Here is a 72,089-nt window from a genome sequence, read left to right as displayed (position 1 = left end):
CAGTATCTACCCAAGTTTATTTAAATTGCAAGTAGTGAAACCACTTCAAAGCAGCTTAAGAAAGAGAGTCCTGGGACAGTAACACAGGGATGCATCTAGGTCCCACAAGAAGTAAAGGCCATCAGGATGTCAGGTAGTATATTCACTCACGCTCTCTCTACACTTAAAAAAACAAAACAAAACAAAACCTTTCACTCTCCTCTCTCATTTTGCTGTCTCTTGACTAGCTTATGTACACCCTCAGTAGCTTTCCAGTTGATATTTCTCAGCTTATGAGAAGAGCATACAGGGATCTTACCTTATTCTCACTTCTAAATTTTCAAGCAAGAGTGCTGGTTGTTCCAGCCTGGTCCAGTGTCCACTCTGATCCAGTCAGCTCTGCAGGACTCCTGCATCAAGCACTGTTCCCAGGGGAGTCCCTTTAACTGTCATCCATGTAAAGGGCAGCCCTTACAGCTAAGGAAGACTGAAATGGTGATGCCTCCTGGGTTGTGGAAAGTGAAAGTCTCACCGCTGTGGCCAAGGTCACATGGAAGAAATGTGGAAACAGGGGACCCATTTCTGACATAGAAAAAAGGGATAGCGGGAGACCCCAATTTGTATCCTATCACAAACAATGTAAAAAAAAAGATCCCAAAGATTCTGTTCTAACTTTAGAAAGCATAGGTAGATATAAATAGGTTTGAACAATTTTAAAAGACAATCTAGCTCATGTCCTAATAACTAAATTGGACATTTTGCGTTTATAACATAGAGATCATAAATAACAGCCCATTAGCGGTAGAAGGGGACTTAAAAATATTCTAGTCTATTTCCCTCATTTGACAAAAGAGGAAAGTAAGGCTCAGTTAGACAGAGGACATGCCCAAGTTTACACAGCTCATTAGTTGCGAAGCTAGAATTAGAAGCTGGTTCTCCTGAATCCTGAAGAAATGAGTGGACGGCTGCCTTTGGAACATTGGCCCAGAAGTCTGGTATCACATTTACTTGCTTGGTTTGCTTTTTGGAGATGATCCAGACCTGGTTATAAACAAGAATTGCTCTTTAATTGGAGTGTTTTTGTTTAAGCCTGTTGCCTTTAAAAACGGTCTGCCTTTCAGGGTTCCTTGGCAATCTCTTGGTCAGAAACACTGTTCTCTTCACATCCTCTGTGTTTGATACCTCCTAGTGTTCCCCAAAAGTTCACGTCTGCTTAGAACCTGTGCATATGACCTTACTTGGAAACAGAGTCTTTGTAGATGTAAACAAGTTAAGATGAAGTCATACAGGATAAGCTCGGGCCCTAAATCCAATATGACTGGTGTCTTTGGAGGAAGAGAGAAATTTGCACAAAGACACAGACACACAGGGAAAGCACCATGTGACTGTACGGGTAGAGATCGAAGTGATGTGTCTGTGAGACAAGGAAGGAATGCCAAGGAGTACAGGCAATCCTCAGAAACTAGGAGAGAGACCTCAGAGCCCCCAGGAGAAATCAACCCTGCTGACACCTTGATGTCAGATTTCTAGTCTCCAGAACTGTGAGAAAATAAATTTTCGTTGTTTTGGCAATTTGTTGCAGCCACCCTAGGAAATTAATCTACCATGTTACATGTGTGTGTGTAACTTTCTTACAGATTGACATTTGGAATTTATACACAATAAACAACAGAATAATATGAAATGTAGATGTGTGCAAGGCAGGTTCTGGGTTTTCTTAAGCAGCAGTTCTAAGTAAGAGGTGGGCAGGTCTTCTTTACTACTTTTCAGCATTTTGTTTTGAATGACAAGAAAAATGATGAAAAATAGCAGGACCAAAAGACACTCTCTTTAGTAGAAAACTAGGCATTATCTAGGGCACCGTTCCAAGTTATCTTTGCCTTTCATTTTCCAACTCTAAGTTGTAGAAAATTAATACTGATGTAGATGATTCTTGCATAGCAGTGCATATGAATTGTATTCAGGGAAGTGCAATTTTCTAGTTTTTCATCATCTCTTTGCAAATTCATTTAGCATTCCTGATTGCCTATATGGGTGTGGTTCTTTGAATCCTCTTTTGAACTGGTTATAACATCTTACTGGTTCCTCATTAACTGAGTTAAATAAAAGCTTTGACATACGCTTATTTTATATTTTCGTAAAGGTCATGGCTTTACTCTTTGTAAAAATCTATCCTTTAATAAGAATCTAGTCCGAATTCAGCATATAGTTCTTAATTTTGATAATCTCCTTCAGAACCTAAGGGGGAAAAAATCACAAGGACAAAATTTCCATTTCTTTCTACTCGATGTTGAAGGCCTTTCTGAATTTCCAAAAGCATTTTTACAAGATTCCAAATTCCTGAGTACTTTAACAACTAATATCTATTATAGATGACAAAAAGAATAGAAGAAATCTTGAGAGACACATTCCAGAAAATTAGTGCAAACAATGCCCTTGGTCTTTTGAGCAGTGCCCATCCAAAGAACAAAGTTCAACGTTACTCTGCTCCCCATCATACCTTGGCTAAAAACCAGCTTCCGTGACCTAACATAACCCCAAGATAAGTTGACAACAGGAACTTAAATCTAATTTTCAAAGCTTCTCCAGTGATGTGAAGCAGCTTTGAAAGTATAATTGGTATTGCCCTTTAAATTCTTAGAAACTGGGATGAGGATAACACTAGCATGAAAAGTGATGTAGTGATGAAGTTGTATCTGCATGACAATTTCATGTCCAACTGGGACAAGAGAAATAAGAGTATTCAGAGGGCTTAGGGGGGAAAGGCAGCATGCCAGATGTGTCCTGGGCAGAATGAAGTCTATTTTGCAGAACATAAGGAGAAGTAATGACCCATAAAACTCGTGGTTGCTGCTCTAACACAAGAGGGGACTGGGAAAAAGACATAGCACATTTCCTTGCAGTCTGGGCTACCCCAGAGTTTTGGGGGTTTTTTTAATAGGTTTTTCACATGCTGAGCTGCAGAATCAAGAGTCTGGCTTGGAAACTGACTCAATTATTAGGCCCTGGATATGTTTGATGCTTAAGTTTCTTTTTATTCTCCTTATATAATTTTTTGAGGGATGCAAGAGACCCATAGCATAATGGTTTAGGATGGCGAATATCCTACACTTGTATAGTCATTTTATGTACATGATTGAGTTTATTTTCATGTCTTAAGTTTTTCGGTCCCTGCTGACTTTGTTACTCAGTTCAAAAACGCCTGGTTTTTTTTGGCTGAGATAAGGGCCTAGGATATTTGCATCTGCTCTGGAGACTCCTGCCTGCTCCTATCTCCGCAGCTAGCACCATCTTTGTCTTTCACAGCTCCTCAGGTGGCTGAAATTTTCACAGCTTGTTAGGTGGCTCTGGCTTTCACAGTTTGTAGCCCTGAATGACTGCTAGGGGAACAGCATTTGCACTCCCTCCCAAAGCCAAGCCTCTCAGTGGAAACGTGTGAGTTGTGCCAGTAGCCTCCCAGAAATCCTCTGGTTGTGGCAGATGCAACCTAACTCAGCATGCAGATGAGATTTCTTCCAGATTGGGAATTGATGTCCCAAACAGAAAGTGAATTGTACTGACTTCATGCTCAAATAAGTTGTCACCAGTGGAAATAAGAGCAACACCCCATGAAATGCCCGGCAAAATAAACAGCACGCAGCATTATATGTGGAATATTTGTCCCTGTATATCTTTTTTCTGTTAATAGTTGTTAATATGGCCGAGATGGTAAAATGTATTTAACAGAGGTTTCCCTTGATATAGCACTATTTTCAGGAGCCAGGGAAAAGTAGTGTTTTATCAGGAAGAAGGTAATAAGCAGGAATTGAAATGTTTTCATTTGGATCCTAAGTGGTGCCTGAGGTAAAATTGCATGATGTTAAAGCAACAATAATTGGTTCCTCCTGGCTTTCTCCATTGAAGGAAATTGAAATTCAGTTGACTTTCAATGGAATAGTCATGGAGTTCCAATTGTCATTGCTCTGACTTCATGCTTGTCTATCCCAAGAATGGTATGGGAGCCAAAAAAGAAAAGGTCTGAAACAGCTGGGAAAATAGTGCAATTACGGTAGGACAGATTGGAGGGGAATGGGGTATTCCAAATACATGAATAAATTTCAGTGTACCTCAGAGCCCATAATTGATTTGTTGCCAATGTTGATATTAATTTGGAAATGGTTGGAAGTGGGGTACAATTCTTGTCATGTAATTATTATTGATGGTAAAGCAAAGTTTAATAAGAAGAGGTTAAGTTATGACAGAAGAGGCTTGGAGGCAAAATGAGAGAACTACACTGAGCCTACTTGTTTTATGGATTTAGATAATTTTAAATAGTGCTGTAAGGTACCACCATAAAAGGATTGCAATAGCTAATACTTATTCTTAGATACAATGCCAGGAAATCATTTATTCCTTATAAAAACTTGGTGGGGCTAGTACTGGTCATTTTAAAGACGAGGGATCTCAAACTCAGAAAAGTCAGGTGCCTTTCTCAAGGTTTGTATAGCTAAAAAATTGTTGAGCCAGAATTTAGTCTAAGGTATAACTGACCCATCACTTCTATAAGACCCTGACTCTAAGAAAGATTATTCAGAAGGAAAAAAAAAAAAACTATTGAGACTACAGATAAACTATTAATAGACATAGAGATAAGGCACAGGAGTTGTTAACGTGATGATTGAACAAGCTGGTTGGAGAAATACAGTGAAAAAGAACCATTAATTATTTGATAAATTTTACTAAAATGCCTCATTTTGTTTAGTATACCAGAATGAGCATGCATTAAAGAGACATCTTTTTAAACATTTTATTGTGGAACACTTCAAACATATTCAAAATTAAAGAGAATAATGTTAGGGTACCTTATATACCCATCACTTAGCTTAAACAATATCAACTCATGGCAAATCATTTCATCTATACCTCAAATCCTTCCCCACTAATAACAATCATATGAAACAAATCCTAGAGGTTATATTATTTCATCCACAAATATATCAATATGTGTTTCTAATAGATAAGGACTCTTTATTTTAAAATTAACCACAATATTGTCTTACATAAAAGCATAAGAACTCCTTAATATTCAAATATTCAGTCATTGTTCAATTTCCTAAAATATCCAAGAATTTTTAAAAAATCAACTTTATTAAGGTATAGCTTACATAAAATAAAAATAACCTGTTTTATGTATACAGTTAAATGATTTTTAACAAATATGTATACTTATGTAACCACAACCAAAATCAAGATATAGAATATTTTCTTCATCCCCAGAGTTCTCTCGTTCTTTCTCAATTTCTCCTCCACTAAACCCCAGTTCCTGGAAAACACCAATCTGCTTGCTGTATTATAAGTTATTGTTTTCTATTTCTTTTTTTACCTTTTAATATTGCCTTTTTAAAATTTATTTTAGCTTAATTTTCTCTTCTCTTTCTAGCTTCCTATGGTAAAACTTTGATAACTGATTTGAATATTTTTTGCCAAATGTAAGTTTCTAAAACTATATATTTCCCTCGAAGCACAACTTTTGTTGCATCCCATAAACTTTGATACATTGCATTTTCATTTTGTTCAAAATATTTTCTAATTTCCTTTGATTTTTTTCTTTAACCTGTATGTTATTTAGAAGTTTGTAGTTTAATTTCCAAACATTTGGAGATTTTTCCATAACATTTCTAAGTTAATTCTATTTTGAACAGGTAATATGCTTTCTGTGATTTCAGTTATTTTAACTTAGTTAAGACTCATTTTATTGGCCAGCCTGTAGTGTGTCTTGGTGAATGTTCCATGGGCACTTAGAAAGGTTATTGATTCTGCTGTGGTGTGTGCTGGTAAATGTTAATTGGGTTTAGTATGCTGCAACGTTATTCTACCTTGTTACAGATTTTCTTTCTACTTGTTCTATCAGTTAATGAGAGAGTAAAGTATTTAAAATAACCAATTATGTTTGTGGATTTGTCTCTATTTCTTTCAGTCATTGCTTCAGGTATTATGAAGCTCTTATAGTCTATGTACATCTATTTTAAATTGCTAAGTCCTCTTGAGGAATTTATACATTTATCTTTTATTCTTTTTCTTTTTTTTTTAACATCTTTATTGGAGTATAATTGCTTTACAATGGTGTGTTAGTTTCTGCTTTATAACAAAGTGAATCAGTTATACATATACATATGTTCCCATATCTCTTCCCTCTTGCAACTCCCTCCCTCCCACCCTCCCTATCCCACCCCTCTAGGTGGTCACAAAGCACTGAGCTGATCTCCCTGTGCTATGCGGTTGCTTCCCACTAGCTATCTATTTTACGTTTGGTAGTGTATATATGTCCATGCCACTCTCTCACTTTGTCACAGCTTACCCTTCCCCCTCTCCATATCCTCAAGTCCATTCTCTAGTAGGTCTGCGTCTTTATTCCCGTCTTGCCACTAGGTTCTTCATGACCTTTTTTTTTTTTTCCTTAGATTCCATATATATGTGTTAGCATACTGTATTTGTTTTTCTCTTTCTGACTTACTTCACTCTGTATGACAGACTCTAGGTCCATCCACCTCACTACAAATAACTCAATTTCGTTTCTTTTTATGACTGAGTAATATTCCATTGTATATATGTGCCACATCTTCTTTATCCATTCATCCGATGATGGACACTTAGGTTGCTGCCATGTCCTGGCTATTGTAAATAGAGCTGCAATGAACATTTTGGTACATGACTCTTTTTGAATTATGGTTTTCTCAGGGTATATATTCTTTTCCTGATATACATTTTATCTCATTTATATAGCTATTCCAGTTTTTTTACCTTTATTTTTGTGTGATATGTCTTTTCCCATTCTTTAATTTTCAGCAAACTGTCTTCAGATTACAGGGGTTGTCTTCTAGAGAATTTACAATTGGGTCTTGTTTATGTTCAGTTTGACACTTTCTGCTTCTTAATTGAAATGTTTAAAACATTTACATTTAATGTAATTATTGATATGGTTGAATTTTAATTTATTACCCTCTTTTGTGTGTTCTATTTTTCCCATCTATTCTTTATGTCTGTTTTCTCTTTTTTAGCCTTGTACATTATTTTTAAAATAATTCCACTTATTTCCTTTATTCTTTTAAACTGCTGCTTTAGGATTTAATATATTGCAGTCCACTTTCAAATAATAGTATACCACTTGACGTATAAGACCTTTAAAACACTCCACTTTCTCCATTTTTCCCTTTTGTGCTTTCACTGTACATTTTACTACTACATATAACCCACAAAATGATACAGTGCTAATATTTTTCATTTAAACTGTCAATTATCTTTAAAGCAAGTTTAGAATAAGTAAAAGAGTTATAGTCATACATATATAAGTTTGCCTGTCCCAAAGTTTTAATCAGTAACTTTTCTAAGGAACATTATTTTGTTTTAGTGAGAAATTAAGAGTCTGAAGTCTGGGTGCTAGGGTGCTCATTGCTACTGTGTTGGTTATTATTAGATTTTTTTCAAATAGTGAGATGTTTTAGTTTTCTATTATTTCATAATGATTATCACAATCCTAGCAGATTTAAACAATACATATTTTATGTATACAGTTTCCATTACTTTAATTACTTTGCATGGATACAATTGTCAATCTTTTTTTTTTTTCCTGTATTTCTCTGTCTACTTTTAAGAGCTTCTCTTTTCCACTGGTTTTCAGTTATTTGATTGTTAGTATTCTATGTCTTATTGTTGTTTTCTTTGTATTTATCCTTTTTAATGTTTGACGGCCTTCTCACATTTGTGGTTTATTATTTTCATTCAATGTGGAAAAATCTTGTCAGTTATTTCTCAAAAACTTGTTTCTGTCTCTATTTTGGGGATTCCAGTTACATGTATATTAGACCATTTGACATTAGCTCACCTGTAAAAAAAAAGGCTCTGTTCACTTTTTTCAATCTTATTTCTCTCTGCTTCATTTGGATGGGTTCTGCTGTATGTTGTAAAGTTCATCGATCTTTTCTCCTGAAATGTCTAATCTGCCATTAAGCCCATATATTGAATTTTTCATTTTAGATATAATATTTTTCATCTCTCTTAATTCTTTTTGGTTCTTTTGATACCATTTCTCTCCTCATCACATCTACATTTTCTTTTATGTAGACCTAGACTAAGGTGCTAATCTTCTGAGGTCTCTACTGAGTGCTAGGCTATAGTCATACATTGCCTATTCTGAGTACAATCAGTTATTTCTCTAAGAAGCATTAGCTTATTTAGGAAAAAATTAAGAGTCTGCACTAGATGTTAGAGTGCTTGTTACTCCTGAGTTAGACATTGTTTGTAAGTTTTAAAAAATAGTGTGATGTATTCGTTTTTTATTTCTAGATAATAAATTATCACAAACTTAACTTAAAACAATATATATTTCTTATTTCATAGTTTCTGCAGGTCAGATTTCTGAGCCTGGCTTGGCTTGGCACTTTGTTTGTGTTCTCACAAGGTGCTTTTGTCCTCACAAGGTTGCAATGAATGTAATAGCCCAGCTGTATTGTCATCTGGAGGCTCAAGTGGAGAAGAATATACTTCCGAGCCCAGAGTACATTCGTGTTTTGGAATCCATTTTTTGCAATTGTATGACTGAAGGCCCCAACTTTTTGCTGGCTATTTACTGAAAGCTGCTTTCATGTTCTAGAGAGTGTCACAGTTTCTTGCTGTGAGAACTTCTCCATCATGGCCACCCATTTCATCAAACCGGCAAGAAGAATCTCTCAGTCTGTTAAGATGGAGTCTGATATAATCATGGGAGTAACCCTATCACACTTGCCATATAATATACTCTAATCAAGGCAGTATATCCAATAACCTTTGCCGTATTCTTTTAATGAGAAACAACACAGATCCCACTCATTCTTGGAGACAGGATTACACAAAGGTATAAACATCAGAAGTGAGAAATCATTGTGCATCTGTCCAATACTGAGAACTAGAATTTTTGTTAAAATAAGATAGACTGCAAGTTAATACTAATCTATCTTATTCAAATTCAGGAGTACAAGAGTTTTACTTTATTCATACATCTAAGATTTGTACCCTCTCTTTCCTATGTCCAAAATCCAAGTTCTCAACAACATAATTTTTAGTTGTCTTTATATCAAAATCCATGTACAGCAAGCTGAGAATAACAATACCATCAATATGATGTTCAAAAGTAGCTTAAGGATTTTTTTTCCTGCATTATTTTATTCTTAAAATATGCCACTAGGTGTATTTGTCAAATCATTGTCTTTTTAATTGAGATGTCATTGACATATAACATTATGTTAGTTGTAGGTTTCCCATATAACAATTTAATATATGAATGTAGTGTGAAATGATCATCACAGTATGTTTAGTTAACATCCATCACCACACACAGTTACAAGCTTTTTTTTCTTCTGATGAGAACTTTTCCCTTAGCAACTTTCAAAAATAGAATACAGTGTTATTAATTCTAATCACAAATCATTGTCTTTTAACTACATTGGTGTAGTTTCTGCAAATAAGTATACAATAAAGCCTATTTGTTTCACTTTAATTTTTAGGATATAGTTTATTTTTTATTTTGTTTTTTATTTTTATTTTGTATTGAGGTATAGTTGACATAAAATACTATATTGGGTTCGGGAGTGCAACATAGTGGTTTGATGTTTATATGTACATTATGAAATGAAGATAAGTATCTGTTACCATACAAATTATTGCAATATTGTTGGTCTATGCTATACATTACATCCCCATGACTTATTTATTTTATGGCTGGAATTTTGTAACTCTTAATCCCCTTTGCCTATTTCATCCATTCCCCAACCCAGTCTCCCCTCTGACAATTACCAGTTTGTTCTTTGTGTCTATGAGTGTCCTTCTTCTGTCTCTCTCTCTCTCTTTTTTTTTTTTTTTTTTTTAGATTCCACATGCATGTAAAAATATGCAGTATTTGTCTTTCTCTGTCTGACTTACTTCACTTAGCATAAAACCCTCTGGATCCATTCATATTGTCACAAATGGCAAGATTTCATTCTTTTTTTATGGCTGAGTAACATTCTATTATGTATATATACCACATCTTCTTTATCCATTCATTTATAGATGAACACTTAGGTTGCTTCCATATCTTGGCTATTGTGAATAATGCTGCAGTGAACATAGGGGTTTATGTATTTTTTAGAATTAGTATTTTTGTTTTCTTTGGAAAAATACACAGAAGTTGAATTGCTAGATCATATAGTAGTTCTATTTTTAATTTTTTAAGGAACCTCCATACTGTTTCCCATAGTGGCTGCACCAATTTACATTCCCACCAACAGTGCACAAGGGTTCCTTTCTCTTTCCATCCTCATCAACACTTGTTATTCTTTTTTTTTTTTAATAAACTTATTTATTTATCTATTTTTGGCTGCGTTGGGTCTTCGTTGCTGCATGCGGGCTTTCTCTAGTTGCGGTGAGCAAGGGCTACTCTTCTTTGCGGTGCGAGGGCTTCTCATTGCGGTGGCTTGTCTTGTGGAACACAGGCTCTAGGTGCACGGGCTTCAGTAGTTGTGGCACATGGGCTCAGTAGTTATGGCTCACGGGCTCTAGAGTGCAGGCTCAATAGTTGTGGCGCACGGGCTTAGTTGCTCCACGGCATGTGGGATCTTCCCAGACGGGCTCGAACCCATGTCCCCTGCATTGGCAGGAGGATTCTTAACCACTGTGCCACCAGGGAAGCCCTTTCTTTTTGATGATAGCCATTCTGATAGGTGTGAGATGATATCTCATTGTGGTTTTGATTTGCATTTTCTTTTAATTAGTGATGTTGAGCATCTTTCCATGTGTCTGTTGGCCATCTGTGTACTGTCTTTGGAAAAATTTCTATTCAGGCCCTCTGCCCACTTTTTAATTGGATTGCCTATTTTTTTGTTTTTTAATATTGAGTTATTTGTATGTTTTGGATATTAACCCATTATCAGATGCATCATTTGCAGATATCTTTTCCTTTTCAGCAGGTTGTCTTTTTGTTTTATTGGTGGTTTTTTTTTCACTGTATGAAAGCTTTTTAGTTTGATAGAGTCCCACTTGTTTATTTTTGCTTTTGTTGCCCTTAATTGAGGTGACTGATCCTAAAAGATATTGCTAAAACTGATGTCCAAGTGTGTACTGTCAATGTTTTTTTCCTGGGAGTATTATGGTTTCACATCTTACACTTAAGTATTTCATTTTGCATTTATTTTTGTATATGGTATGAGAAAGTAGTCAAATTTCTTTCTTTTGTATGTATCTATTCAGTAGCAATACAGGCCTACCACAAGAAGCAAGAAAAATCTCAATCTAACATCATACCTAAAGGAACTTGAAAGATAAAAACAAAGCCCAAAGTTAGTAGAAGGAAGGAAATGATAAAGATCAGAGTGGAAATAAATGACATAGAGACTAAAAAAATAGAAAAGATCAATGAAACTAAGAGCTGGTTCTTTGAAAAAATTAAACAAAATTGATACATTTTTGGCCAGATTCATCAAGGAAAAAAGAGAGGGCCCAAATAAAACCAGAAATTAAAAAGAAGTCAGAACCAACAACCAGAAATACAAAGGATTATAAGAGATTACTACAAACAATTATACACTAACAAATTGGACAACCTAAAACAAATAGATAAAATTTTAGAGACATACAATCTTCCAAGACCGAATCAGGAAGAAATAGAAAATCTGAGCAAACCAGTTACTAGTAATGACATTGAATCAGTAATCAAAAAACTTCCAACAAACAAAGTCCAGGACCAGAACTTTCACAAGTGAATTCTACCAAACATTTAAAGAGTTAATACTTAACCTTATCAAACTATTCCAAAAAATTGAAGGGAAGGGTCACTTCCAAATTTGTTCTATGAAGCCAGTGTTACCCTCATACCCAAACCAGACAAAAATACTACGAAAAAAGAAAACTCCAGGCCAATATCCCTGATGAATATAGATGCAAAAATTCTCAACAAAATACTAGCAAACCAAATTCAACAATACACTGAAAGGCTCATACACCAAGATCAAGTGGGATTTGTCCCAAGGATGCAAGGATGATTCAGTATCCTCAAATCAGTCAATGGGATACATCACATTAACAAAACAAAAGAAGAAAAATCATAAGATCATCTCAATAGATGCACAAAGAACATTTGACAGAATCCAACATCCAGTTATGATATAAACTCTCAACAAAGTGGGTATAGAGGGAACATACCTCAACATAAAAAGACCATATATGACAAACCCATAGCTAACATCATACTCGGTGAAAAGCTGAAAGCTTTTCCTCTAAGATCAGGAATAAGACAAGGTTGCCCACTCTCACCACTTTTACTCAACATTGTATTGGAAGTCCTAGCCACAACACTCAGACAAGAAAAAGAAATAAAAGGAATCCAAATTGGAAAAGAAGAATTAAAACTGTCACTATTTGCAGATGACTTAATACTGTATATGGAGAACCCCAAAGACCCCACCAAAAAATGTTAAAGCTAACAGATGAATTCAGTAAAGTTTTGGGGTGTACTTTAAAATATTTATCTTGTTTTATAAATACATAAAATTTGCATGACTCCAATGTCAAATCTATAAAACATGATACATTGAAAGAATTAGTCTATATTCTATCCCTTGCATCTCCACTATTAGCAGTCACCCCCATTTCCCTCCAACCCTCCATCTACTTAACCACTAGTAACTTTCTGTTTTTATAGATTTGTTTATTCTGGACATTTTATGTAAATGGAATCATATAATATGTGGCCTTTTGTGTCTGCTTCTTTCTCTTAACATAATGTTTTCAAGGTGCATCCATGTTAGAGGATAGTTTAGTACTTTGTTCCTTTACACATTTTTCTTTTTCCATTTTGCTGTTTATGGACATTTAGGTTATTTCCAGTTCTTTCACAATTATTTTGAATAATTCTATGAATTTTGTGTATAAAATGTTTGTACAGACATACGATTTCGTTTCTCTTGAATATACATACCTCATAGTGGAATTGCTGGGTCATGTGGTAACTCTAGTTTTAACTTTTTGAGGACCTAACAGACTCTATTCTAAAATGACTGCAGCATTTTACATTCCCAGCAGCAGTGTACGAGTGTTCTGATTTCTCCCCATCCTTTTAAACACTTTTTACTCTCTGTATTTTTGACTATAGCCAACTTAAAGGTTATAAAGCGGTATCTTACTGTGGTTTTGGTTCGCATTTCCTTGATGGCTAAGGATGATGAGCATTTTTTTCATGTGCTTATTGGCTATTTGTATATCTTCTTTATAGAAATGTCTAATCAGATTCTTTGCCCACTCTTTACCTACTTCTTTTACTCATTTCATATCACCATTTTTAAAAAACTTATCTTCTATTATTTTTAACGTAAGAAAATACATATACATAAATATGGCCTTTTCCCTTCACAGATAAACAGTAGTTTGTGATATACAGTGCACTCCACCTTGCTTTGTTTAGTTAATACTTATGTTGATTGTTCTATAATTGCATATAGAGGTAGTCTCATTTCTTTTTAAAGCTATGTACTGCTGCATTGGGAGGGCATGCCATATTTTATTTCATGGTATACTCTACTATATTTAGTTAGTCTTCTATTTTTTGAACTTTTTATTTGGGTCATTTCCAATTTGTGTGCCATTTCAAATAATGATGCATAGAAGAACTTTGTGTACACATCTTTATATTTGTTTTCAATATGTCTCTGTGATAGATTTCTAAAAGTAGTACTTGTGGATCAGAATGTAAATAAATACATACTTTTTATAGATGTTTCCAAATCTCTTTACATAAGTGTTATGCCATTTTTTATTATCTCTAGTGAGGCATGAGAATTCTTGTGTTTAAAGAACTTTATCCAAAATTATGTTGTCAAGTTTTGGATTTTTTCACTCTAACAGGAGAGAAATGGCATGTCAGTACAGTTTTAATTTGCACTTTGTTATGGTTAAAAGCCATATGCAATTAATTTTCTATGAAAGAGCTGTTCGTATTTCTATCCTATTTTTTCTTCTGGTCTGAGACACAAAAACAGATTTTTTTTTTTTAACAAGGTCATTTGTAGAGATGTGGATGGACCTAGAGTCTGTCATACAGAGTGAAGTAAGTCAAAAAGAAAAAAACAAATATTGTATATTAACGCATATATGTGGAATCTAGAAAAATGGTACAGATGAACATATTTGCAGGGCAGGAATAGAGACTCATATAGAGAACGGCCGTGTGGACACAGTGGGGGAAGGAGAGGTGGGATGAATTGGGAGATTAGGATTGACATATATGCACAACCATGTGTAAAATAGATAGCTAGTGGGAACCTGCTGTACAGCACAGGGAGCTCAGCTCAGTGCTCTGTGGTGACCTAGATGGGTGGGATGGGGAGGGGGGTGGGAGGGACGTCCAAGAGGGAGGGGATATATGTATACATATAGCTGATTCAATTTGTTGTACAGCAGAAACTAACACAACATTGTAAAGCAATTATACTCCAATAAAAAAAATAATAAAACAAAATGCATTATACGCAAAAACATTTTTGTTTACTGTTATGTGTAAACCCTTACACATAGGAATCTTCCATGTCTTGTTACTATCCTAAGGTGACAGTTTCATGAGAAAGTTACTTACAGTTTTTCCCATTACAAATGGTTGCATCATTGCTTGTAAGAAATAATGTTTTGCCTTCGTCCCTGGAAATAATTAGGGACATTTATGGATTAAAATTAGTTTTCCTCTTTGAGTCCTACTTAAATTCATAAAGTCTTTTTAAATTCATCTTTTCTTTATCTGAGTTTGTCTTCATGGGTCTTTTTTTGGATAAGAATTTAACATAGCAAAGGACAAAATAGTATCATTTGGGAAGTATGTCTTTCTGGAAAATTGCTAAACTATTCCAAACATACAGAAATTCCTGAAAACACAACCTAGAGTTTTGTCACTACCTATATCATAAAAGTATTGGTGACTCATTCTTAGATATTGGTATTAGAATGTCTAGATAACATATTCAGAAGGGTGGAAAATAACTATAAATTTTACTAATGCCGAATGCAAGTTCTTTCTGAAACATAATTAAATGATGAGAATGATCTTTATTAACAAATCCTTTATTAATGATCATAAAGTTATTTTAAAAGATGGTTTCAGTTTGAGCAGTTAGTAGTTGCTCCTGTAGGGTAATTTCTCTTATAGAGCTTTTTTTTTCCCCATGAGATCAAGTACATGGATGTTCTTGTGTATGAATATTGGGGTATTTTCCAAAGGGCTAATCTCAATAGAGGATATGTTAGTAAGAAAAAAATTTAACTAAAAACTTCAAATCTCGGTTTAATACAGTTTAATACAGTGTTTATTTCTTACTTCCACAAGGTCTAATATATGTTTAGTTGCCCTTTATATTTTGTAATCTACATCTTGAATACATGTGTTCAAGGTCAGCTTGGTAGGGGAAGATAAAAATAAAGGAAACACACAGGCTCTGAAATCCTTTGGCCCTAAAGTGAAACTCATCATTTCAGCTCACAACTAGTTGACCAGAAGTGGTTACGTGGCCTCAATCTAACTGCAAAAGAGGCTGGAAAATATAGAGGAGTACATAGATATTTGATGTGTCCATAGGGATGAATCATAAGAAAAACCTTTTTTGCACTGAAGGTCAGGAATCTGAGGATTGTCTTATGGCAATTGAGAAGAAATAGGCTTGGAAGATGTGGAAAGGAGAAGAAAAAGGAAGTGTCCGGAGAAAGAGAGAGAGCCCCACCAACATGACAGCAGGCCAACTCATACTGAAGTCATAAAACAAATAAGAAATCCCCTACTTTGGTGATTAAGTGATAATTTTCTGGCAACAGTTATATCTGGCATTCATTTTAAAGTCATATTTTGCTTTATGCTATAATTATTTTTAATTACCCACAAATATTCAGTGAAGATACTACAGAGAAACAGCCTTGTGTTGTTGGTAGATAATCATTTAGGGAAAACACATGGAGAAAGATTCCTTCAAGTATGGCATAAAATGGGGTGGAAAGAAAAATTCTCAGAAATTGAGAAAAGCCATGAAAGATAATTAAAATCTAGCTTTCAGGGGAGCAGAGTAAGAAATTTCAGGAGATCATAAATTAGCCCTTCCCTGACTCTATAATCGTGGCAGAAAAGTATGGCACTGAGACTTCTACCCCATGGCAAACATAATGTTCTAACCATTTAAAGGTGAGAGTGACGCTGTAAGGTTGGAAGATTCAGGATCTTTGTGGTTAAACTGATAATACTCCATTTATTGACTTCTTAGTATTCAGTAAAAATTATGTTATATAATTTACAGGTTATCTTATTTAGTTCAAACATAGTAGATATTAACTTTTCTATTTTATAGATGAGATCACTGAGGCTTTGAGAGTTGAAATAACTTGCCCAGAATATATATGTAGTAAGGGGAAGAGGGAGGATTCAAATCAAGATGAATGCCTTAGACTCTGTTCTTTTCTTATTTCACAGCATATGCTGATTTGAAGAGTTTCTGCCATCAGTAGAGTCTGCACTTACTGGAACTTGGTATTTGTAAATAACAGATATCAAAGGCACTCACTTATTTTGGTTAAGAAACTCAAAGGACTACTATTGTACTTTCCAAAGTGTTGATCAGATCATTTCTAGATTTACTGTGAACCTTTGTAGATGTTTGAAGCAGTATTTTCCTTGATAAATAAGATATAACTGCAACTAAACATATCCTAGGTTCATGATGCATCTAATTAGGCAAACACACATGTAGCTGTTGAAGGGGAAGAATTAAATGTCACATTAAAAATATTTAATGGCTGAAGTTAGGATAACATAGAATGCTTGTTCCAAGGCTTTAGGAGCCATACTGTCCTAATTCTTCACCTAAAGAATTCATGCTTGAAAAAAGCTAATCTATGGAGAAATCCTTTTACAAATTGCTTGATTCCAACCAGCTACCAGAGGAATAAGCAATCTGTTCCTGCATTAATGGGCTGTTACCTAGAGGAAACACTTAGGCAAGATTGCAAGCTGTCTTTTAAAAATTCTGGTAAGCAAAAATGTCAGAGAGGCCTAATTTTACCAAGTTGGCCTTTGAATTCTAAACTGCTTATTAACACTTATGTGTTTGGAACACACGTAGAGCAAGCAGCCTATTTCTTTCATGTGGGACAATTAGCTAAAACCAAAACCACTAACTATTTGGTCCTTTGGTTAGGAAACAGAAGTTCATATGTTGCTTTAGCATTTAGTGGGCTATGATAAAGATCTATTATGCTTGAATGAGCAATTTTTTGTTTGCTGTTGACTGCTTTATATTGAATACTAGTCTCTTCTTTAAGAATGCTTCTAAAAAGATAGATAAGTTTACATATCAAGGAACACGTGCTGAAATCCTAGTCAGCTCCATTCTGTTTTATAGTGCATCACCTGTGCTGACCAAAACTTGCACTTCTAAACTACATTATATATTTTAGTAACTATATATTCATTTAAGAAATATGCTGGAATAATTCAATTCCAAAAACATACATGGTTATCTTCCATTTCCAGTGAGGCATGCTCTCTAACACATAAGAAAAAGTGATTACTTTATAGAAACCACAAAATGCTCTCTTAAGTTACGAAATCTTCTTGAGGTAACATTATCCTTTTTCTTTCCTGAGCAGAAATAAAAGCTATATGTAAGCAATATTAAATGTGTTGCTAAATTTTAGTAAAAAAAAATTCAATTAAAAAAAAAGAGGTAAGGCTGAGCAATCAATTTATATCTGGTTCAGAGCATGTTACAAATACCAAGAGATTTCAAAGTGTTGAAATGAATCACAGAGGCATTCATGACTGAGTAGCAACAGGGAATGATATAAAATAAGTTCCCAGCTTGGGATTTTCTGTAGGTTTCTCCCTTTGCCATGCAATCAATCATGTGCAGTATTGCATTCTTTCCATTTCCGCATTCATCACTGTACTGGCAATTGCGCTGGGGAAATTGAACAGAGCAGAGGAGGAAAGGAGTCTGGCTGGACTGTTTAGTGACATAGGTGGCAGGCCTTTTCCTTTGAACTTGAGGTTGGGGGTTCCATTTGGTTTAGAGATGAGTTTACAGCCATAGACACTTTAACATGTGCTTGGGAAAATTCAAACATTCTTGCTAAAAAAGCAGAGTGCAAACCCTTAATAAGGGAATTCTGGTATGATAAAGCAAATTGTGTCCAAACATGGGGTTTTAAGAACATTTGTGTTTAGGATCTAAGCAAATCCTAGGATCATCAAAGTACAGACATAGTAGATTCAATTTATTTAGCATCCACCAAGTGCAAAGCTCTGTGCTGAGTGTTTGGGAGGCTACAAATTGTCTCTTTTCAGGAGTGGGAATTCTTCAAGACATACATGAAAAGTTATTTTGTGACTCAACTGAGTCTATAGCAAGGGCTAGGTGAAGGCTCCAGAAAAATCAATGTCATAGGTCTTTCCAAGAAGAATTTGGAATAGGGAAGACTGGGAATGTTTGATGGAAAGCATGAGAAAAGTGGCTAGAAAATGAGCAGAGGGAAAAGGAACAGAGGGAGGAGTGACAACGTTCATGCCCAGGACAGGGTAGGAACCAACCTATCTGGAATGGGGGTCTTATCGTAGCCATGCTTTGTGAGTATCTTATAGGTCACAGGGACCGGAGGAAGACAACTGCATGTAACACAGAAGATTTACATCTTCTGAGAAGAAAATGGTAAAAGTTCGTTGCCAGAAAACTTTGAAAATACATGGCCTTCCACCTATGAGCTAGTCGGTGTACTTCATGTATCCAGACTAGTGATGCTGAGCATATGATGTGAGGCTGAAGAGAGCCTAGGCTTAGGTCTATTATTTTCTCCTACATGACGTGTTTGCTTATGTTTATTTTACATGTGAGAAATTGATCCGTCAATTAATTTTGATGTATTCTAGCCATTCAGTTTTGTAGCAATTTAATGTTCACTCTTGGATGACGGATTGTATTTTATGAAAGTCATTTGGTACAAGAAACTGTTTTCCTTTGAAAGTATATTGGAGGAATCAGTGGCTCAAGGACATGTCTCTAAAATCTGCTAATTTGAAGTGGGATTATAAACTTCAACTAGGGGGCCAGTAGCCTCTTATATTACTAACTCTGATATAAAGTTTGGAGTTTCCACTATGAATTCTGTTCCCAAGTTTCAAACTTGGTCTCTTTTGGAAGTACCTGGATATGGTGTTTGTTGATACAAAGGAGCCCACTTAGATTCTGGTTTCTGAGGGAAGAAACTTATACTTACCCAAACAACTCATAATCAGAATGTTCCAGAATGATTTTCTGTCATCTTCTTCTTTTTATGATTGGGGCAACTTGAACAGAAATAGGAATAATGATGTCATGCCTGGGTTTCTGAGTTCCTGAGTTTCTCAAATAGGTACATTATAATAAGGAACTTACTTTCTTTAGACAGACCTCCTAGATCAACCTGGTATTAAGGAACTTTCATTCATTTCCCGTTCATCAAGAAAAGAAGGGATAGGCTGTTGGCCAGAGAAAGAGTTAACTTGGCTTTATGTATGCTACTGGCTGCTGGACATGATATCCCTTAATTGTTATGCAGTGTTGCTAATGAAAGTTATACAAGCAAAGTTTTCTTTACATTAAAAAAAAAAATCTAATTTATTTGGTTCCTCTGTGTCTAAAAGACCCATTGTATATTTTAAAAATAAACTAACTCAGTACTAAATGCATTACTTTCATAATCTCAGAAAAGTAGGAAGAAGGCTCTGGTAAATTCTGTGTTATTTTTGAATGTATCTAAAATGACATTAGAATTTCATTAATATGACATGACTCATATAGACATGTATCTTAGGGAAAAGTGAGAAGAATGCCACCCACATTGGGATTTTTGGCAGCACAGGGATATTTGAACTTCTATATGAAATTACCAGTTTGTGATATTCATATGTTATTCCTCTTGGTTAGTTTCAATTCAGATAATTCCTATAGCAAGAGAGCTTATTCTTACTTTCAGAGAAACTCAGGAGTAATGAGAGAGATAAAAAGTATTATGAAAATAATACTCCAAAAATAAATTTCCTTGGTAATTTGTGTGAGGGTTCTATACATGAACTGATGTCAAGGCATTTAGGTTATTAATTTTCTATTGATTTTTTCTGTAGTTTAAGATTAGATATTTAACAATAAATAAAAGATATACAGGTAATTTTTAAAGTCTTAATTTTGATTTCCTCAAGATCTAATTATTCTTGGGGAAGATTCCTATACAAAGTTGAGACGTGAGGTATGTTATTAAGGAAATCAATTATTTGAGTAATATTTTGGTTGAGTGATATTTTTGTTTCCAGTATTATTGATTTAAGGGAAATCTACACATGTAGAGTGAGATGGAAACTTGGGCAGTTTAACAGGCAGTTTGGGTCAAATTGATACTTTTCTTAAACTACATAAACAATGGTTTATATCCTTAACATCATAGAGCAGATGTTCCCAAATAATGTCTCTGGGATGTGTGAGATATTCATAACACTATAGGAAATACCTTTTAAAAATCTCATGTTTAAATGACTTTCAGAACACAACTTACATAGTTAAAGACTTATTTTCTTTAAAACTTCTCAGGTATTTTAATATACACAAGTACTTTGGGACTCTCTGAACAGGAGACAGTGTCTATTAGAAATAATAGTGGGTTTTGATAGCATTATAAAGGTTTATGGCCAGGAGACACAAGAGTGTCCTAAGTTGGCCTTGTACTAATCACATTTTCTCTCCGCGAGAGCCCCAGAGGAAACTGTATACAGAATAAGCAATGACAATAATAAATAGGAACTTAAAGTACCATCTTAATAATGTGAATGCCTGATACTCCAATGAAGTCTCTTAAGTATACTGGTGAAATACATAGGAATAAATGATTTCTGTTCATTTACCCAAGCTTACCAATGTGATTCTATTCATTCTAAGACCAATATGGCCAGCTGAGCCAGGCTGCAAGTGAGGTTACCATCCATTTAAATGAAAATAGGAAGTAGATGACAGGATATGGTGGACTTGCTCTGAGTGAATACTAATATATTTCCTGACTCATTCCCTGAAGGGAATGTATACAAGAAAGAAAAGGAGAAAGGCCAGAGAGTGAGGTCGCCAGTCTGAGATAACTTAACTCACCAAACGGTATGGCAGGAAGTGCTCTAACAAAGAAACACACAGAAAGAGAAAGAAAAGCAAGAGTGTTAGGTCCAAAGAAAGGACCCAGGCTGGTGAACGTGCTCACCTGCACCAAAACAGGTGCTAAAGCACACAGTGCCACGGGTGCACCCTTTAAAGCATCATTCAGCCAACCCAGTAATCAGAGTGGTTCAGATAAGTATTATGAAATCTGTCCAATCAGAATAATAAATCATCATCTTTGGAGGAACAGGGAGGGATAAGGGAAATTAAGAAAAAGGAGCATCCCTCAGCCCTACAGATTCATCATTGGCCAAATTTATTGACCAGTCTGTGTGGGTTTTTTTGGTTTTTTTTAAAAGAGAATCTCATAAGGATCAACTTTTAGAGAAAATACTTGAGAAAATGATGCATTACTCTGTACACATATCCTTAAAGCCATTGCTAAAATGAATGAGTCTACGTAAGTGGTAAAATACAGAAGAACTTGCCCTCCTTTCCTTTAGTAGTATAACAATAATACTTTTCAACTAACTGGGGATTTTGCGACCTGAAATTTGAAATGGTGAAGATCAGGAAAAGTCCCCATCTTTCTAGGAATGGGTAGTAGTAGAACCTTTCCTGAATCAGTTACTTTGATGCTAGGTATATGGAGGATTTATGAAGCTGAACATAGGGAGGAATGCGTAAATTCAGAAGAGCATCTAACCACTTCTACTACTGCAAAGCCTATTGAAGTTTACTGGAATAGGAGAGGACACACACGTTGCATGGTTTAGGCTAGATGACTTTGTACATTACCTTCAGTCTAGGACAGCTGTTTTATCAGAGGACAGTTGTTTATAATGTTAAAGGCCACACCTGCTTTTGTGATTGATTTAGGGACCTGTTTTGAGTGTTCCTGCTAAGGTAAAGAAAAATTGGCCTCCTAAAACCATCATCACTTCCTTTGTTATTTATTTACTGTTTTTACTATTCATAGTAAAGAATATATTAGTACAATTTTTCAGTTAATTCTTAACTTTCTTGAAGAATTGAAAACTAGCTACAGTGGATACACTATTTGTTTTTTATGTACCAAAAGCAAGTTCACCTTGTGAGTATTTTGTTTGTATGGTTTTCCATTTCCTTGCAGTTCTGGATAACCTTCCATCAGCATATTCTTTGAAATGAGCTTGAATTATTTGTTCTATATTTTATATTGAACTTGGGCTCCTGTCTTCTGCAAACAAATGACTTGTTCACATATTGTTTTTGAAGCACAATTTGCATTTCGGTGAACCAGGGATTAGGCATTGTGTGTAGATTAGGAATAATTTATGTCTAATTAATAATTGATGTTTTTCCCTATTCTGACTGAGATTTTGTTCTGCATAATATGAGAAGAGCAGAGTACTCCCTAGTGATGACAAGAGAAAGCATTTTTCAAGTACAAAGAACACTAAAACATTGAAATCTGCTGCAGTGGGATTTTTAACTACTTCACTGCTAAATAATGGAGACTATTGGATCCCAGATTTTTTGTCACTATTCTTGTCTTTTGAAATTAGAAAATGTGTGCATGTAATAATGCCGAAATTCAAAATTCAAAAACTTGGTGACCTCACATACCTAGAGGGCACCAATAAACTTGAAAAGGACACTGAGAAGACCTCAGGGTAATCAGAAAAAGAGGCCACAAAGCTCAAACACTAACACTCACTAATTTTTGTCAGGGAAAAGTCCCTCAGGTGCTCATTTAAAGCAATTAATCTATATATAATGTTTTTAAATGGGCTTTTTAAATTTAAAAGAAATTATAGACTTACTGTAGTAATTCCAATGATACAGAAGTATTTCAGTAAAAAGTAACTCTGCTGCCTCTCCTACTCCCATTCAACTTCCCAGCAACAATAAGTATTAATTATTTCTAGTCTCTAAAATTCAACACGCCTATTTTATTTCTTAGATTAAAACATCCAATTAGAATTGCTGAGAAAGGCACCTGGAAGGAATTAGAAGCCCTAATAGTCTGTCTATGAGAGTAGAAACAGAAATACAAAGCAAAAAACAAACAACCAAAAAACATATTAACACAGTCACAAATACTCCAGAATCATGACAATCTGGAACACTTAGTTTACACCCGGTTTCAAGCAGTACTTTTAAATGAAGCATTGCAAGAATGTGTTCAAATGAGAGAAAAGTCATCTGACAGCGTTTTCCACACTGTGGGGATTAGAGCTCATTACATGCAATATGTTTAGCACAAAGAATACACCAAAAGTCTCATTACTGTTACAGTAGATCAACCTAGCCTCTGCTTTTCTTCTTTGGTTTTAATGCTTTCATCCACCCAACATATCAGAAACCCGCATTCATAGCCATGTCACAATGCATTCCAAAGTGTTAAATTGCAATATAGAAACATATTAATATTTACTGCCATCTCCTGTACATTCACCTCTCTGTCTTTCACTCCCTATACTTTGTTTTTAAACCTCATGAAAACACCCGATTTCTTGACGTTTTTATTACCTTCCAATCCACCACCTGTCTGATGGCTTCCGTGGTTTCCACCAGTTAGGTTTGACTCTGTGTAACAAAAGTCACTCTCTTCTGATTGACCAAGAGGACCTTAATATTCCTCCCAATCTGACTAAAGCTGGCTTCCCGAGTCTAGGTCCCTGACCTTCCTTTTTCTAGAGCATTTACATAAGAAAACTTAAAATTATAAATTCTTTCAGTGCCCCTTTGAGATTTAGATCTTTTATAATGCTTTTTGCCTGTTGTGCTACCCAGGAATGTCTTTCTCTAGGACTTGGGAGCCATTCCTTTGATAATTAATCTTCAACAAAGATACTGTCATTATCACCCGGTCTGTGGGAGAGTAAATCTTAATCATTGGGTATCTTGCTTCACGATGTAAAACTGTCTCCTGTCATGAAAATATGAGAAAGTATCCTTTTGCTTTGGCTACGGCCAATTAGCAAACAAAGGTGGTCTAGGATCCCCCTTCCCTCAGAGGAGTTGAGTGAGTTCAGACTGAGCTCTGGTCTCTCTCCCTTATTGCAGTAGTCTTGAATAAAGTCTTTCTTGCCTACTTACCTTTGTTTAGTGCAGTGTTTGTTTGATACCATCAATGTATTGATCCACGTTACCTTCTGCTTTTCCAATTCCAACCCTCATATCAAGTCAGTACTTCACCTAATCTACTGTTACATCAAGGTTGTTTTGTATGACTGTAGAGAATTAAACAATCTTTTTCCCATTTACATGGGAGTTTTCCCAATTTTACCACTGTCCTCAATCTAGATAGTTATCAGCTGTGCCAATACTAGATATTTACACTTATATAAAACTTTGTCAATTTGATAGCATGAATGACATTTCAAATCAATTTCATTTCTTTCTTCCTTACATATTGCTTCTATTGTGATCTCAAATATATACGACAGTGATACTCTTCTGTTAAGACCTAAATTATTCCCACTGCCTTTAATGTTAAGAAGTTAATTCTAATTTAGAAGAGGTGTTCTATCATTTAACCTGCCCATATCACAATCTTTACCTTTCACCACCTCCTACAGTGTAATCTGTGCTCTAGTCATACTGATTGATTGACAACTTATTAATGTTTCAGAGGGTTTTCTATGTCTTTGACTTCACTGACACAATTCTATTCCATCATGGGTACACTCATTCATTCACCCATTCATTTAAAGTTTTCTTAGAAATATTTATTAAGCACATATTAAAGGTCTATCACAAATTTTCCGTCTATTTGTGCCTGATGACACTATCTCCTTTTTCAACATTCAGCTTAGTGCATATTCCGTAAAGCATTGTTAACCCTCCCTATAATGTTGAATTAACCTCCTTCCCTTTTTCCCGACTCTATTACATTCTTCTGTCACAGAACATGTAAAATTTTTGGCACTTGTTCACATACTTAAGGACTAAAGAACCAGAAACTACTTTGATTCTAAAAAAAGTAGAATCAACTACTTTGATTCTATGTTTTAATGGGTGGAGGAACAACATTGTCTATTCTGACTAAATTTGAGTTATTTTTGTCCCTTTTTTGATTTAAATTAATTAGTTTGAATGTCTCTACCTATTGGTTTAGTGCTGCATATACAACATCTCTGACATGTAATGCTCTCATATGCTTGGCTTTGACCCTTGGTTAATGACCTTATTGAATGGTCTATTCCTTATATAAAGACATGATTCAAGTACTTCATAAGATGGTCTGTTGAGAAAAATGTCCTTGAACCTGTTTAATCTTTGAAATAATTATATTTCACAAAAATAATTACAGAAACATCTTGTCTAACAAGAGCCCTCCATGCATGAATCATTCTGGATATATAAAATTTTCCAATAGCTTAGCACTTTGAATACCCAAACTTTAAAAATGTTCTAGTGAAAGAAAATATTTTATGTATTTGTTATATATGCCATTTATTTTAATTAGAATTTATGGCATAGAGCTAATATCTTCTAATATCTTGTTTACCATATAGGATCATCATTTTGAACAGCCTGTGACATAAAGTTCTGGTACTTTCAGGAGCAGCTCAGTGTTTTAGAACTGTGAGCCCTCTGGCTGTTGCGTGCACATCCTGCCTTTCATATACTTTCTTTATTTTGATAATACACTGCTTTTTGGAAGCTTGAAAACCATATACTCTAGTTTGTAAAAGTTTTATGTAAAACAATAGCAAGGACACACTAACACTTTGGCCAGTAAAATTTCTGATAATGATACTACCTGCTCAAAAGTCAAAAAGAAAAAAAACTGTTATCTTACGATCAGTATTTGGGACTACAGATGGTTTCATTTCTTGGACAGATGAGCTCTTGGTAGGTAAACTTATTTTGATGGGTTCTGATATTGAGATATTAGCAACAAAAATGATTCCTTACTATACAGTAATGTTTTATGATAGCTAATTAAGATTAGAAACACCTATTTAGGTCATTTTGAATCAAACCTGGTACACTATGTATTTAGGTTAGGGGTTAGTTATTATACATGCAATTAGGATGATCAGAAAGAGAACTTAAAAAGAGCCTGTCAATGGACATCATCAGAATGGGCATCACCAGAAAATCTACAAACAACAAATGCTGGAGAGGGTGTGGAGAAAAGGGAACCCTCTTGCACCGTTGGTGGGAATGTAAATTGATACAGCCACTATGCAGAACAGTATGAAGGTTCCTTAACAAACTAAAAAGAGAGTTACCATATGACCCAGCCATCCCACTACTGGGCATATACCCCTAGAAAGCCATAATTCAAACAGACACATGCACCCCAATGTTCATTGCAGCACTATTTACAATAGCCAGGTCATGGAAGCAACCTAAAGGCCCATCGACAGATGAATGGATAAAGAAGATGTGGTACATATATACAGTGGAATATTACTCAGCCATAAAAAGGAACGAAATTGGGTCATTTGTAGAGACGTGGATGGACCTAGAGACTGTCATACAGAGTGAAGTAAGTCAGAAAGAGGAAAACAAATATCATATATTAACGCATGTATGTGGAATCTAGAAAAATGGTGCAGATGAACCAGTTTGCAAGGCAGAAATAGAGACACAGATGTAGAGAACACGCATATGGACACCAAGGGGGGAAAGCGGGGGTGGTGGTATGAATTGGGAGATCGGGATTGACATATATACACTAATATGTATAAAATAGATAACTAATAAGAACCTGCTGTATAAAAATAAAATAAAATTCAAAAAAAAGAGTCTATGTACTTAACCTCCCCTAGACTTGCTAATAATCTGACATTAAAGGCTAAACATCAGTTTTTGTATTGCACATGGTTCTTGTCAAACTTGGCAATATCCCTAATTTGATATCTTAAAAAATATTTGCACTTTTGTCTCAGTAAAAGTTAATTGATTTGGAGAGCTGGAAATTTTACACTATCATAATCTCTTATTGACTGTCACATATTTAACAGTTCTGGGTTGGTGAGGAAAATGGTTCAGTGGGTAGTATGGTCAATTTTATCAATTCCAAAATAGAAAATGAGCATAAAAAGGAATTGTCTGTTTCCTGGCTTTTCATAAGTGAATTGTGTATAATGCTAAGAAGGACATCCAACAAACCAGCATTTCTTTAGGAGGGCAGTTATATAATGAGATGGTCTCTTGAGCAAATGTATCTGGGTAAGGGGAGAGTGTTAGGGGTGATGGGGCTTCAGAACATTCTGTAGAAGCACTCATAGATTCAATGCATGGCATGAGCTCCTTCTAAAACTGCAGGACTGTACTTGAAGGGAGGCATCTTGCTATGTGAAATATTTTAACTGACAGGGGTCAGTAGGCACAAATAACATTTTGACTTGCTATTATTACAGAGAAAATATTTGAATTTAAAAGTCAAATGTGAATTAGTGGAGGGATAGGATCAACGTGGCAGTTAAGACCTCTCATCTCCATCCCCTTCCCAACCTAAACACTAAAAATGACAGATGATATTGACATAATTATAGACATAAAAATAAAGCTGATCATGAACAGTGCCTGGAGGTTAGGGGCACCAACCCTTCCATGCAGTCAAAAATCCACAGTATAACTTTATAATGAGCCCTTGGTATCTGCGATTCCACATTCTCGGATTGTGTAGTATTGTAGTATGTATTTATTGAAAAAACATCCACGTGTAAGTGGACCTGCGCAGCTCAAACCCATGTTATTCAAGGGTCAACTGGGTAGATATATAAACATAAGCATAGGAAAACAAGTGTACTAGCAATGGAGACACCCTAAAAGAAAGCCCATACTCATCTGTTACTCTCTGTTTTTTTTTTTTAACATCTTTATTGGGGTATAATTGCTTTACAGTGTTGTGTTAGTTTCTGCTTTATAACAAACTGAATCAGCTATATGTATACATATATCCCCATATCCCCTCCCTCTTGCGTCTTCCTCCCACCCTCCCTATCCCACCCCTCTAGGTGGTCACAGAGCACCTAGCTGATCTCCCTGTGCGATACAGCTGCTTCCCACTAGATACCTCTTTTACATTTGGTACTGTATATATGTCCATGCCACTCTCCCACTTCATACCAGCTTACACTTGCCCGCCCCCGTGTCCTCAAGTCCATTCTCTATATCTGCGTCTTTATTCCTGTCCTGCCCCTAGGATCATCAGAACCATTTTTTTTTTTTTTTTTTTTTAAGATTCCATATATATGTGTTAGCATACAGTATTTGTTTTTCTCTTTCTGCCTTACTTCACTCTGTATGACAGACGCTAGGTCCATCCACCTCATTACAAATAAATCAATTTTGTTTCTTTTTATGGCTGAGTAATATTCCATTGTATATATGTGCCACATCTTCTTTATCCACTCATCTGTCGATGGACACTTAGATTGCTTCCATGTCCTGGCTACTGTAAATAGTGCTGCAATGAACCCTGTGGTACATGACTCTTTTTGAATTATGGCTCTCTCAGGGTATATGCCCATTAGTGGGATTGCTGGGTCATATGGTAGTTCTATTTTTAGTTTTTTAAGAACCTCCATACTGTCCTCTGTAGTGGCTGTATCAATTTACATTCCCACCAATGGTGCAAGAGGGTTCCCTTTTCTCCACACCCTCTCCAGCATTTGTTGTTTGTAGATTTTTGATGATAGCCATTCTGACCAGTGTGAGGTGATACCTGATTGTAGTTTTGATTTGCATTTCTCTAATGATTAATGATGTTGAGCATCCTTTCATGTGTTTGTTGGTAATCTGTATATCTTCTTTGGAGAAATGTCTATTTAGGTCTTCTGCCCATTTTTGGATTGGGTTGTTTGTTTTTCTGATATTGAGGTGCATGAGCTGCTTGTATATTTTGGAGATTAATCCTTTGTCATTTGCTTCATTTGCAAATATTTTCTCCCATTCTGAAGGTTGTTTATGGTTTCCTTCTGCTGTGCAAAAGCTTTTAAGTTTCATTAGATCCCACTTGTTTATTTTTGTTTTTATTTCCATTTCTCTAGGAGGTGGGTCAAAAAGGATCTTGCTGTGGTGTATATCACAGCCTATGTTTTCCTCTAAGAGTTTTATAGTGTCTGGCCTTACATTTAGGACTTTTAATTCATTTTGAGTTTAATTTTGTGTATGGTGTTAGGGACTGTTCTGATTTCATTCTTTTACATGTAGCTGTCCAGTTTTCCCAGCACCACTTATTGAAGAGGCTGTCTTTTCTCCATTGTATATTCTTGCCTTCTTTATCAAAGATAAGGTGACCATATGTGCATGGGTTTATCTCTGGGCTTTTTATCCTGTCCCATTGATCTATATTTCTGTTTTTGTGCCAGTACCATACTGTCTTGATTATTGTAGCTTTGTAGTATAATCTGAAGTCAGGGAGCCTGATTTCTCCAGGTTTTTCTTTCTCAGGATTGCTTTGGCTATTCGAGGTCTTTTGTATTTCCATACAAATTGTGAAATTTTTTGTTCTAATTCTTTGAAGAATGCCATTGGTATTTTGATAGGGATTGCACTGAATCTGTAGATTGCTTTGGGTAGTATAGTCATTTTCACAATATTGATTCTTCCAATCCAAGAACATGGTATATCTCTCCATCTGTTTGTATCATCTTTAATTACTTTCATCAGTGTCTTATAGTTTTCTGCATACAGGTCTTTTATCTTCTTAGGTAGGTTTATTCCTAGGCATTTTATTCTTTTTGTTGCAGTGGTAAATGGGTGTTTCCTTAATTTCTCCTTCAGATTTTTCATCATTAGTGTGTAGGAATGCAAGAGATTTATGTGCATTAATTTTGTATCCTACTACTTTACCAGATCCATTGATTAGCTCTAGTAGTTTTCTGGTAGCATCTTTAGGATTCTCTATGTATAGTATCATGTCATCTGCAAACAGTGACAGCTTTACTTCCTCTTTTCCGATTTGGATTCCTTTTATTTCTTTTTCTTCTCTGATTGCTGTGGCTAAAACTTCCAAAACTATGTTGAATGATAGTGGTAAGAGGGGGCATCCTTGTCTTGTTCCTGATTTTAGAGGAAATGGTTTCAGTTTTTCACCATTGAGAATGATGTTAGCTGTAGGTTTGTCATATATGGTCTTTATTATGTTGAGGTAAGTTCCCTCTACGCCTACTTTCTGGAGAGTTTTTATAATAAATGGGTGTTGAATTTGTCAAAAGCTTTTTCTGCATCTACTGAGATGATCATATGGTTTTTATCCTTCAATTTGTTAATATGGTATATCACATTGATTGATTTGCATATATTGAAGAATCCTTGCATTCCTGGGATAAACTCCACTTGATCATGGTGTATGATCCTTTTAATGTGTTGTTGGATCCTGTTTGCTAGTATTTTGTTGAGGATTTTTGCATCTATGTTCATCAGTGATATTGGTCTGTAGTTTTCTTTCTTTGTGACATCTTTGTCTAGTTTTGGTATCAGGGTGATGGTGGCCTCGTACAATGAGTTTGGGAGTGTTCCTCCCTCTGCTATATTTTGGAAGAGTTTGAGAAGGATAGGTGTTAGCTCTTCTCTAAATGTTTGATAGAATTCTCCTGTGAAGCCATCTGGTCCTGGGCTTTTGTTTGTTGGATGATTTTAAATCACAGTTTCAATTTCAGTGCTTGTTCATATTTTGTTTCTTCCTGGTTCAGTCTCGGCAGGTTGTGCTTTTCTAAGAATTTGTCCATTTCTTCCAGGTTGTCCATTTTATTGGCATAGAGTTGCTTTTAGTAATCTCTCATGATCCTTTGTATTTCTGCAGTGTCAGTTGTTACTTCTCCTTTTTCATTTCTATTTCTGTTGATTTGAGTCTTCTCCCTTTTTTTCTTGATGAGTCTGGCTAGTGGTTTATCAATTTAGTTTATCTTTTCAAAGAACCAGCTTTTAGTTTTATTGATCTTTGCTATTGTTTCCTTCATTTCTTTTTCATTTATTCCTGATCTGATCTTTATGATTTCTTTCCTTCTGCTAACTTTGGGGTTTTTTAGTTCTTCTTCCTCTAATTGCTTTAGGTGTAAGGTTAGGTTGTTTATTTGAGATGTTTCTTGTTTCTTGAGGTAGGATTGTATTGCTATAAACTTCCTTCGTAGAACTTCTTTTGCTGCATTCCATAGATTTTGGGTTGTCGTGTTTTCATTGTCATTTGTTTCTAGGTATTTTTTGATTTCCTCTTTGATTTTTTCAGTGATCTCTTGGTTATTTAGTAGCGTATTGTTTAGCCTCCATGTGTTTCTATTGTTTACAGTTTTTTTCCTGTAATTGCTAGGTAGTCTCATAGCACTGTGGTTGGAAAAGATACTTGATATGGTTTCAATTTTCTTAAATTTACCAAGGCTTGATTTGTGACCCAAGATATGATCTATCCTGGAGAATGTTCCGTGAGCACTTGAGAAGAAAGTGTATTCTGTTGTTTTTGGATGGAATGTCCTATAAATATCAATTAAGTATGTCCTGTTTAATGTGTCATTTAAAGCTTGTGTTTCCTTATTTATTTTCATTTTGCCTGATCTGTCCATTGGTGAAAGTGGGTTATTAAAGTCTCCTACTATTATTGTGTTACTGTTGATTTCCCGTTTTATGGCTGTTAGCATCTGCCTTATGTATTGAGGTGCTCCTATCTTGGGTACATAAATATTTACAATTGTTATATCTTCTTCTTGGAATGATCCCTTGACCATTATGTCGTGTCCTTCTTTGTCTCTTGTAATGGTCTTTATTTTAAAGTCTATTTTGTCTGATATGAGAACTGCTACTCCAGCTTTCTTTTGATTTCCATTTGCATGGAATATCTTTTTCCATCCCCTCACTTTCAATCTGTATGTGTCCCCCGGTCTGAAGTGGGTCTCTGGTAGACAGTATATATATGGGTCATGTTTTTGTATCCATTCAGCCAGTCTGCGTCTTTTGGTTGAGCATTTAATCCATTTACATTTAAGGTAGTTATCAATATGTATGTTCCTATTACCATTTTCTTAGTTGTTTTGGGTTTGTTTTTGTAGGTCTTTTACTTCTCTTGTGTTTTCTGCCTTGAGAAGTTCCTTTAGCATTTGTTGTAAAGCTGGTTTGGTGATGCTGAATTCTCTTAACTTTTGCTTGTCTGTAAAGGTTTTAATTTCTCCGTCGAATCTGAATGAGATCCTTGCCGGGTAGAGTAATCTTGATTGTAGGTTTTTCCCTTTCATCACTTTAAATATGTCCTGCCACTCCCTTCTGGCTTGCAGAGTTTCTGCTGAAAGATCAGCTGTTAACCTTATGGGGAGTCCCTTGTGTATTATTTGTTGTGTTTCCCTTGCTGCTTTTAATGTTTTTTCTTTTTATTTAATTTTTGATAGTTTGATTAATATGTGTCTTGGCGTTTTTCTCCTTGGATTTAACCTGTATGGGACTCTCTGTGCTTCCTGGACTTGATTGACTATATCCTTTCCCATGTTAGGGAAGTTTTCAACTATAATCTATTCAAGTATTTTCTCAGTCCCTTTCTTTTTCTCTTCTTCTTCTGGAGCCCCTATAATTCGAATGTTGGTGCGTTTAATGTTGTCCCAGAGGTCTCTGAGACTGTCCTCAATTCTTTTCATTCTTTTTTCTTTATTCTGCTCTGCAGTAGTTATTTCCACTATTTTATCTTCCAGGTCACTTATCCGTCCTTCTGCCTCAGTTGTGCTGCTGTTGTTTCCTTCTAGAGAATTTTAAATTTCATTTATTGTGTTGTTCATCATTGTTTGTTTGCTGTTTAGTTCTTCTAGCTCCTTGTTAAACGTTTCTTGTATTTTCTCCATTCTATTTCCCAGATTTTATATCATCTTTACTCTCATTACTCTGAATTCTTTTTCAGGTAGACTGCCTATTTCCTCTTCATTTGTTTGGTCTGGTGCATTTTTACCTTGCTGCTTCATCTGCTGCATATTTCTCTGTCTTCTCATTTTGCTTAACTTACTGTGTTGGGGTCTCCTTTTCGCAGGCTGCAGGTTCATAGTTCCCATTGTTTTTGGTGTCTGCCCCCAATGGGTAAGGTTGGTTCAGTGGGTTGTGTAGGCTTCCTGGTGGAGGGGATTGGTGCCTGTGTTCTGGAGGGTGGGGCTGGATCTTGTCTTTCTGGTGGGCAGGGCTGGGTGTGGTGGTGTGTTTTGGGGTGTCTGTGAACTTAGTATGATTTTAGGCAGCCTCTCTGCTAATGGGTGGGGTTGTTTTCCTGTCTTGCTAGTTGTTTTGCTTGGGGCGTTCAGCACTGGAGCTTGCTGGCCGTTGAGTGGATCTGGGTCTTAGTGTTGAGAAAGAGATCTCTAGGAGAGCTCTCGCCGATTGATATTGCATGGGGTCCGGAGGTCTCTGGTGGTCCAGTGTCCTGAACTCGGCTCTCCCACCTCAGAGGCTCAAGCCTGACACCAGGCCAGAGCACCAAGACCCTGTCAGCCACATGGCCAGGTACATGGGTATTTTCTTGCATTTTGGGAAGTCTGAGGTCTTCTGCCTGTGTTCAGTAGGTGTTCTGTAGGAGTTGACCCACATGTAGATGTATTTGTTGGGAGGAAGGTGATCTCCAAGTCTTACTCCTCTGCCATCTTGAAGGTCCCCTTGGGAACTCAGAGTTTTAACCACTGGACCACCATGGAAGTCCTGGCAGTCAATTTTTTTATTTACTCCTATTCAATGGCTTGAGCAGTGGGATGAGACCCAGTGTTCCATAGGGAACTGCTGGATGGGCACAGAGCGCACCTGTGCCTTCAAACTGGTCTGTGACCTTGGGTTGAGTAGCAGTACTTTAGGGAATTGGAACAGTCCATTTACCCTAAAATTCCTCCTTGCTCACAGACTCTTCAGCAGCACCTGCTCTTCCTTTCCAGGCTCTCTGCTGTAGAGTGTTACTCTCTTTTCTCCCCCATATCCTGCCCCACCTCTGGACCTAAGCAACTACTAATCTACTTTCTGTCTCTTTTGAATTTACCTATTCTGGACATTTCATATAATCTTTGAACTATTTTTGCAATTCTTTTGGAAGTTTAAACTTATCTCAAAATAGAAAAGCATTATTCACTTTTCTATTATCTTTTTGGATGTATATTTTTGTGACTAATTTGTCGTTAAATAGAACATTAGATATGTCTGTAACTGATATGAAAATAGAAGATGCAGAGATATAGGCCAATGTCTAATCTGACTCTGCATATTAAAAAAAAACCCAAATTCTGACTCAAGAGCCAGCATTTTAAGCACTATACTGCATTGCCACATACTGCACAAACCCTGTTTTATTCATCTCTACATCTGCTCCTGTGTGTAGGACTTCTGGCATACAGTAGGTAATTAATAAATCCTTGTTGAATAAAGACCAGCATATTGGCATACATAAATAAATGAATAAGTGAATTAATCATTTCACATTATATAAGCAAAAAATACTGGTTTAATTGGATGGGCTTTCAGAATGAGTTCATTTTATGGTCTTTAAAAATCATTTAAATATCATCCATCTTTTGTATTGTTTATAATCAGAACATTTAAAATTTTAATCCTGATTCTGCCCTTTACTGTCTTGATCAAATGATCTAATCTTGTATATATGCCTTAGTTAATTTACCTAAAAATTACCAAGTTAATATATCCCCATACCACCTCACATCATTGTTTTGCAAAATTTGTGTAATGAAGTATTTTTTTAAAGCATCACACTAGGAATTATTACATGAAGAGCTGTAAATTGGGGACTTCCCTGGTGGTCCAGTGGTTAAGACTTCGCCTTCTAATGCAGGGGGTCTGGATTCAACCCCTGGTTGGGGAGCTAGGATCCCACAGGCCTCACAGCCAAAAAACCAAAACATAAAACAGAAGCAATATCGTAACAAATTCAGTAAAGACTTGAAAAATTGTCCACATCAAAAAATATCTTTTTTAAAAAAAAAGCTGTAAATTGGGAGATACATTTTCATATGACGGTATGAAATGTTTTTCAATACAGCTAATGCATTCCTATATGAATCTACTCAGAGTACCTTGCGGTAATAAATAGTTGTATTTTCTTGAGCAATATAGAGAACCATTCTCAGACTTATCTGGCTGACCCAGATGGGTCCTAAAGAAGGTTCTTTCCATATAAGAGTTTTCATTTACATATGTGAATTCCCACTGATGTCAAAGCAAATATCAACCATGAAAAGAAGCTCTTAAGCTGTCTAACTGCTGAGATGTCTGACACAGGGATTCACAAGGAAGAAGGATAAAATAAAATATAAAAATAGGTCTCATGGTGTTTGAGAAACAAGTGGACATAAGTGAAAAAGAACATCTGCAGGAAAATGGCCTTTGCCATGAATCAGAATTAAAGGTGTAAGAAAGGTAAACACACAACCACAAATACAGCTCGGTTTAATTATAATTGGTATCTAAAATGTACATGAGGAACAGAATAGAGAGTTCTTGCATAGTTTTAATCACACAGCAAAGCACCTTAGCCAGTATTAGTGTGCTTATGCGTTCCCAGAAAGGCAAGGCAAGGCAAGTCAAAGAAGATGGCCTAGGACACCCAGCAGCTCTCCATATTAAAAGAGCATAACAGTAAAAAGACCGAAAATTATTATGGGCCTAACATAGTCTCAGTGCGTCCTGAATGAAAACCTGGATAAGGCAACAAGAGGGAAGAAAAAGGGAAGTATTTTTAGTACTGTACCAGGTTATTACATAATGTTGTCAAACCCATGTACTCAAGCTTGAAAACCTGTTAGGTACTTCAGACTTGTTGTTCTCATTGAAACAGTCAACACTGGTCACAAATCATGTGTTTACAAATATACATTGCTTTGCCTGAAAAGGGGGAAAGGGGACTAGAGGTTTTTACTTAATTGAAGATTTCAGGTAATTCTGAACACTGAGCCTATCAAGCATCATGAGATGCAGAGAAAGAGAAATCACTTTCCACTAGTGGTGACTTCAAAATATCTACATAGAAGTGGCTTGGAGGAGGCAGCTTTCTGTTTGGAAATACTTGTTTAGGGAGGAGGTTAGGGATTTTGTCTGAAACCATATTTGCCTAGTAATCACAAACTTTTAATTAATTAATTTTTTTAACATCTTTATTGGAGTATAATTGCTTTACAATGGTGTGTTAGTTTCTGCTGTATAACAAAGTGAATCAGCTATGCATATACATATATCCCCCTATCTCCTCCCTCTTGTGACAACCTTTTAATTTAAATTGAATGTTTATTTTGAGTGATTTTGGGCACCTGATTTTGACATAGAGGCCACAGACTCTCACCACCACCGAGACAGTCATTGCTGTTTGCAGTACAAAAAGTTGGGAAGAAACAGTAACAGAAAATAGTAGGTAACTGTATAAGACAGTGTATGAGGGAGTGATGGATAATTACATATGACTGTTCTGTGCTAAAAAGGAATTGAGAGATAAGAGATACTTATGTGGGTTAGAGCAGTCTAGGGGGCCTAATAAGGGAGGTAAGAAGGGCTCCAATTAGGAGTTGAAACTTAGGTTGGATTGGAAGAAGATGATAGAAGAGGGAGGACCTCTTAGTGATCAGCATTTGGAAAAATAATTATTCTGAGAGATGAAGCCCCCTCCCCACCAGGACTGCCAAGTAATAGGAAATGTACCACCTATTTAGATGTGGGGCTCTGCTCAAGTCTTTGAATTTCAGAACTTGCATCCATAGTGCTTGAACACTGTTCTAATTCTCTGTAGGATAGAGGACCCTATAGACTTCTTTTAAAGTTTAAAAACGTTTGTGTGTGTGAGTGTATTATCTAGCATGTATAGTTTAGTGCAGAAATGACAGTTCTTATCTAATTTATCAGATCCAGTCCAATAGACTGTTAGTGACTTATTGAAGTATTCTCTGGGCTGTGGTCCAGTTCAGCAAGAGAAACATGCCAGGATAGTATTAATTTCTGCCATGAGGACAGATGGAAATAGTGTACAGTAATATTATATATACCAAAACCCAGATGTAATACAATGAGCTTGACACTTTAAAAATGAGATATTTGATTAAAAATTCTAACTCCTTCACTATTACCTGTGTGACCCTTGATACGATATTCAATAATTTGGGACCAAAGATTCTGCATCAGTGAAATGAGGTTACTAGTAACATTATAGAAGTTTTATAGAAATTAAATGAGATCACAAGTACTGAGCCTCAAGTAGCACCTGAAATACAGAAGCAGTCAATATGTTTTAGCTTTTTTTGTAATTTTTACCAGAAACAGTACAGAAGCTGTTAAAGAGAACATGAAACTGTATTTCAAGATTTGACATATATAAACAGTATAAAAAAGGTGAATTTTAATCTTTTCATATAAGCGTCATGGGAAATGTCTACCATTTTCTCCCACAAATTTTCGTTTGTATGTATCAGAAATAAATTACTAGGCTGATATATCATTCATCTGACCGAGTATATTATTTTTTTATGACATGTAGAAGACATATGGATCAATTTTAGTGCTGGTCAGTTTACCATAAGTCTAATGTAATATTACCAAAACATCACGGTATGTTTTTATTTGGACCTATTCAGTATTTCCTGCTTTTTCTTCTCCTTGTTGAAGTTCTAAGATTCATCAAATATCATCAGTTGTCTCAGTCTTCTGAAGAACTGTTTAGTTTTTATTTAAGTTAAGGTGTCAATCTTACATTGAAGCTCTGCTCTTCTCATGATTTAATGTTTGGTATGGGGCAACACGCTTAATACTCATGGACTTGATTTTCCTGTCTGTATCGTAGTGTCCATATTTGCCCACCATAACGTCAGGCTTATGAAAGATTAATAGCCTAAAATATCTTCAGAATATCATGAGCTGCTCCTTTGTCATTGACATTATCCTCTTTGGGGGCCTATACATTTACATCTTAGTAGCTGGATCTCAGTGACTATTAGTATCAAAGATCCAGTAAGTTTAAAATTAAAAAAACAAATCTGCAAACATATAAAATAAAATCCTTAAATGTCTGGAATATGTTGTATTTATATAGTGATTAAAACTGAGCAAACCAGTTTGTTTTAGTTTCTGGTTTTCTCTATTTTTTAAATATGAACTACAAGTCTATGATTGCTTTGTTCCTTTGAAGCTTGGAATTGTAACAACACTACTGTAAGCTTTCTAATCTTGGGAAGGGGTGATTTTGAATGTTTCTTAGTTTTGCCCATTTTCTCTGGAGGAGCTAAGTGAATGCTCGGCACTTATGACTTTAAATAGTTAAGAGTCTAAATTCAGTGGAAGAGCCAGGAAATTGTGAGGAGAGCCAGAGGAAGGGAGAGAGCTGTGGATTGGTTTGACTATAAAAAGTCCTAATTTCAGTGTAAATGGGAGATAAATACACTCCGCTAGCTTGCATTACCTCTTACATATAAAAAGAGGGAGAAAGTTTCCTCTAGTAGCTGAAGTGACAGTGTCTGGAAGAAAAACAATGGTTAGGAGGTATTTTGGTAGAGAGGAAAGGTTGTTTCTAGCAGAAATTGGAAAGGAAGCTCCTCTTCAGTGAAATGAAAGCGCTATTGTTTATCATCTGGGAATCAGAGTAAAGTATGAAGGTGTTTGAGAAGTCAGCCTTTTGTGAGAGACCTGAGATACCAGAAGAGCTGATAGGCTTCAACCCTTGAAGATTTGTGTGCTCTAAGCATCTAGAAGTCTTATGACTTGTGGATAAACTCAAATGGAAAGCACCTAAACATCAGCTATTGTGAGAAGAAGGTACAGGATATTCAGTGAGGAAATTACCAATTTAATATACCAACCATTGAAGTTACATGTTATTAATTATACTTCCTACTATAACTTGGTGCCAAACACTGCTGGCAAGATATGGTGATGGTTGGGAGTGGGGAATGTGGGGAGATTGTGGAGGTTGGGGGGAAACTACCTTATTTAACTTAATGACTATCTCTCAGGTTTAACTCAAACCAAACCAAGTGAGGTGTTCGTAAGATACACGTATGTATCTGTGACTTCAAGAATCTTCAAAGATGTTATATTCAAATAGGGCTCTCTGGTGTTTTTAGAGGTAATACTATCTTAGAGGTGCTGTAGTGTTGATTTCTAAAGGTATGAACCATGATTCACATGCTTCAACATTTTCTGTAATGCCTTACTGCTAGGTATGTCATGGTTGATGGTCAATAAGTACTAGTAATTAATGGATTCTATCTTCATTCTCTTTAAGCCTCCAGGTTTCCTCCTCATTTTGATTCAGATACTCAATTCCCAGCATCTCCTTGGGATGTTCCATTTGACTTTACCTGGGAATAGAGGAATGTTTGTGAAGAGGAAAAGCTCTGCATTTTTGTCTTGCTGTGTTGACTTTGTGGGAGCTGGAGGGGTTAACAAAAACATGGGGCATGTAATAATTAAATATTTGAATGAAGGTATCCACAAAATCATAAGGTATTGTTTACTGGTTTTAAAGATAAGGAAAGCGAGGCTAGAGAGAGTAGAGGATTTGTAGCAGCCGGCATAAATGCTTCAAATGCTTCAGTGTTTTATTTTAGCACTGATTTTTTTCCTGTGGGAATTCTGTTTTCAATTCTGGAACAATTTTAGACTCTTAAGATGAGAGTCAAAATTTAAATTGTAGTGTAATAAGTACATATATCATTTAAGGTACTTAAGCTTTTTTTTTTAAAATTTATTTATCTATTTATTTATTTTTGGCTGTGTTGGGTCTTCGTTTCTATGCGAGGGCTTTCTCCAGTTGCAGTGAGCTGGGGCCACTCTTCATCGCGGTGCGCGGGCCTCTCACTATCGCGGCCTCTCTTGTTGCGGAGCACAGGCTCCAGACGCGCAGGCTCAGTAGTTGTGGCTCACGGGGCCCAGTCGCTCCGCGGCACGTGGGATCTTCCCAGACCAGGGCTCGAACCCGTGTCCCCTGCATTGGCAGGCAGACTCTCAACCACTGCGCCACCAGGGAAGCCAGGTACTTAAGCTTTGTCAGCACTCTTGTGCCTTATCTGTAAAATGGGAGAGATCATCTTAATCCTTTTACCAGTTGGAATCACTGTTTGAAGATGTGAAACGTCCTCATTATTCCGAAAGGAAAACACAGAGTGCTTTCTACTAAGTCTTAAAAGCAGGCTTTGGAGGGGGTGGTCATTCTTCAGACCAATAGTATGTCTTTGTAAATGGGCCTCCTACTGAATCAAAGATTGTGCGGGTGCAATATGATGAGAGCCTCTTTCGATTTCCTCCTGTGCTGCTAACTATTTAATCTGAGGCTGTTTACACTTCCTTGGATATAAATGATTTTATCTCCATTGCTGACAATGTTGAATTCAATGTCCTTCTTTTTGATACAGTATTTGCTGAAGAAATTGTATTGATTTACAGAGTCTCTCTTCTGTAATTCCCCTGACATCTCGAGGCCTTTTAGGTTAACCAGTTTCTTTCAAACACCCTTCAAGGCAAAAACATATTGGTTTTCAAAATCTCAGCAGGATCTGGCACTATGGGAATCAGTGTTGGCCCTAGCAATTAATATTTTAAGTTTATATAGCTATCTTTACAAATTCAGTTCTAGCAGCATTTAACTTTTTATATCTCAGTTTTTAAGCCACCAACAGTTCTTCTTTTTTTCATGGTGTGTTTTCTTCAGATGTATAGTTTGAAAACAATGATTTATTTGTGTGAAGTAAGGAAGAAGCAAGGGAAATTAACTCCCTCCACCCGTTCCCCCTTTAGACAATCAATAATTTCTATTCTCATCCAGGGTTTAATCATTGCCTGTGTGGATTACTGCAGATTACTTCTTGGTCTTCCCATGTATGACCTCCCTTCTCACTAGAGAGTTCAAAAACTTTGGCTAAATTCATCTTCCTCTCCCTGAAACCATATTACTAGTCTTCGAGTGTCTCTCTTACTTTTGGAGTTAAGTTTGAATTTCTTGATTGTGGTCAACCTAGTGGAAACCAATTTAATTTTCTTATACCCTGAAGTCAGAGTGCTTTTTAGTTCATCCATTTTCTTTAAGTCGTCAAAAGTTCTTTAAGAGAGTTTTCTAAATGGTTTGTTGAATATGAGAAGTGAATTTTTAATCATATTCTCTTGGTAAAATCTGAATCTTAAGTGTGAGGTTAGCCCAGAATCTATATAATATCTTATATACTGTTGCCAATAATGCATGTGACTCTGAGTAAGCATCTTATTAGTGTTGTAAGATGCTTTTTCACATCTATCATTCAAATAGGCATAACTCACATGGTTATGGTGACAGCTTGCTGGCTATAATAAATTCACCAAAGCTGCTTTGTTTTGAATTTAAACATCTTACACCCTGTTTTGTGATCCTTTGGGAATGCTTTTGAATAAAAACTCTTTGTTCAAAATCAAGGGGCAGAGGCATAGGTGACTAGAAAGATAAATTAGGAAGGGTAAAAATGAAAGAAAGGGCGGAGGTGATGAGTCATACACCAAATTCATAGAAGCTGTCTTTTGATGGATGACCAAAATCTTATAGACTGTATTAGGATTGTTCTGGGCTATTTGACCTATACCCACTAATATTTCCTCTAATTTTTATTGGTGGAGCTACCTTTTGTTTACTCCTTATTCACTTCATTTATTTGACAACTATGCAGTGAGGGAATACCATGTTCCTTGCATTATTCTCAGAACCTGGCCATGAACAAGGCAGACAAGCCCCTCCGATGGTGTTTATTTTCTAGGGAAAATTGGGGATGGGATATAAACATGTGAAATTATAAATATATGTGATGATTCAGATTGTGTTAAATGCAAGGAAGAAAATTTAAAATAAAAAAGGAGGGTGAGGCATCATAGAGTGACAGGAGAGATCTCTCTTAGATGATGTAGACAGAGGAGGCCTCTACAAGTGGGAGAAATTTCAACTGAATCCTGATGATGAAGGGTCTGCTATATGAAGAGCTAGAGGCAAAGCATCTCAGGCCGAGGGAGAGCAGAGCAAAAAGGCTGAATCAAGCCTTGTGTTCAAAGAAGAGAAAGAAAGCCATCATGGCTGGGTCAGGTTAAGTAGGAGGGAGGGTGGGAAGAGAATGAAGATGGAGAGACAGGCAGGGGAGTTGAGACTTGGGAGCTACAGAAGGAGTCTGGATCTTATTTAGATGCAGCTGCAAGAATTTCAACCGAAGACTTTGGTTATCTGATTTACTTTTTAAAGAAATGACTCTGGCGGATATATGGAGGATGAATTATAGAAGAGTAAAATCAGTGTGTGCATTTCCTAATCCATTTAAAAAACCTGAAACCATTCCTAGACTAATAGGCTGAATTTCCCTGTAATCAGCAAGAATGAAATGATTTTCTTTTGATTCCAAATATTTGCAGAATACTGTACAGTTTCACATGTAAACAACAGTGGTTTTCAGAACTCTTCCACGAATGTTGACTAAGAGTCGTGAGGTAGCTGGGGAGGCCTTGCAGTCTTCTCGCTTTTATCTGTTTTATTTATTTATGCTTTGCTCTGCTTACATTTTGGATACGAAGAAGTATGTGACTAAAATCTGTTTGGAAACCACTGGTCTGTAGACTATTGTCTATGGCATCATACCTTGGTATCTTTTAAAGCTCATCTCTTGGCACTTACTCGCTGGCACCTCATGCTCAACCCCTCCTCTATATACAATTACGCAAAGTTCTCAAAATGTAACTTCCTACTTTACACTTTGCTGCTTTGTACATTCTGTTCTGGCTGCTTAGAATGTCTTCTCATGGGCAAATGCCTTTTCAGTCATTAAGACTCAATGAAAACCTTTCTTTAATTCTATTAGTTTATTCCAACCGAACACTTTGTAAGAATCATTGTGCTGGAACTTATCTCTTTATAATCCAATATTTTATTGTTTATACTTGTTTTCCAATTTTATTCAGTTCTTTGAGGACAGGAACAATGTCTTTTTCACTTTTCCATCGCCAGTGCCTATAATGGTGTCCAACACTTAGGAGGTCAAAAATGTCATTGGATAAAATAATCATTTATTTAGTGTGTAAGTGAATGAAAGATCTGATCATTTAAGTATGTTCAAACCACTTACTGACATTATGCCGTCAAACTAACAATACTTGGTACCATTGGAATGTTTCTTTTTAAAGCCTGGGATCACACATAGAAGGAAAGCAATAAGAGAGACTGTAGTCAGGCTGAATTTTGAAGCAGCAGTGGAGGTTACTGGTAGATGTACAAGCAGTAAAATTTAAAGATTTGGGTATGTAATGGTGGTCCTAAATGAAAGCCTCTGTCCCAGTCTAAAAGGACCTATTAAGACAAGTAAATAGGAAGCCCGCGCCTCAGCTCCCAGCCCCCGCCCGCCCCGGCGGGTGAGCAGACAAGCCTCTCGGGCTGCCGTGTGGATGAAAGGCTCTTGGTGCTCCAGCCAGGCATCAGGGCTGTGCCTCTGAGGTGGGAGAGCCAACTTCAGGACACTGGTCCACAAGAGACCTCCCAGCTCCACGTAATACCAAACGGCGAAAATCTCTCACAGATCTCCATCTCAACATCAAGACCCAGCTTCACTCAACGACCAGCAAGCTACAGTGCTGGACACCCTATGCCAAACAACTAGCAAGAGAGGAACACAGCCCCATCCATTAACAGAGAGGCTGCCTAAAATCATAATAAGGCCACAGACACCCCAAAACACACCACCAGACGTGGACGAACCCACCAGAAAGACAACATCCAGCCTCATCCACCAGAACACAGGCACTAGTTCCCTCCACCAGGAAACCTACACAACCCACTGAACCAACCTTAGCCACTGGGGACAGATACCAAAAACAACGGGAACTACGAACCTGCAGCCTGTGAAAAGGAGACCCCAAACACAGTAAGATAAGCAAAATGAGAAGACAGAAAAACACACAGCAGATGAAGGAGCAGGGTCAAAACACACCAGACCTAACAAATGAAGAGGAAATAGGTAGTCTACCTGAAAAAGAATTCAGAATAATGATAGTAAGGATGATCCAAAGTCTTGGAAATAGAATAGACAAAATGCAAGAAACATTTAACAAGGACGTAGAAGAACTAAAGAGGAACCAAGAAACGATGACAAGCACAATAAATGAAATTAAAAATACTCTAGATGGGATCAATAGCAGAATAACTGAGGCAGAAGAACGGATAAGTGACCTGGAAGATAAAATGGTGGAAATAACTACTGCAGACCAGAATAAAGAAAAAAGAATGAAAAGAACTGAGGACAGTCTCAGAGACCTCTGGGACAACATTAAACGCACCAACATTCGAATTATAGGGGTCCCAGAAGAAGAAGAGAAAAAGAAAGGGACTGAGAAAATATTTGAAGAGATTATAGTTGAAAACTTCCCTAATATGGGAAAGGAAATAGTTAATCAAGTCCAGGAAGCACAGAGAGTCCCATACAGGATAAATCCAAGGAGAAACACACCAAGACACATATTAATCAAACTATCAAAAATTAAATATAAAGAAAACATATTAAAAGCAGCAAGGGAAAAACAACAGATAACACACAAGGGCATCCCCATAAGGTTAACAGCTGATCTTTCAGCAGAAACGCTGCAAGCCAGAAGGGAGTGGCAGGATATACTTAAAGTGATGAAGGAGAAAAACCTACAACCAAGATTACTCTACCCAGCAAGGATCTCATTCAGATTTGATGGAGAAATTAAAACCTTTACAGACAAGCAAAAGCTGAGAGAGTTCAGCACCACCAAACCAGCTTTACAACAAATGCTAAAGGAACTTCTCTAGGCAAGAAACACAAGAGAAGGAAAACACCTACAATAACAAACCCAAAACATTTAAGAAAATGGGAATAGGAACATACATATCGATAATTACCTTAAATGTAAATGGATTAAATGCTCCCACCAAAAGACACAGACTGGCTGAATGGATACAAAAACAAGACCCATATATATGCTGTCTACAAGAGACCCACTTCAGACCTAGAGACACATACAGACTGAAAGTGAGGGGATGGAAAAAGATATTCCATGCAAATGGAAATCAAAAGAAAGCTGGAGTAGCAATTCTCATATCAGACAAAATAGACTTTAAAATAAAGACAATTACAAGAGACAAAGACGGACACTATATAATGATCAAGGGATCGATCCAAGAGGAAGGTATAACAATTGTAAATATTTATGCACCCAACATAGGAGCACCTCAATACATAAGGCAAATACTAACAGCCATAAAAGGGGAAATCGACAGTAACACAATCATAGTAGGGGACTTTAACACCCCACTTTCACCAATGGACAGATCATCCAAAATGAAAATAAATAAGGAAACACAAGCTTTAAATGATACATTAAACAAGATGGACTTAATTGATATTTATAGGACATTCCACCCAAAAACAACAGAATACACATTTTTCTCAAGTGCTCATGGAACATTCTCCAGGATAGATCATATCTTGGGTCACAAATCAAGCCTTGGTAAATTTAAAAAAATTGAAATCGTATCAAGTATCTTTTCCGACCACAACGCTATGAGACTAGATATCAATTACAGGAAAAGATCTGTAAAAAATACAAACACATGGAGGCTACACAATACACTACTTAATAACGAAGTGATCACTGAAGAAATCAAAGGGGAAATCAAAAAATACCTAGAAACAAATGACAATGGAGACACGACGATCCAAAACCTATGGGATGCAGCAAAAGCAGTTCTAAGAGGGAAGTTTATAGCAATACAAGCCTACATCAAGAAACAGGAAACATCTCGAATAAACAACCTAACCTTGCACCTAAAGCAATTAGAGAAAGAAGAACAAAAAAACCCCAAAGCTAGCAGAAGGAAAGAAATCATAAAGATCAGATCAGAAATAAATGAAAAAGAAATGAAGGAAACAATAGCAAAAATCAATGAAACTAAAAGCTGGTTCTTTGAGAAGATAAACAAAATTGATAAACCATTAGCCAGACTCATCAAGAGAAAAAAGGAGAAGAATCAAATTAATAGAATTAGAAATGAAAAAGGAGAAGTAACCACTGACACTGCAGAAATACAAACGATCATAAGAGATTACTACAAGCAACTCTATGCTAATAAAATGGACAACCTGGAAGAAATGGACAGATTCTTAGAAATGCACAACCTGCCGAGACTGAACCAGGAAGAAATAGAAAATATGAACAGACCAATCACAGGCACTGAAATTGAAACTGTGATTAAAAATCTTCCAACACACAAAAGCCCAGGACCAGATGGCTTCACAGGCGAATTCTATCAAACATTTAGAGAAGAGCTAACACCTATCCTTCTCAAACTCTTCCAAAATATTGCAGAGGGAGGAACACTCCCCAACTCATTCTACGAGGCCACCATCACCCTGATACCAAAACCAGGCAAAGATGTCACAAAGAAAGAAAACTACAGGCCAATATCACTGATGAACATAGATGCAAAAATCCTCAACAAAATACTAGCAAACAGAATCCAACAGCACATTAAAAGGATCATACACCATGATCAAGTGGGGTTTATTCCAGGAATGCAAGGATTCTTCAATATACGCAAATCAATCAACGTGATACATCATATTAACAAATTGAAGGAGAAAAACCATATGATCATCTCAATAGATGCAGAGAAAGCTTTCAACAAAATTCAACACCCATTTATGATAAAAGTCCTGCAGAAAGTAGGCATAGAGGGAACTTTCCTCAACATAATAAAGGCCGTATATGACAAACCCACAGCCAACATTGTCCTCAATGGTGAAAAACTGAAACCATTTCCACTAAGATCAGGAACAAGACAAGGTTGCCCACTCTCACCACTATTATTCAACATAGTTTTGGAAGTGTTAGCCACAGCAATCAGAGAAGAAAAAGAAATAAAAGGAATCCAAATCGGAAAAGAAGAAGTAAAGCTGTCACTGTTTGCAGATGACATGATACTATACATAGAGAATCCAAAAGATGCTACCAGAAAACTACTAGAGCTAATCAATGAATTTGGTAAAGTAGCAGGATACAAAATCAATGCACAGAAATCTCTTGCATTCCTGTATACTAATGATGAAAAATCTGAAAGTGAAATTAAGAAAACACTCCCGTTTACCATTGCAACAAAAAGAATAAAATACCTAGGAATAAACCTACCTAAGGAGACAAAAGACCTGTATGCAGAAAATTATAGGACACTGATGAAAGAAATTAAAGATGATACAAATAGATGGAGAGATATACCATGTTCTTGGATTGGAAGAATCAACATTGTGAAAATGACTCTGCTACCCAAAGCAATCTACAGATTCAATGCAATCCCTATCAAACTACCACTGGCATTTTTCACAGAACTAGAACAAAAAATTTCACAATTTGTATGGAAACACAAAAGACCCCGAATAGCCAAAGCAATCTTGAGAACGAAAAATGGAGCTGGAGGAATCAGGCTCCCTGACTTCAGACTATATTACAAAGCTACAGTAATCAAGACAGTTTGGTACTGGCACAAAAACAGAAATATAGATCAATGGAACAGGATAGAAAGCCCAGAGATAAGCCCACGCACATATGGTCACCTTATCTTTGATAAAGGAGGCAAGCATATACAGTGGAGAAAAGACAGCCTCTTCAATAAGTGGTGCTGGGAAAATTGGACAGGTACATGTAAAAGTATGAAATTAGAACACTCCCTAACACCATACACAAAAATAAACTCAAAATGGATTAAAGACCTAAGTGTAAGGCCAGACACTATCAAACTCTTAGAGGAAAACATAGGCAGAACACTGTATGACATAAGTCACAGCAAGATCCTTTTTGACCCAGGTCCTAGAGAAATGGAAATAAAAACACAAATAAACAAATGGGACCTAATGAAACTTAAAAGCTTTTGCACAGCAAAGGAAACCATAAACAAGACCAAAAGACAACCCTCAGAATGGGAGAAAATATTTGCAAATGAAGCAACAGACAAAGGATTAATCTCCAAGATTTACAAGCAGCTCATGCAGCTCAATAACAAAAAAACAAACAACCCAATCCAAAAATGGGCAGAAGACCTAAATAGACATTTCTCCAAAGAAGAGATACAGATTGCCAACAGACACATGAAAGAATGCTCAACATCATTAATCATTAGAGAAATGCAAATCAAAACTACAATGAGGTATCATCTCACACCGGTCAGAATGGCCATCATCAAAAAATCTAGAAACAATAAATGCTGGAGAGGGTGTGGAGAAAAGGGAACACTCTTGCACTGTTGGTGGGAATGTAAATTGATACAGCCACTATGGAGAACAGTATGGAGGTTCCTTAAAAAACTAAAAATAGAACTACCATATGACCCAGCAATCCTACTACTGGGCATATACCCTGAGAAAACCATAATTCAGAAAGAGTCATGTACCAAAATATTCATTGCAGCTCTGTTTACAATAGCCAGGACATGGAAGCAACCTAGGTGTCCATCATCGGATGAATGGATAAAGAAGATGTGGCACATATATACAATGGAATATTACTCAGCCATAAAAAGAAATGAAATGGAGATGTTTGTAATGAGGTGGATGGAGTTAGAGTCTGTCATACAGAGTGAAGTAAGTCAGAAAGAGAAAAACAAATACAGTATGCTAACACATATATATGGAATCTAAGGGAAAAAAAAAAAGTCATGAAGAACCTAGTGGCAAGATGGGAATAAAGACACAGACCTACTAGAGAATGGACTTGAGGATATGGGGAGGGGGAGGGGTGAGATGTGACAGGGTGAGAGAGTGTCATGGACATATATACACTACCAAATGTAAAATAGATAACTAGTGGGAAGCAGCCGCATAGCACAGGGAGATCAGCTCGGTGCTTTGTGACCACCTAGAGGGGTGGGATAGGGAGGGTGGGAGGGAGGGAGATGCAAGAGGGAAGAGATATGGCAACATATGTATATGTGTAACTGATTCACTTTGTTGTAAAGCAGAAGCTAGCACACCATTGTAAAGCAATTATACTTCAATAAAGATGTTTAAAAAAAAAAAAAAAAAAAAAAGACAAGTAAATAAAAGGGAGCTAGGATTTGGCTTTTAATTGTATCTTTATCACTCACTGTACCTACTGCATCTGTTAAGCTTGATAAATATTAATTGAATAATAAATTTAAGCAAAAAAGTATAAGACTTGTACACTGAAGAGTACAAATCATTGCTGAAAAAATTAGAGACCTAAATAAATAGAAAGACATCCATTGATCATGGATTGGAAAAATTAATACTATTAAAATGGCAGTACTCCCTAAATTGATATATAGATTTAATGTAATCTCTATCAAAATTCCAAAAGCCTTTTCTTTCAGAAATGGAAAAGCTGATCTTAAAATTCATAGAGAACTGCAAAAGACCCAGAGTAGTCAAAATAATCTTAAAAACAAGAACAAAGTTAGAGGAGTTAGACTTTCCAATTTCAAAACTTACTGCCAAACTACCGTAATCAAAACAGTTGGTAGTGGTACAGGATAGGCATATCAATCAATACAGTACAATTGAGAGTCCAAAAATAAACCTATGCATCTCTGGTCAGCCAAATAGCATTGTAATTCATTACTTTACTCATGTATTCAATAAGAAATTATTTGAGGAGCAACTTGTTCTAGCCACTGCATTTAAATCATGGATAAATGTATAGACAGATGAGTGGATGATGCATAAATGGAGAGAAAGAGAGATGGATTGATGAATGACTGAATTAATCAGTTACCTACTCAAAATCACAGGGTTAATAACGTTGTAGAGCTTTACTCACACTTAGTTATGTATCATTCTTTTCCCTACTCCATTTGGCCTCCCCAAATGCTTGATCTGACCAATGCAGAAAGACTCCTATCTTTAAATGCTTGTGTGTATTTTTACAAGGCATTTTCTAAAGATATATCTCACTCTGTTTGACATCTTCTTGATATTCCACACTTGACCACTCACTCAATAACTTTTTTTTTCTTTCCCAACTGAAGTCAGTGTAGTTTAATAACAGGGACAATTTCTTAAATTCTCTGTTTCCTTATTATTACTATATATGATATATGTTTATTATTTTCAAATGTGGGGAGGCATTTCAACATTTAAGAAAATTTTGTACTAAAACCTTTAAAGTTATTAGTATCTCACTACAATTTGGATTTTGGTGTGCTGGATGTTCCCAGTTGGAGATATCCTGAAATAAGAGAATCTGTGGATAGAGCAGAGGAAAAAAAAAAATATTTGGGGACTGTTTTAAATATTGCTTTAAAACAATTGTAAAAGTGTTTAAATTGATTTAGCTGACCCAGTGTTTTCATTGCAGAGAGAAAAGGGAGAAGGAACCAAAAGTTTCAAATAAAGCATAAGGGGACTGATCCTAACAATCAGATGGGAGTGAGTTGTTCTCTTTTTGGAGGACCGTTAACTCTTTCCAGTCACTAGAGTGTCATTTAGTGCATTGAAGCTGACAGGTAATAAACACAATTTGAGCGCAAGGAGTGGTGGTTCCCTAGTGATTGGCAGGCCCTGGCTGGTTTCCAGGACTGTGGAAGCTCAGAGAAGAGGGGCAGGCAAGCCTGATCCCGGCTATGTCAGAGAAGTTCTCTCCACGTGACTGGTGGGCAGATCTTCTCCGCCCATGTGAAAGCCAGCTCTGCATATTTATAAGGTTCGCGTATGATGACTTGAGGCTGGTCAGTATTACAAAAGGAAGATAAAAATATGAAAGATTTCCATTATAATCAGTTTTTGTTTAAAAACAAAAGTTTTGGGGCTTCCCTGGTGGCACAGTGGTTGAGAATCTGCCTGCTAATGCAGGGGACACGGGTTCGAGCCCTGGTCTGGGAAGATCCCACATGCCACGGAGCAACTAGGCCCGTGAGCCACAACTACTGAGCCTGCGCCTCTGGAGCCTGTGCTCCGCAGCAAGAGAGGCCGCGATAGTGAGAGGCCCGCGCACCGCGATGAAGAGTGGCCCCCGCTTGCCGCAACTGGAGAAAGCCCTAGCACAGAAACGAGGACCCAACATAGCAATCAATCAATCAATAAAATAAATAAATCTTTAAAAAAAAAAAAAAAAAGTTTTGGCACCATTCAGTTCCCATTGTCTTTTGTTATTTCATTCATTCATTCATTTATTTTTTTATTCAACAAACATACTTTGAGTATTTACTATGTGAAGGTGCTGTGCTAGAACTCTTTTGGGAATGTGAAGATGAATATTTCAAGGTCCCTTTATTCAAAGGGTTTTAACTTTAGTTGTAGCAATAAGCCAATATACCAAAAGCTAAAATAGAAAGAAATATATATAGATAGCTTACATGGCAGGATTCCAGGCATTGTTTCCAAGTAGAGACGGGAATCATGGAACTGCTAGAAAGAGACACATTGATAAGAAGCAGAAGTAACTGTCTCTCTAAGCAAGGCAAAAAGATGGGACTTGCTGAGAAATATCAAGCTGACATTATAGAGAAAAGAAGAAAACTGTTCCCTTCTTACCTTTAGAAAGCTATGACATCTCAGGGACTGACATCAAAATAACCTAGAAAACCAAACATTTTAGTCATATGTGGCATTTTGTCTGCAAGAACAAGAGATGATGGCCTCAGCTTAGACCCTAGAAAAGAGTGACAGGGGAAGGAATGCAGCTCCAGACATGTGATAGGAGTGGAAACAAATCTACAAAAAGAAGATTTAATAGCATAGGTTATTTTCAAACCTTTGTGAAAATTCTGGATCATAATTTTTTGCATGTTATTTTGAAACAACAATTCATTTTTCATTCCAAAAACATCCCATATCCCCAGGAGGCAGTAAAGGAGGTAATTAAGCCAACATGGCAAAACTCCATTAAATAATTATCTGAGGGGATTAATGGAATAATATACTGAGATGGCTGCTACATTTGTAGGAGACACACAAAAACAATGTGGTGAGGACTAAGGGTCTTGCATCTCAAAAGGCTGGGGCCAGGGTGCAGAAAATCTCACTTCTGTTACCAGCATGTCTGTTTCACTGTCTCCAGCCCTAATGTTACTTATTCTCTCCTTTATTTTTAGAAAATGTTTGGAAAAGTGGCTGCAATATCTACCAACATTGGAACATAACATTTATAGGAGTCACCACAGAGAGCTAGGTTGGACACCAGTTTTACAAATGCTTTTTCCCCATTATGGGGCTTTGGAGGATCTGAGATTCTTTTTTTTCCTTCTCCCTGGTAATGGAGTTCCTGTGTAGCATTAGATGAATCACAAAAGCTCCGTTTTCTTTTTCTCAGGATTCGTAGTTGCACAGTACTGTCAATACCTTACAGTCATGTAGAAAAACTTAATGTACCAAGAGAACTTTGATGGTCTTATATTAAAGGCCTATATATAGGAGGGAAATAAAAGGATTATCAGCAATTATCCATCTAACCTAAATTAAGTATTTGAAAAAAATTGGCATATTAAAATACCATTTGGAGAAGTTGTATTTGTGTATTTGTGTTTCCAAAGTATTGTTTATACTATTTATTTTCCCTCGTGCTGAATATGTCATTATAAAAATCATTCTTAGTTATGATCCATTCCTAGGGGAAAATTAATTCAGTGTATCATCAGAGGGGTTTATTTTAGAGTTACAGCTAAGAGTGTCAATAAAGACTTCACAGAGGAGTTGACATTGAGCTGGGTCTGGAAGGATGAGTGACAGACAGACAAAGGAAAAGGCATGTGTGAAGAGCCAGAGATATGACAAGGTCTGGAATGTTTGAGGAATGACAGGTTCAAAATTGCTGAGATTTGTGGGTAAATGGCAAGAGATTGGAGCTTGGAAATACAAAGTAGATTGATAACAAATATTGCAAGTCTTGCGTGCATCGCTAATACACCGAGGCATGCAAGACCTGTAAAATAAAATAAGTTACCTTTATTTTACAGGTAACTGACATACTGAAGAAGTTTATTTAGGTGCATGATCAGGTTTTAATTTGAAAATCTTAAGTATAGTGCCAGGAAAATGGGTGGATTGAAATGCCCACTCAAGAAAGAAGTTAGGAGGCTTGTGCTGTAATCAGGGAGGATTTCATGATGTTCCTGGAAACTAGAAAAGAGAAAGTCTAGAGATATTTACAAATACCCCAAACTGACCAGATTGGGTGACCTTTTGAATATGGAAGTGGAAAGATGCCAACTTTGAGATGTAATGCAAAGATCACTCGGTTCATTGCTACAATTTCCACCAAATTCTCTTGTTGAGATATGAAAATGTTAATAAAAGCAAAAGAGACATACGGCTCATGTCTGTTGCCAACAGAATATCAACAAACAACACAGTTGGACCAGATGTAAAATCAACTGGAAATAAATCTAGGGAGCCAGTTGTGACTGTTATCATATTTTCCTAGTTCTCTTTCTTTTTTTCACACATCTGTCATTCTGTGCTGTTAAACAAAACAAAACAACACAACAACAACAAAAAGAAAAAAATAGGAGACAGACACAGATTTTAATATGGTAGAAGCCAGTTCAATTTTTGCCTTTTCAAACAATTTCCATAATTGAAAACACTTTCATCCTAACAAAATGAAGCATTTCAAAGTTATTCCCATAATCTTCCAAAAAACCAATTCACTCAATTTCTCCCATTACTATAAAGAAGAAATGGCATTTTAGGGGAAACAGGTACAGAGAACATTATACTCACTTCTCTTATAGCCTCACTTTTATTTGACTTTATATATCTAGGAAAAATATTTTTTCTTCTAGCCTAAATATTTGTTCATTGCTCTCTGCTTTTCAATTTGCTTTCATATTTTTCAAAATTTTTCTTAAAACCCCATGAGAGGGCAGGTAGATGCCCCTTTCCCAAGGCTAAGAGGAGAACAGTGAAGAGAAGTGACTGACATCATGTAACAACTTAGACTTGGAAGGAGAATTTAGCTCTGCAGACTTCTAGACCCTGTAGCTTTTAAACAACAACACCCGAGTTGAAAAAATTAGTGTACACTTTTCAGTAAATGAGCCCATTTAAATCTACTAACATTTGGTTTATTTGAATGGCAAGAGAACCAGAGGATGAATTTTACTTTTCCTTCTTTCTCTAAGTGTTGATTGGATCATAGAAACATTTCAATGTCGTCTCCATCAGGAAGGTGTCTGGGGCTTATAACAATGCTTCCTAAACTTTCCTGCCAAAAATTACTAATGGCATTGCAGAATCATGTTATTTCCTTGATCTAATAAGGAGGTGGATGAATTGACCATTTATAAGACAAACACTTTTTTTTTGGTTTTTATTTTAATTTTCAAAATCTATGAGAATTTGAATTCTACCCTATAATCTACTTATTTAAATATTCAAATAGTAGGTTTCACTAGACTTTGGATAAAATTTAAGCTCCAGGGACATATATTATTCTGTAGCTTCACCTGTTCCTTGAGAAACTCAAGATTTCTCATCTTGTGGTACATAAACTCCAGTTTGGAAATAATGATAATGTTCTGCTGCACTGCAGTGTTTGGTAAACTACTCAAAAGCAGTAGGGATCTGGTAAACACTGCCCAGCCAATGCTGTGTTAACCTGCCCAGGTTAACCTGCTTATACAATTATATTTCTGGCATTCAGGCTATGATTTAACCCACTTACAAAGAGATAAATTGATTATAACACTCTTTACTGACACTCCATGAAACAAAGTAAACAAACAAATTTTTTAAAAAAGAATCCCTCCAGGGCTTCCCCGGTGGCGCAGTGGTTGAGAGTCTGCCTGCTAATGCGGGGGACACGGGTTCGAGCCCTGGTCTGGGAAGATCCCACATGCCGCGGAGCAACTGGGCCCGTGAGCCACAACTACTGAGCCTGCGTGTCTGGAGCCTGTGCTCCACGTCGAGAGAGGCCGCGATGGTGGGGGGCCCGCGCACTGCGATGAAGAGTGGCCCCCACTTGCCGCGGCTAGAGAAGGCCCTCACACGGAGGCGAGGATCCAACACAGCCAAAAATAAATAAATAAATAAATAAATAATTTAAAAAAAGAAAAAAAATAACTAACTGCAGTTTAAAAAAAAAAAAAAGAAAGAATCCCTCCATAAAAAGCAGAAAATGAAAACAAAGTAAGAAAAACATAACAGCCCTTCAGTGGTTGCCTAATACCTGAAGAAAATTGTATAGACCCGCTAGTTCATACCTCAACACATCCTCCTGATCATCATCCCCTTCAGGAACTCGATGAGGAGTCAAGTGCTGTGTAGTGAGCACTGTTGAACAGTTGATAAACTATCTTAGAACACAGTGTTATTGGTACATGTTTATAAGTGGCTCCTACCTTAAAGCACTCAAGAGCCAATTCCCTTGATTAAGTAGCAATGGCAGTCTTGAGAATAGAACTCAATATGGTGCCAGATTGTATCGCATGTAACTCTGGCTGACGTGACTGGGGCTTAGCATTCAACCACACTAAAATTTTTAAAATGTACTAAATTTTCCACTTTTGTTTTTGGTAGCACAAAAATAGAGATTCCTCAAAGTACAGAAATTATAAGTATGGTGATTGCTGGTGATTCATTGGTCTTTTTAACCTAAGATATGTAGATAAGCTAGATTATGATTGAATTTGGCTTCAAAAGGGGTAGCTGGGTGCTTTTATTTTGGAATCTGATGACTCTTTTTCTGGCCTTTGAAAAATATATACAGTGGTGACTCTCTTTTAGAGCTCTAGTTTGCCGATAAAGAAAATGGATAAGTCTTAAGCTCAGATATCTCAGTATTTGAAGGTGATAGTCTGCTTCACAAGGGACATCTATTTTTCATTTTAAAGTGAGATAAAGAAGGAGTACTTGTGTAGACCTGGACCTCTCAAACTACGGCCTGTGCACCAAACCTGCCCACTGCCTTCTTTTAATATGGTCTGTGAGTTTAAGATGTTTTTTACATTTTTAAATGATTGGAACAGACCAAAAGAAGCATAATACTTTGTGACATGTAAAAATTATATAAAATTCAAAATTCTGTGTTACTAACCATGTTTTATTGGAACAGTCACTCCCAGTCATTCACGTGTTGTCTACACCTGCTTTGGCTACCTTGATAGAGTTAACAATTGTGACAGAAGCCATATGGTTGACAAAGCCTAGAGTATTTACTCCTTAGCCCTTTTCAGAAAAAGTTGACCCCTGATGTATAGTGATCAGAGAGGAATGGAAAGGGTGTGCGAGGCCTTCAAATTGTGAAGATTTCGGAGTAGAATTCACAAGATCCTTTTATTTGCAGAAATAGCTTTTAAATGGAACATAACAGTGGTCTCCTGAGCAGGTCCAGTCCTTTAACAGGTTTCCAAAGGCCCTTGTCAGTAAGAGCAGAGAACCTTCTCTTCTGGTGTAGCTGAAAGTTCTATATTTGACAGGTGTTTTTCCTTCCCCTCTCTCCACACCATGGATTTAGTGCATTATTTGTCTTCTCAGCATCTAAATATAGATGCAAAACACAAAAATATAAAGCCTATCAATAGGCAGCTTTCTCGAAAGAGGTGGGAGTACGGAATACATAGGAAACCTCAATTTAGCATCCACAGCTGTCTCTATCAAAAATGATGCCCCAGGCATCAAATCTGACAGTTGTTGTGTCTGACATTGCTATTTTTATCTGTGCACATGCAACAAGAATATGTCACTGATATGGCACATGAGGAGTTGTGCCATTATGGATCGTACTGGAAAATAAGTTTGGTGTAATGAACCTTTGAAACATTGTCAGAAGTGGATACACCAAAGGCAAGATATTACTATGGCCATAGGACATTCCATTAATTAATTGGGAGGAAAATCACCAAACTAAGGGAAGCGATCAGTCACAATGACTGTTTGATTCCATGTAGATCAAAATTTTTAAATAGCTTTTCTACTTTTAACTAATCATGTTACCCATTCAACTTTTACTTCTCAGTCTATGGAGCAGTTACAGTGGGGGAAATGGTCTAGGTGGATATAGTTTCATGGAGTAAGTAGAACTCTTGCTATACCTTGAAGAATGTTTAAAGATATTGATCTAGAATAGAGGATTCCAGGAAAAAAAACATGCATACCGTCGGCACCGAAAGGAGCTAGATGTAGTTAGAGGGTAATAAGGCAACTTAACTTTGGTGCAAAGCTAGTTTGTCAAGAGAACTAGAAGCAAATATTAGATAAAAAGTATGAAGTCAGGTAATAGAAGGCCTGGAAAGTCATCAGAGGAACTCAAACGTGTTTGAAATTATAATAGGAAATCATGGTATATATCTGAGCAAAAGTGACATCTGATAAAAGCATTGTTGTAAGTCAGCAGGGTAAGAAGGGACAGAGCACAGAACATTAAAGATGAGAGGGAAGCCTAACATTTGGGAGGACTAACATTTGGCAATCACATGTGATCATGTTTTCTGTATTACATATATTATCTAAGGATAGGAATTACCAGCAACAGCATAAAACCCACAACTGAGTGACTTAAGAAACTCATATTCACCCCATGACAGCACTGGGTCAAGTTTGAGTCTGAATGTCACTGATTCCCCATGTAAGTCTGTATGCTCAAGTCCTTACCTACCCACCCTCATCTCTTTCTCCTTTCTTCTGGCTCCACATCAGTAAACATCGTTCTTACTAAGCTCTTCTTTCTTACCTTCTTCTCTTTTCCCACTTCTGCAATCAGCAGTAGTGCTTTAAATAATGTATTAGTCTGCACTCTGTTTTGAGTTATGATCTGGTTGGCTTTTGAAGTAACCCAGGAAGCCTTGGAATCATGGGCTAGTTTGATTGTAATTAGGGTTAAGTAAAGGCTCAGTTCTATGGACATTTCAGAGGCACATCCAGGAAAATTTGCAGACAGATGAGACTTAAAACATGGAGGAAAAATGAAAGTGTGAGATGAAGTAAAAAAAGTTTGGAAAGGCTCACTGTAAATTTGAGGTTCCATGGGCAGAAAAGCTAGGATATATGGGATACAAAGTTTATCTGTCAGGAAGAGAAAAAGAGTAGTTTATTTGGGGGCACTCTTTTTTGAAGTGACAGGAGGAGACTATCCAAATGGAGATGCCCCATCTAAAATAACTAGGTCTGGAGTCAGAGGGAAGGGTGGGATTTATCCACTTGGTGGATACCCATTTTGGGGTTTATCAACTTGGTGACAATGGTTGAAACCACAATTAGATGACAACTTTAAGATGATGAGGATTTTAAAGCAGAAAACACTGAAGGGGAGCAATATCTAGAAAATGGAGGTAGGAAAAAGTAAAAGCAATCAGAGAAGGAAAAAGAAAGGGAGTGATCAAAAATGTAGTGAGCAGTTTCAAAGACAGTGTTTATTGATTTACTTGACATAGATTGATAGATGAATAGCAAGATACAGATATAGATAATTTTGTTTGATTGTTTTCAAAATATAGAACTAAATATATTGTAGCTCAAAGATGCCATTTGTGGCTTCCCTCTTGATGTTTGTATTTTTTTCAAACACTGGCAGGTTACTCTGATGACGAGAGTTTCTAATTTTTTAAACGCTTACCAAGGAGAAAGTAGTAATAGCTTATATTAATATGTTCCTACCCAATTTAAATTCTTTTAAATTTATTTTATAGCTTTTAGTATACATAATAATTCCATCGGATAGATGTTATAGTCAACATTTTACAAATGAGGGAAATGAGATTAAGAAATGTGAATATGGGGATAAATATTTTCCAAATGCTCAGATTCAATCTTAAAATCAAAGGTGAGAACACTATACACACACACACACACACGCACCAGCCAGGGATATTTTCAAGACTTACTAATGAAACTTCTACAAGTTACTTGCTATTAAATAATCCTCCTAATAATTCTATTTGCAAAGTAACTCATATATGTACAGATATCTGATGTTTTTCTCTGAAATGGACTAAGTCCATTTTCAAAAATTTACATAAAGATATGCCTGTGTCCTTGTGTAGTTATTGTAGCTAAGTCACTCTTTGGCCAGTTCCATGATTTTATTGCCTAGCCTTTTTATTTTTTGTGTTCAGCATCTTAATGGCCCCAAGATATCTGTATGCAGTATACATCTGAAAGTTAAATTGCCGTCTTTCTTATCTTTTATTTTTTTGCCCTTCTTTGAACAAAAGGCTTATTTTATGGTCAAATCAATTAGAAATCTTTGAGTATGGAACTGTTATCTCACTGACTGGAACATAAAAGATATTATGGAAATATTCACTGATTCTATTATAGCTGCTTAGAGAACAGAAATTAGATTTGAACTGTAATGAATATTTTTTGTAAGCATGTGCTAACAGTGGTTTTCATTAGTTTAAGAATGTGGATTGAATTTGACCTATTTTAGAAGTACTTTTTTATCTAATGGAGTTCTGTTTCTGCCTTTGTTCATTTTGTAAGAGGTATTTTTTGTGAATGAAAACATTTATTTTTTTCTTTATTCACATATGTGTATGTGTATTTGTAATGTTCACCCAAGGAATTGCCAAAAATGTAAAAGAAGTGTAACTTTGAAATATACATTATAAAAGCTTAGAGTTGAAATTGGTTTTGGAGAGTATGTTGTTCAAATGGCTTACTTTACAAATGAGACTACTGAGACATGGAATAAGAGGTAGAATGCATTCATAAAAGCAGGAGCCAAGCTGGGACACAATAACTTCTAATTTCCATCCAAGCACTATTTTTCATAAAAACATAATTTTTGACCATTTTAATGGTCATTCCCACCCTACAGAGATACTTAGAAAGGTAGATTTTTTTCCAGCCTTTTTTTTGTTTTTCTTTTTCTCATTATGTTGGTATACAAAGAATTTTCTCTTTCTAGATGGAGTTCATAATCAACTCTTTAGTCTCTCTCCTCTTTCACTTTGATTTGTGGTATTTTGGATATAGGTCAAATAAGATAGATTGAATGAGAACACTGAACTTGTTTTACAAAGTGAGTTGTTGAATCAACAAAGCAACTTAATTCCCTCCAGTATGGGTCTGTTCCCTTATCTGATTGCTGTCAAGTTAATTAGAATGTATCCTTTTATTTGATTTTTGGTTATCTTACCGAGTCTTTATTTTCTACTACATGATTGAAGACAAAAGAAAAAAAAAATTCTAGTATTATTCATTTACAGAATATGACCAATGAGAACTGAATGTATTTGGGTTAGAATAAACCATTTTTTCACAATGTAATGAGATAGATTGTGCCTTCTGTAGATAAACTACATTTGAAAAATTAACTTTCAATGGTTAAGGATTTGATATTGCCTCTGATAATACCAAATTAAATAATTTGGACAGAACTTACAGCTAAAGTAAATTTTAAAGAGTGAGAACATACTAATTAAAAATGTCAAATAAATAATATAAGCAATACTAGATAAAATGAATAATAATAGTAAATAAAAATATAGTAATAATTGCCAGATTTAGACCCAAAAGAGGATATCAGTCCAGCATTTTAAGGATTATTTTTTTCTGTTGGTATTGGGGATTTCAAGTCAGCTGGTCTTTTGAGTTTAAGGGACCCCAGGACAGAGGGGAGGGCCTTAAGTTTGATGGCATGGTAAATTACCTCAGTTTTAGGACTGAGGACTCTAGTCTCTAGGACTCTAGTATCAAGAGTGAAGCAGAAGTAAACTAAGCCTTGAACAAACTTTAGACCAGCTTTGCAGTGGTCAGAAAATTTTCAGTTATGAATTTGGATTAAGATGATCTAGAAATTATTGTGACCAATGTACCTTATAAAACCATAGGACATCATTTCTGGAGGATTACAATATCATCTTTGTTCTCTATTTATATAAATAATTTTTCAAACACAATATCCAAAATATAATAATAAAGATAACCAGAATGTGAGTAGACAAGACCTCATGATTAAGAACCAGCTGGAATAACAGAAAATATGAAGATATCTACTGATTCCAGATACTAGAATTATCAGACACAAACTGTAAGATAACTATAATTCTCACATTCTAGGAGATAAATGACAAGATTGAAACTTATGGCAGGGACTAAAATATTAAAAGTGATCTAGCAAATTTAAAAAAACCAAATTCAAAAACTGAAAAATACAACAAATAAAATGTAGAATTCAATGGCTTGGTTTAACATCTGAAGAGAGAATTAATTAACTAGAAAATAAGTCAGAAAAAAAAATGAATGAAGCATAGAGAGATGAAAAACACAGAGAATGTAGGAGCATAGAACATAAAGGGGGAATATCTACGATAGTTAGTTGGAGTCTCAAAAGGAGAGGGAAGAAAAAAAATTGTAAAGAAGAAGGATTATGAATAAGAATTTCCCTGAACTAATGAAAGATTTCTACCCAGTAAACCCCTGGGAGTATAAAAATAAATAATTCATATCTGAGGTATCACAATAAAAATATAGAATATCAAATATCTTGCAAGCAGCTAATGAAAAAACTCACATGACTTTTGAAAGAAGCAAAACTTAGATTAACAGCTGATTTCTCAAAAGAAACAGTGAACACTAGTGAGAGTGGAGCTTCAATATGTTGAAAGAAAATAAATCCTAAGCATGAATTTTATATTCATTAAAATATACTTTAGGAATAAAGTTGAAATAAGCACATTTTTACATAAATCCATACTGAAATACTTTGTCACCAGCATATTTATACTAAAGAGTATTTTTCAGGCAGAGAAAAAAATTTTCTAAACAGAACACTGGAGAACCAGGAAGAAATAAAGAATAATATTTTACCTTTTTATTTGGTTCATTATTCTCATATTCTAATTCATAGTCTAAATATTAACTACTTTATTTGGATACATAGAGTATGTGTTGTTTATTGATCTCATAGACTATGCTCTAGTATCTAAAAACAATTAGCAAATTTCAACAAATGTGTAAAGTGTTTATCATTCAACAAATCAATTTATATTTCTTATAAAAATATAGATAACATATCAAATTCATATGGGTAGCTGTATAACAGCACCTGCTTCAGCAATCAATTTTTACTTTGCCAGAATATCACATGTTCTTACTTTAAAAATTTCTTGAAAAGAATTTGAATGACCAAAATATAAAGTTTAAAAATTTTATGAAATTTACGTTCTATAGTTTGGGTCTTCAAAGGGTGACATAAATTGCATCTGTATATTTAAAGTGATAATAGACATAAATATTATTTGAGGGGATGGAAATCATTTTTCATTTTTGAGTAGCCAAGGCAGGGGTCCCCAACCCCTGGGCTGCGGACCGGTAGTGGTCCATGGCCTGTTAGGAACTGGGCCTCATAGCAGGAGGTGAGTGGCAGGTGAGTGAGCAAAGCTTCATCTGTATTTACAGCCACTCCTCATCGCTCACACTACCGCCTGAGCTCCGCCTCCTGTCCAATTAGCGGTGGCATTAGATTCTCATAAGAGTGCAAACCCTACTGTGAACTGCGCATGCAAGGGATCTAGTTTACGAGCTCCGTATGAGAATCTAATGCCTGATGATCTGAGGTGGAGCTGAGGTGGTGATTCTAGCACTGGGGAGTGGCTACAAATACAGATCATCATTAGCAGAGAGGTTTGACTGCACAGAGACTATAATAAACCAATTGCTCGCAGACTCATATCAAAAACTTATCAGTGAGTGGCAAGTGACAATTAAGCTGCATCTTACGGAGTAGACTGGACATAAGCAACACACTTGGGGTGTCACTGTCTCCCATCAGCCCCAGATGGGACCATCTAGTTGTAGGAAAACAAGCTCAGGGCTCCCACTGATTCTACATTATGGTGAGTTGTATAATTATTTCATTATATATTACAATGTAATAATAATAGAATAAAGTACCCAATAAATGTAATGTGCTTGAATCATCCTAAAACCATTTCCCCCTACCCCCGGTCCATGGAAAAATTGTCTTCCACAAAACCGGTCCCTGGTGCCAAAAATGCTGGGGACCGCTGGCCTAAGGAATGGAAGTTTCTAAGCTAGAATACATTTATATCAATTTGAACAACTAAAAATCAAATAATTTAGGAGATTCAAATTTTATGTGAATTAAAAATATCAAAAATATTTAACCTGATTGTTGCCCATTGAGTAAACATAACAAAGTATAGGCATGCCATGTTTTAAATATTTTAATCACGTCTCTTTTTCTCTGTGGATATAGCCTTTAAATGACTACTTTGGAATAAATTGATTGAAAATATGAATACCCCAAATGAAAATCAAACAGTTTGGCTTTTAGGTCAAACAGTATGTTAAGGATAAAAAATAATATCTAGAAGCTGTTATTGGTTATTTTGTTGATAGAAATAAACAGATACACGCAATTTATGTATATATATTTGAGACATGCCAAAAATTATTTGTTGTTTATCTAAAATTCAGTCCTAACTAGGAAACCTGTATTTTATCTGGTAACCCTATTCTTCAGTCTTCTGAAATCCCTGGAACTGATTTGATAAAGCTTACCCTTAACGATTAGCAGCCTCTAGACAACTGCAACAAATTTGACTGAAGTACAATTGCATTTGCCCAGAACTCTTTGTATTTCTGCAGAGACATCAGAACATTTCAGATAGATGTACTGACTCTGATTTCATTTGTCTAAGTAGATAAATCCTTGGTATTGAACTTGTCTGCATCAGCGTGACAGTACTTCTCTCTAATTTAATTTACAGTCCCCCTCCCACTCCTAAGGAAAACAAATATTTAAACAGAATAAATATGAAGGTAATCCAGGTCATTTTATTTTAATAAGAACTTCCAGGTCAAATTTTTGTAAAAATATTTCCCTCAACTGACCATTTTCTCTCTTCCCTAATTCATTAATTTGACTTGACTTCTGGAGACATAGAAGAATTGGAGAAAGAAATGACCTTTTATGTGAGAACACAGTGGCAGCATTATTTTATTAGCTGCATCTGTCCCTTACTAATACTACAATTTTGTTATTTTGTTTTTCATTCTCATAAAATAGCTTAATAGAGTCTTATAAAGAGACATTACTAAAAAGGATCAAGAAGTATAGGCCACATCTAAGTGACCACCCAATTACTTTGTCATTACCATTTGCCTCAAGTCAGTACTATTAACACCTGAAAAAAATCTGTACTAATTGGAATTTTTGGTTTAATTAAACTCAACACTCTATTATGAACCAAAGCTTACACATTTAAGTTATAGATTTCCACAGTCCCACTAGCTGGGACTAGTGTCAAGATAGTTGTTAATATTTAGGCAACTATTCTTAGGGATCCATTATAACGGCTGAAGAAGAAGAGTGATGAGGATGATGATGCTTTATTTTGATATTGGATACTAACACCACGAAGTTGCATATTAACACCACTAGGAGTTTAGTACTGTCTAAGCTCTTGAAATATATTTTCTTTATCCTCATTAAAGTGGTACAAAGTTAGGGATTATTACCTATGATTTTACAAATGAGGAGGTGAGACTTTGCAAAGCTAAGCATCTCAGCCAAATTCATAACTGTGATTATATGCCCTAAGTCACCTTCTGACTGAAAATACTAAAGAATTATTCATGTTAATATAAGTTAACTGGATAAAGTCACTATTTGTCCTAGTGCTCCTGGCTTCTATTTATGTCTTTGTTGTACATTTTTCAATGTTAGATTTATAATCCTCTACATAGTTATGCAGCATTTAGGAAAATATACGTTCAAGTAAATAAAGTAACACGACTAATGGCTAATAAATGTTCCCAAACAAAGGGCCTGAATATAGATTATTCCTAATTTGCATATGAATCGGTTGCATGCAAATAAATGTTCCTAAGGCACTTGAAGATCATTTGTCCTTTAGAGTAGGTTAACCATCCCTTCATGTTTCTCTTACATTACCTAGTTCACATTGTCTTCTTTGATGATACAAAGGTAACATCTAGAGAACACTGGAGCAGCATCCCAGCGCTCTAGAGCTGCTTGTTCCTCACAGTGTGACCTTTGGCTTCCTGGTGAATCTCATCCCTTCTTGAGACTTCTATTATCTCACCTGAAAAAGGAAATAATTTTCTTAAAGTAAGTGTTTCTAAATGTTTCTAAAACTATGTTGACTTTTGTTTAATGCAGTTTTAGGAAAAAATCAACATATAAAACAGATTAAAGCAGACTGCTTTGAGTGAGGTGTAGATGGGGAAGGCTTGACCTTAAGGTCCCCTGGGAGGCCCTCTACACACACACACACACACACACACACACACACACACACACACACACACACACACAGTCAGAAAAATTATGTCAAATGGAATTCAATAGACAAGGAAGACTTTATTCATAACTGTCTCAGTAGGGGTCAAGACTATTGCAATAGGGAAGAGAGACTGAACTCTACTCTCCTGAATAAAAAAAAAAGTGGGAGAATTTTTAATCACTGGGGCAAGCTAGTGGCAAAGTACTGGGGCACATTAGCCATTAGTGAGGAGGTTGGTCCATGTGATTAGGCCATCAGTGTTTGCTAATTGGTGCTCATTGCGGTTTACTGATATTAGGCTCCTCCCCTCCCACAGAGACTATGAGAGGGGCCTTATCTTCATGATTCTATTTCAAAGGGATGGCTTGCAGTTTCTTGAGTAAAACATTCCCAGTTGTAGAAGATATACATCTCTAAGGGACAAAGAAAGTATTTACAATTGCAAGTTTTCTAAAGAAAAAGCTCTAAGATATAGGAAATTAGGGGCCTTTAGTCAGGGAGAAAGCTGTCTAAAGCTGAGTCAAGTTGAGGGAAATCTTAAGGCTGTCTTGGTCAACACACACATATACACACCACACACACACCACAGTACAGTGGACAAACATTCAGCCTTGGTGTTCTCTAAGAATTCTTCCACTGCCAACAACCTAAGAGCCTGTGAGTCCTCATCCACTTAACATAAATTCCAAGTTAATGAGTCAAAATTAATGAGTTTATATGCTGTGTGTACTTAGACTCCCTATAATTCCATGTATAGTTATAGTGATTGATTTTTTAATGCATTATATAAAACCTACAGGCACCCTTATTTGAATAAGTTTGTAATTGATTATCCTTTTAATTAAATTGTCTAGATGATATAAATAAATATCATTAACTGTTTGTTGCTGATATGACCTCCTCATATTTTTTATCATACCCACCCTGTGGTACCTGGATGCCTTGGTATTACTTCAGTGTTTCAGAAAAATTTAAATTCTAAGCAGTAAGAAATTCCAAATCTGTGGTTCCCATGTCAGTTATAATTTAGTCTCTTGGCACATCTGGTTGTAGTATTTTCTATTATTATATAGACTCTTATATTTATGCCTTAATATATATTTTCCTTACAGCCAAGTTATGATTCCTTTGAGGACCATAACTTTACATTCCATGATGCTTGTTTTAAAATTCTCAGCGATAAAATTACATTATATTCTCTATTGCTGTTTCCTCCCTTTGTTTTAAAGAATATGTAATGGTTATGTGTTATCTTTTCTTCCTGCATGCCAAAATGTATTCCAGAATGTGATTTATAGTTATATTTGAAATTCTCACCTTCATAAGTAAATACATGTGATTAATCCTGAGCAACATGAGGGCCAACCTACAAGAATAATTTTACATAGGTCAAACATAGGGCAACACTTTCATTCACTCAGAAAATCTGTTGTCAAAGCAAATACTTAAAGCATTAGCAAAAAAAAAAAAAAAAAAAAAAAAATCCCTCCCCTTGAAGAGCTGCTGTATAGGTGAAGTATTGTAAATGATCAAAACCAATGCTGGTTTTGGAACTGGTCAGAAAAGCAAAGTTATCTGGGGAGGTGTGATTTAAGCGGTGCTTCTCAAACTTTAATGTGTCCATATATCCTTTTGAGATCTTGTTAAAATGCAGCTCCTGATTCAATTGCTCTGGGTGGGGCCTGAGAATCTGCATTTGTAACAAGTCTGGGCAAATACTCTGAAATTTACCACAGCCCCCAAAAGTCCCTAGTGTATCACAGCTGGCTAGCTACACTCATTTATGTCTTATCTGGCTCTGGTTATTGGAGTTTATCATCACTGATAAGATTTTTAGGTACTCTACAGTCTACTTTCATGTCAGTTGCCAACCTAATCTGCCTCCCCTTTCTCTGACCAGTGTGGCTCTCTCTTGCTGTTTCTCATAGCTCTTCCTTTTCTCTCATTCATGAACAGTCACTTTAGACACTCCTGACTCTAAAGATACATCTGACTCTCATTTTTCTACCCCATCTGCAAGGGAATATGTCTGTTTTACAGTGAACTTAGCCCTTTGAGTACTGACCAAGGTGGCCTTGGCATTCCCCTCAGCTTGACTAAAATTTAGACAGACTTCTTCCTGATCATAGCCCCTGATCTCCCATTTCTTAGAGCTTTTCTTTAGAAATCTTGAAATTGTGAATTCTTTCTCTGCCCATTTAAGATGTAAATATTCTACAACCTAGGAATGTCTTTTTCAAGAGACTGGGAACCATCCCTTTGAAATGTAATGGTCAAGATCGCCTAGGACTCCTGTCTCCCTTTATCTCTGGGAAGGTAGGAACCTAACTTCCACAAGCACCAATTAACAAATGCTGATGACCTCTCACGTTAAAAGGACCCATCACAGCACTCCTGTGAATATTTTTGCATTCGTGCATATTCCCCTCTGAGTTCATCTTGGCCCCCTCCTTATGATGTAGATGGTGAAAGGAGGGGAATCCAGGGACAATGTTGGCTGAGTGAGCACAGAGGCAGAAGTGGGGGTGGGATCTAAAGGTATAGTTTTAATAAATCGAATGTTAAGTTTTACCAGTAAACAAAATCTGTGAATTCTGGTGTCAACTGAAAAAAAACACACAACCTAAAAATTGAGAGCTATGTTTTATTCGGCGGACTTACTGAGGACTTATGTCCAGGAGGCAGCCTCTCAGACAGCTCTGAGGGACTGTTCTGAAGAGGTGAGGGAGGAGCCAGGATATATAGGAGTTTTTTTCAAAAAAAAGCCAAAAAACAAAAAAACACCTAGGTAGTCAGAACATCAAAACATTACTGTTAAAGAAAACCAGACATCTCAAGTTAATGAATTTAGTGCTTTTCTATGTATGGGAAGATGCAAGAGTCAGATCTTATTGAAATTATTCCTTTGATATGCACCTTAACTATCTAGGGCCAGTATCCTGTTTTATTCCTTCCTGAATCCCCTCAGGGTGCACCTTTGGGGTCAGCTGCCGAGGCTGATGGCCTCAATATCTTTTGTTTACTAAAATGGCAGGCAGCATTTTTTTGTCCACACTGGTAAATATTTTTTTGGTGGAACCAAAAATCTCAGGGTTGACATAATTTCTATCCTGATTTGTTCTGCATTTAATATCATTAGAAAATATGATAGACAATTTTACCTACACAATCTCATGTGACAACTAAAAAAAAATGTCACTTGCCATCTGGTTCTACAAGAATTAAGTCACTGGCCACTGCAGTCACTGACATTTAACATACCTTGAAAGGAGTTCAAGATGGAGATCAGGAATGGGAAAACTGGCAGAACAGGCCTTCAGATAGTTAGATATTTTCAGGAGAAAAATTTTTATAAACCCCAATTCTTGCATCTTCTATAGTTAGAAAAGCACTAAAACCATTAACTAAGATATCTGTTCCTTGTGGGAGCAGCAACCTGCTACCAAGATAAGGGCTATGTTGCATGTACCTCCTTCGCCAAAATAACATATTTACTGACCCGCCCGCGCCCCTCCCCCCCTTACCTCTTCAGAGCAGTTCCTCAGATCTACTGAGAGGCTTTCTCCAGGCTCTAGTTCTCAATAAATCCCCAAATAAAACAGAAACTCACAGCTTTCACACTGTGTGTGTTTTTTTTTTTTCCAGTGGACACGTGGAACTCTTGACACTTCCCTGGATTACTTTCATTTATAGGTGAAAAGAGAATACTCTGAGGAACAGTAACCTAACATTTTAATCTAAGCCTCTGTGTCTGACTCTATGATATAGATTAAAGATTCCAATTTCACCTTAAATACTAATGTCTGCCAATAATGATAACGACGATACTATTAGCTATAAATTTGGAGTGTCTACTGTGTTGTGTGCTAGACTTGCACTGTCCATCCAGTACAGTAGCCACAAAGTGCATGTGAATTTTTGAGAACTTGGAATATGGCTAGTTCAAACTAAAATGTGTTGTAGGTGTAAAAGACATGCTAGATTTTAAAGTGTTAATAGCAAAAAAGAATGTAAAGTATTTATTAATGATTTTAATATTTATTACATATTGAATTTATAATGTTTCACATGGAATAGATTAAATAAAATACAAAAACTAATTTGCCAGTTTCTTTTTACTTTTCATATGGCTAGTAGAAAAATTACATATATGGCTCATGTATTTTAACTGCAGAGTGCAATGCTAGACAATTTAGTCTTTCAGATCGTAACATTCTGTATCTGTTGACTTGAATTATAATGCTAGATAGTTAATATATAATTTTAAAAATTCATTTTGTTTGCATCAGAAAGTTACACTTTATTATTATTTTTAAAAAATCAATTATGCATTTCTAATCTATACTAGTAGATTAAATGTGTTATACAAGTGGATTATAATAGTGGATTAAAACAATTTTGCTTTTCTCTCACCCTAAAACTATACACACACACACACACACACACACACACATACACACACACAAGAGAAAAAGATTTGATAGGGGTAAATAAATGACCATAACCCAAATCAAAATCTATAAAACAAACACCAATAAATATAAACAGAAATGAGGGAGGACTCTGAATGTTTATCAGGATATTAAAAAAAAAAAAGAAGGGATAAGTTTAGAATATTGAATAACATAACAAGTGATGTTTTCATTAGGTAGATCATGAACCAAATGGAAACCCCAGGATGCAGCGGAAGTGAAACTGAAGGAAATATCATGCTGAAATGCTCTCTCTCATTTCCTAGGAAGTCAAGGAAAGTTGAGTGAAGAAGGGTAGCAAACAGGAACTGCTGTCAGTTCTCAATTCACTGTGACCTGAGCCATAGTGTCACCCCAAATCTTGAAAATGATGGGGAGAGTAACACCTAGGGCAACACACACACACACCCCACACAAGGAATATGTGTGAGTGTTCAAAGAACAGATTATAGGGCTCCAGAAAGAAATAAGAAATGATAGAGTAAACTTAATCCAATGTATAGGTGAAAGCCACATCAGAACAGTGACAGAACCAGATAAATATGAGAAGCACAGTCTGGGATATGGTAGGCAGCTAGAGGAGATCATATGAAATAAAATGAGAAAGACTGAAGATACCCTCAAAATCTCTTTAGAGAGAGGATATGAAATAAAGGCATAAAATAGATACGTATAATAACTGCAGTTCCTAAAGAAGAGTACAGAATATGTTAAAAATTTGATCAATCAAACATAGTATTAATACTTATAATGATATAATAAAGATTAACTTATTGAAATAAATCTTTGATGACACAAATTAAATGGGTTTTCTGTGTCTAAGAAATACTCTGATGAAGTTAATGAACTTAAAATGTCAAACAGAATCTATGAAAATTACAGTTGAAAATTATGTATGTTAATGTGTATAGCAGATAAAGATTTTCAAGCATGCAAAACTAGGGAACAGAGTGCCCTAGATCTCATTTTTGTGTGAGGACAGTAGGGGACAAGATTATGAAATCCAGCCAATTAAAGGAAAGAAAGAATTGAGGGATAGAATAATCATACTACTAGGACTGGAAATAAGCATGGATTCATTTAAATAGAGGACAAAGAACAAAATAACTGAAGATTACAGTTATAGAATGGGGTATAATTGTAATAAATCTTGACAGTATATAAATAATAATATAGAGGAAGACAGTTTGGGAAGAACTTTCTCAACTTTCAGAGCAGAGAATCAATAGCTATGGTCTAAAGTTGAACTTGTCATTAAAATAATGATCTTAGCACTTACTATAACCTTTCTTGAAGTTAGAAGTATATTTTAGATGGTAATATCTGATGTAGTAAAGCTATATTTCCCTGATTCTCAGCTCTTTCTTCAATTCTATGTGAATTTGTTTTTTTCTAAGTTAAAAATAAAGTAAAATAAATTAATTTTATTATAAAATTCCATTTTATGAATATGTTTATCAGCTAGCTAGGTATTCCATTGGTGTTCCAAAGTGGAGTGTCATTGGGAGGGATCTACTCTGATGGGAGGAGTATTTTAATCACAGTTATTGTGTAGAATTGCTGGCATAGGGTGATAATAAAAAGCAGACTTTAGCTGATTTTATTAATGTTCCCAAATTCTCTACAATCAGTGTATTTCCTTATTGACTGCATACAGAATGGAGCACTCCCATTGCCCTCCCATTCATGCCACAGATGATCTATGGCATCATCCATCTTTCTATCTCCATTAATGCTCAGAAATATGTTGTCAGACATTAATAATTTTTTTTCTGGGTAGTGTAATTTGGAGATTAATTTTTAATTTCTTTGTTGTACTCCCATATATAGCTTAGTCTTTTATAATGATCTATATCATATTTCAAATAAAATTATAATTCTTTAATAAAGGAAATTAAATACCATATTTTCAAGTGCCACAAATGGGAGTTGATGGAATATTTTCTTTGATGGGTGTTCAATCAAAATAAGCAGCTTTACTTTGGTCTATTACAGTATGCTGCTATGTGGCCTCAGTTTACTAAATCAAGAAGACACATATTGGAAACAAATTTATTCTTCCCCATATATTTGGATTGCTCATACCTCCACTCAGTATTTTAAAAGTATGCTCATAAGTTACATTTATTTCTGACCTCCAAAGTGGAATGTATATATCACACAGTATGTAAAAAGCTACTGTATAGCACAGAGGGGGGAAAAAAAGAAGATACAATCTGTTTGCAGCAGCGGTCCCCAACATTTTCAGCACCAGGGCCAGGGACCTGTTTGTGGAAGACAGTTTTTGCACAGAGCGGGGCTGGGGTGGGGTGGGGTATGGTGCAGGCAGTAACGCAAGTGATG

Source organism: Eubalaena glacialis, chromosome 9 (assembly GCF_028564815.1).
Source record: "Eubalaena glacialis isolate mEubGla1 chromosome 9, mEubGla1.1.hap2.+ XY, whole genome shotgun sequence".
Classification (NCBI taxonomy): Eukaryota; Metazoa; Chordata; class Mammalia; order Artiodactyla; family Balaenidae; genus Eubalaena; species Eubalaena glacialis.
The sequence above is the reverse complement of the archived record's forward strand: the minus strand, read 5'-3'. Positions refer to the sequence as shown.